A 72089-nucleotide genomic window follows, 5' to 3' on the forward strand; every position below is an offset into this window, starting at 1 on the left:
TAGGACTGTCTATAATCTGGGTAAAATTCAATGAGGTACACAGGTTTTTAAAATCCTCTGACACAGAAGTTAACCAGTCCCAATTAAAATCACCAAGCAGCACTATTTCCTTGTAGGAAAGTTGCGATAACAGTTTTGCCAAAGACGATAAAGAGTCCTTGACAGCCGAAGGAGCCCTGTAGCAGCCCACCACCATGAGCTGTTGACCCTTTGTTACCTCAATATTCACGGCTAAAAATTCTAGCCGTTTACTAACAGATTTGGAAACCATATTAGTTACACAAAACTTATTTTTCACATAAATGGCAACGCCACCACCTTTTTTAGGCCGGTCAGTACGATATACACTGTAACCATTTATGTAAATGTCAGAGGCCAAAATGGATTTATCTAGCCACGTTTCTGATAAGACAATGACATCAGCATCAGTCGAACTCGCCCAAATACGGACAAAATCTAATTTAGGTAACAGACTACGCACATTTAAATGAATTAAACCTAGCCCAGATCTAGATAAAATCAGCAGGAGTAGCTATCTGACTAATACTGCTAGGTGGACCTGGATTTGGCTGTACATTTCCTGATAGTAACAACAATAAAAATACCAAGCACCTTTTCCTCTTAATCAACACACATACATTGTCAGCTGATCTAGAGTCACCAGCAAACTTCGCGAAAGTGAGATTAGAGTTTAAAAAACAATTCTGAAGGACCATCGTGGCAGGCATGTGAGAAAGACAAACATTTTCCGAAATGAATGTCCGCGACAGTGCAACCAGCAATTGTTTGTGCAACACCTCCGAAACTGTACAGGGGATGTCCACTGCGGGCGGCAGAACATACCCGAATCCAGTAGATTGTTCAGGACGACTAGCGATCTTCTCCTTGTCCAGCACAGCCAAGAAAAGGCACAGCAGAAACACGACACCCGCCATTCTCCCAGTCCAGCACAACAGTATCCACGCTGTTCCCGGAGCAAGGTGGAGCCAGGCCTCAACTACAGCAGCACAGCAGAGTAGAGAAGGTAATCCCACCGCGTTACACCGGCTATTTAATCCACTTTACATCTCCGCCGGTAGCACAGGCGCGGAGAGGAGCGGCGATACGCGGTGTGAGGAGCGGCGAGAGGAGCGGCAAGAGGAGCGGCGATACGCGGTGTGAGGAGCGGCGAGAAGGGCGGCGAGAGGAGAGCCGGGAGCACACTTCCGACTCTTTATCTCTGCAAGAGTTGCTCCCTCTCGTGCTGAATCCACTCGGCGGGCAAAAGTAGGATCCCAGAAGTGATTCGCCCAGTGTGGAGTGGCTCCTGAAACCCTTCCCGACGTGCCTTTAGTGGAACTCGGGTCCGCTGTGGTGGATGAGGTTGAACGTGGCTCTCATCCGGAACTCAGCAAAGGTGGATCACGTCTCAGCGCTGACGGCGTGTAACCTGTTCCTCAGGTGAGCAGCAGCTGTGATGAGCAGCAGCTGTAACTGCTATAACGGGTAACTGCTATAACGGGTAACGTTATGTTAAACAACGCAAAGATGTTTATGCAAAACAGCCACTTATTTATTAACATGCATCTTAAACTGTAAGCTATAGGGTGCGGACGTGCGGTAATAGGCCTACCTTAAACTTGTTTACGGAGCTATTTTGTATTTTATAGCTCAAAATGAAAGTAGCAGCATCCATTGTACCTAATTTTGGCAGTTGCAGCTAGCAGTCACTCTCAAACATACCCTCAGCTAATCGAACTATTTTTTTATGGGTTTTATTTTATTTTTAGTTAGCGGCATTTAACAACTGCATTAAATATGGGTGACAGGGCCAGAGATTTTTTAGATAGATTGTTGTTTTACTAATGATAAGGTTAAATCCCCAAAGACAATGATGTCAGTATTGATACTATGTATTGATGTATTGCTGAAATATATTATTACTTGAAAACAGTTGAGCAATATTTGAAAACCTGTTGATTAGTAGGCCTACTAGTAGGCCAATAAAAATAGAACAGAGTATAAGCAATGTCTTTAATTTAGTCTGCATCTCATGCACAAGATGTATGCGCTGACACTAATGTGGTACCGATTGATGTCTGTCCAAGAACACTGTCCATACTTAATTCCTCTTTTGTCAGTCATAAGAACATCTACAGTGAACATTTGAAATAGTAAAAATACATACTATATATATATGTCATAGGTATTTTAAAAAATAAATGTAAACTTTCACTACAAAACAAAACAACCACGTCTGTACATAGTTCAGAATGGATCTTCCAGACCTGCCTGTACAGACTTGGTGCAAGATGGTTCTCTCCGATACTACTTTGCATGGTTAACCAGGTTAATACTGGTATTGTGTACTATAGAGGTGGGTAACAGAGGCATGAAAGAGTCACCTGTAATCCACCACCAGCATTCTGGCAGAAACGTCACTGAAACATTGAAGTAGGGTAGGCCTACATGGCAAATTGATCATATTAAAGTTATTTAGTTCCTTTGTCAATTGGTGTTTATATTTTTGCTTGTTTTTATTGCAGGTTCAAGATGCCAAGAGGGTCAACAAACACAACCTGCGTCAGCTGCAAAGCAGTCATTGCTGTGTCCACCAAGACCTGCAGGTTCTGCAAAACACTGCAGCCGAGAAAGCAACGACTGGCCAAGAAACTGCAAACATTTGAGGCCAAAAAAGACGATTGGTTAAAAAAACACAAAAAAGAACAAAACCAACTCACATGTTCTTGATGAGGCATCTGTGTTGGTGTGTGTTTATGTCTGTAATTGTACTTTACAAAATTAAGTCTGATAATGTTTCTGTATTACATTTAAATCTTTTTTTTTAGGTTGAAAACTGAACACCCGTGGGTATAGGGCCATGGTGTTTCTCTCAAAGCCAGGGAAAAAGCCTTCCACCTGGAAGACAAATGTTGCACATCCGAGATGGCATCTGTCGGACCAGGCTGCAAAATGCCTTCACCGGATGAAGGCTTTATATGAGGTGTTAGTAGATGGTAAGCAATTATATTTGTGGTTATTTCAAATGTTACCATATAGCTCAGTCTATTCTAAAATGCTCATGAACAATTTATGGCAAAAAAAATTCTTAATGATTCAACAATTCATTTAATTATACACACACAGTCTAGGTAAAATAAATGTGTAGTTAAGAAGAAGCTGACATCAGAAACAATTGTGTTACTATGTTGATAAATAATATTCAAAGTAGAAATTGAGCTGCTGAATGCAAAACAAATCAACATTACTCTGATAGTTTTGTTTTTGTGTCATTGGTTGGACTAACACAACCCTCACCCCCAGTCTGGACGCGGAACACTCCACAAGTGCTCCTACCACCATCCCCTCACCCAGTCTGGACGCGGAACACTCCACAAGTGCTCCTACCACCATCCCCTCACCCAGTCTGGACGCGGAACACTCCACAAGTGCTTCTACCACCATCCCCTCACCCAGTCTGGACGCGGAACACTCCACAAGTGCTCCTACCACCATCCCCTCACCCAGTCTGGACGCGGAACACTCCACAAGTGCTCCTACCACCATCCCCTCACCCAGTCTGGACGCGGAACACTCCACAAGTGCTCCTACCACCATCCCCTCACCCAGTCTGGACGCGGAACACTCCACAAGTGCTCCTACCACCATCCCCTCACCCAGTCTGGACGCGGAACACTCCACAAGTGCTCCTACCACCATCCCTCACCCAGTCTGGACGCGGAACACTCCACAAGTGCTCCTACCACCATCCCCTCACCCAGTCTGGACGCGGAACACTCCACAAGTGCTCCTACCACCATCCCCTCACCCAGTCTGGACGCGGAACACTCCACAAGTGCTCTACCACCATCCCCTCACCCAGTCTGGACGCGGAACACTCCACAAGTGCTCCTACCACCATCCCCTCACCCAGTCTGGACGCGGAACACTCCACAAGTGCTCCTACCACCATCCCCTCACCCAGTCTGGACGCGGAACACTCCACAAGTGCTCCTACCACCATCCCCTCACCCAGTCTGGACGCGGAACACTCCACAAGTGCTCCTACCACCATCCCCTCACCCAGTCTGGACGCGGAACACTCCACAAGTGCTTCTACCACCATCCCCTCACCCAGTCTGGACGCGGAACACTCCACAAGTGCTTCTACCACCATCCCCTCACCCAGTCCAGAAGCCAACCCTTACTATGCCTCACCATTCCCTCATCCAGTCCAGAAGACCGACCCTCCAGCAGTACTTTGCAGTCCTGCTCCCTACTAGTCCTGCCATACAACCCTCTACAGGTCCTGCAACTCCAGCAGCACAAACAAAAAGGACTGCAGCAGCAAAAAGAACAGGGTAGGTTTTAGTGGCAATTTTAAATAGCAATACATCCAGAGGACATACTACAAAGCAAATGCACATACTTTCTCCTCATTCACTTCATCTGCTAAACTCTCTCTGGTCCAGATGACCTGTTCGACTACGGTGATACCATCTACCGCTCGGCGTGTAAAGGAGCTCTCGATCATTTAGACGTTCTGTATCACTCCGCCACCCGCTGCGCCACCATCGCCCCCTACAGGACACGCCACTGTACTCTCTGGCTCACTGGCCCTCTCTTGAGACCAGGCGCGACATCCACTGGCTGATGTTTGTTTACAAAACACTCCTAGGCCCCGCCCCCTTCTACCTCACACAATTACTGCAACTCCGCCCACCCCCAACGCCAACACCCGTCAGCTACAAGCATCCTGCTACAGATCCCTAAAGCCCATACATCCTTTGGCCGCTCCCTTTCAGTTGCAGCGGCAGATAGCTGGAATACCCTTCAAAAAACATTACAAATGAAAACCTTTGTCTCCCCCCGCACCTTCAATGTCACTATTGTTGACACCCTGGTGCACACATGTAGCTGCTTGCCTGATGCTGGTTGTAATGACTGATTGAACCACAGCCATATTGTTTTAGAGTTTTTTATGTTCAACTGCTATGCCTGTCATCTTTGCTCTACGTGTTTGTGTTGTCTCCTGGGTTCTGTAGTGCCCGGAGTGTGTCTTTTTATTTCCTCCCAAACCCATCCCCTCAGGAAGCCTTTGCCTCCTCTCAGGTCATCATTGTAAATAAGAATTTGTTCTTAATTGATTTTCCTGGATAAATAAGGTTTTACTACTACTACTTTAGGTATTTTTGCGTTACCTTACTTCACTAACCTTAATAGCCGCAATCAAGCTAAATTGTCACATAACCCAGGGTTTTCCCACCATGAGCAGGTTCACATAAAGGGGAAGTGTTTGCCCCATATGACCAATGGTAAACATGGACAGGTATACTAGGTCAACTGTAAGCGAGAGAGGCATATTTTACAACCAGACAAATCAGACTGAATATTATTAATATGAAGGAAGAATTTAAAACTCATAATCCAGACTAAAGCAGCACGTTTTGCTGCTGACAAAAAAACCTTACTGTGTGAATGTTTAAATTAATAGGACTGCTCTATGAAGGGCACAAGTAGATATAACCTAATAACATTTGGTATTTGGATAATTTTAATGTGTTGGTAACATGTAAGTTGATATATGATATGTTAATATATTTAAATAAATAAATATAAAATCATTTATATATCCCCATTTGAGAAAGCATGGCTTTTATGGCAAGTTCTAGTCTTAGTCTTCAGCTGGCAACCCCTGCGGGGGTTAAAATATAACTAGGCCTGTACAGAATAGTGGAAAGCTTTGAAACCCCATTCTTAATGTTGATACTTTCATACTAAATCATATGATACTATGCAGCTTTTATATCTTTTTTTGTTTATTTTGCATACTATCAGATAAGAATGATGCTTCACTAATATTATTAGTATTATACTTTTAAAACAATACAATTCCCACTGTTGGCCTGCGAGTATCGTTTTTTGACGCGTTTCAACCATTCACTTTTAACTCCAGTTTTGTAAAGCCCAGAAGTCAAGAAAACATTTCACAACATGTTAATCCAAGCAAATATTCGCTTCAATCTCTATTATATTATTATTATATATTTTGGGCGAAACAAGATTTTCTCTGTGCTCTAAACATGTTGATGTTAGATGATGACCAGTGTTGGACACTTTTAAAAGGTAACAGGTTACAAATGACTAGTTCCTATATATATATCTCTAGTAACTTCCTAACCCTGATGATAACAGTGAAGCTACTTCTAAGGAGTTGTACAACTAAGTGAACATTACTAAAGGTTAAAAATAAACCCTTAAGGGCCATCTACACCAACAACAATAAGCAAAACGATGAGCGGTATCTCTTTAAATCGGGGTGCCAAGCAATGCGTAGCACACTAGCTGTTTTGGAGCCAGGTGAAATGAATTATTGATGACTTTTTATTGCTGTTATGATATGAATATTAAAAATAAGAAACATTTCTGGTAAGTCTTGACAATTAGCCAAATGAACAGTGCTGTTATAAAACTAAATGATATATTTTAAACAGTAACATCAAGTGTACAGTATAATACAGCTCTTCACAAAAGCCTTTTCTTTCATCTCAACAGACGTGTCTCCAAGGAAGAAGCTCAAGAAGAAGAACCCCCAACACTTTGAAGGTTATTTAGCTTCAATTATAATTGGGATTAGACAGTAAAAGACACTAGCTCTAGTATATTTTCTCTGTATAGAGAAGTGTTCAAAATGTCAACTGTTGTCTTTTCTAAACAAATACTTTCGAGGGCATTTTTGTTTTACAGCTATTTATCAATAAAGAAACAATTAAAAAAAAATCATCATTTCTTTCACGGTGGTGGAAGAACGACTCACCACAGTCAAATATATATATATATATATTTTAAACAATATATGTTATGATTGTCCTTTTGTGTAAAGTTTTTGCAGATTTATATAAACAGTTGACATGTTCAAATAATTGTGGAAATATAATTTATGAGAATAAAAGCAAACTGAAAGTGATTTTATAAATTACAGATCAAATTGTGCAAAAGTAACATTAACATCTATAAGGTCAAAAAACGAGTGTACATTATTTTGCTCTTTCAGAATGCAGCCATAAGATCGTGGGAGGAGAGCAGTACTACCCAGTGAAGACTGTAGTAAAAACCAAAAGGCAAAAGGTTTGTTCGTCATAAATAGAGGTCACTGTGTCAGTTAATATAATGTACATCTAAAGCATGCTACAGACACACTTTTGGGATTTGAATGCAACATAACTTACATCTTTTTGCTTGAAATGGTACAAATATTTTCGATCATTTTTTAGGGGAAGCAAATGCAATTGGTGGAGTGGGAACCTTGTTCCACGTGGTATGTAGTATTTTAAATTGCACTGCAAATGTACCAATAACTAATTAGTCTAAGCATTTGATTACCATTTTTATCTGACAGAGGTGTACCATATATTGCCATATTTTGAATTATGTTCATGGCTGATATCTTTACAATGTATTACAGTGGGAAGAAGTGGCCCCTACAGTGGGTGGAGAAGGACAATACCACAACAGAGGAACAGCAGGACTGATAATTGCACGTGTTGTCAAAACCGTTGTGCTGCTTGACCCTATTTTATCTGTTTTGATTGTTTTTTTGGGTTATATGCCTTCCTTTGCTACCGTTATTGTATATACTTGCTGAATGTTACTTTGTAATAAAAAATTATGTTATTCAACTGAAAAACCTCAAAGCCTTTTGTTTTTATTGTAGAATTGTTTTTTCATTTTCATACTTGTATAATTTCTTCTTCAAATAAAAATGAAATAATAATTTAAAACCACTTGATGGACATCAACAAAATATATAAATAAACAACTTCAAATGGGTAAATAGTATTTTTTTATTAAAGGAACATCATCAAACAGTTGGCAGAAAAAAGAAGAAGCAAATACCATGTTTAAAACTGCATGGGATGGGCTAACGTGCCTTTATTATTTAATTAATGGGAGAAAATGTTACTTGAATTGAATTTAACTTCTGTTAGACAGCTATCATACTGAATACATATTTACTGTGAATGTATGCACAAATGTATGGCATATGGCTGTCTAACAGAAGTTAAATTCATTCCTCACTTATTCTGACAATGTACTTAACCCCAAATAAAATAACCCAATACAAAGAGTTGTTAAATAATAGTGAAGTCACGTTGTAATAACAATAACTCATCTCTCTCGAGTTTTATTTTTGAGCTTTGCTAAAAGCCATTGTGTCAAGTGTCCATCGTGAGTTGCCGTCCGGAGTTGTCCAATATGGTGGACCATCTCGCACATGCGCAGTACCGATCGGCAGGGGGACGGATCGGGTAGTGACAAAAGGTAAACGATCCTGAAATCAAAAGGCATAATCGAAGAGTCCTGAGATTGTACTACTGGTGTTTTATCATCTATAACTAGCCTGTGTGTATTCTCAAATGTCGTTTTCAGGACAAACAAAAGACGTTTTAAATATCTTATCAGCTGGTGTAAGTGCAGAATATTGAAATATAACCTTGACTATTACTGTGTAGGCTACTTCATTTATCTGACAGCATTATTTAATGATACTATTTTATATATATAATATATATATTTATTTAATGATACTATTTTATATATACATTTATTCATATACACACACACACTTATATGTACTCACACATGTATTTATTCATAAATATACACAGATGTATTCATTCATTTATACACACACAGCATTATTTAATGATACTGTTTTATATATATATATATACACACACACACTTTGCACTCCAAAGGTCCGTTTTTCTACGATTAGACGCTGCCCGTCTCTCTGCCAATCACAGAGCTGCCACAGTAATGCTGGCCGCATAGATGTGCGGGCCTGTGGTTGGGGGGGGAGCAGAGGGGGGGAGGGCTGGAGAGTGTGTGACGTTGACCCTGTTGTGTGACGTTAAACCTGCGACCTGTAACCTGTGACCTCTGAACCTGTATGCTACCAAAGTAGCTATTAAACCTAAGAACTTGAGGCCTGTTTTTAGACTCCTATTGTGGAATATTACACTATTATGACTTCCGGGTTCACAGGAAATGCCAGGCCTGTAGCGTTGCCATTAAGTACACAACAAATACCTGCGCATTACGAAACATGGATGTACAGCTCCTTATCCGTTATCTGTTAGCGTAGCTAGCTAGCACCAGATGCTAACACTAACAATACACGTAAGGTCTCGCTCGGGCCACACTTTAAAATACCTTAAATGTACACAATTTCCTGAGGCATTTTTGTTAAACTGCTACGTTCGAGTTGTGCGCTAACAGCAATATAAATAAATGAGGGCAAAGACGTTATAATATTACAATTTCAGAGTATACACTGATAGCATCGTCTCTAGCAACCACCTTCGTAACAATGCAAACGTTGAATGGACACAATTTCCTGAAGTAATCTTGGTAATAACTAGCAAACTAAAGATCATGTACACCCACTGCACACATAATCTTAAATAACAACTCATATTTCTCGCATGAAATGACATCAAAACGCATTTTAATGACCTAACTAACCTTAAAATAGTCATTTTACACCGAGAATAAAACGGAGGTCGGCCATGTTTATTTTTCTGCAGAGAGAAATTTGAAGATCACGTGACATAAGCTGCGTTCACACTGCGGTACTTTTCCCACAAAGGTTCATGCGAACTTAGTTCATGATCGCGTTCACACCAAAAAGAGCCGGTACTAAAAGTAGTTCATGCGAACCTTTTTACCCCCTCGAAAGTCCCTGCTAGAGAGCAGGGACTTTCGAGGGGCTCTTTTTTGAGAAAAGAGCTATATTCCTGATTGGCTGGGCGGATTGCAAACCACGCCCCGTAAAACTCCCAAAAAGTTTTGTGAAGCCGCCATTTTATTATCCTCGCATTAGCATTATTAGCATTAGCATTATTAGCATTAGCCCAGCGCAGAAACGCAGAGAGACTAACTTATGGCAACACAAAATAAAACATGGGAGATGAGGAGATGAGGAGGTGTCGGCGTTCTGGCGATTTACTCGGAAGGCTTCAGTAGAAGCCGCTGGGACTCCCAGCAGCTTCTACTGAAGCCAGTCCCCAACTCCGGGGACTTCCGGTCGGGGACTTTGGGCGGCAGTATACGCCGTGAAGTGGGTTGCGGCCTGCCAGTAAACCCAAAGCAGAAGAAGAAGAAGTGACGTCAGCGGCTTCATTTGCTTAATCCTCCCCCAGGGACTTGTTCTGGTGTGAACGCGATCTGTACTTAGTTCATGCGAACTAAAGAGTTCGCATGAACTAAGCTCGCATGAACCTTTGTGGGAAAAGTACCGCAGTGTGAACGCGGCTATAGAAGCCAGCCAGTGGAATGAATGGTGAAAAAAAACGTAGGCATCCTATGATTTCAGAGGCGTTTTCGTAGAACTACTACGTCCTACGTTGTGGACCAACGTAGCTATTATACGTTTTTTTGTGAGACTGGGTTGGAGGCTCTGACAACCTCAGCTCAGTGAGGTAAAGGCACACCTTTATATGATCATTATAGTTATAAAAAAAGAGAATAGATGAAAAACAGGTATAAAATACTATATGACAGTACAAAAAAGTTGTTATTAATAAACAAGAATACAGTTTGAAAGGGGAGTGATTTGTATAATATCCATAAAGAAAAAGAAAATCTGCTTACAGTTCTATTTCATATGGGTGTTGAGTAGGGGTGTAACGGTTCACAAACATTTCGGTTCGGTACGTACCTCGGTTTTTAGGTCACGGTTCGGTTCGGTACGTTTTCGGTACAGCAGAAAATTATCACAAAACATAACATATTTTTTTAAATTATTATTAAACTGTGAATAATGTATTCACTCAAATAAATACAAAATATAATAAAACAAACATTAAGGTGCAGCATTTCGATTAACTGAAATAATCTGTATTTGAACTTTACTGTACTAGTACTCACAAAACATAAACTATTAGTTTTGGGTTTTTAATTATTATTAAACTATGAATATTCACTCAAATAAATATAAAATATAATAAAATAAACATTAAGGTGCAGCTTTTCGATGAACTGAAATAATCTGTATTTGAACTGTACTACCTAAGCAGCCAGTTTGACATTAGGACTTGCTTGTCATTGTATTTTCATGTTGTTTAAAGAAAGATGAACTTGTCCACATGGCTGCTGAAAGGGCAGATCAGCTGGCACTAACATGTCTCCTGCTGTGGAGAACACCCTCTCCCTAGGGACAGAGGTAGCAGATACAGCCAGGTAGCGCTTTGCTAACATGGCAACATAAGGATATTTGCCGTTTGTAATAGCTTTGGCTCGGTCTGAACTTTTTGCGAGTGGTGGAGGCTTAAATGCTAGCGGGAGTTGGGTTTGCACTTCAGTCTTTTGGTACCGGTGATATTCACGTTCAGGTGATGCCTTTTCAAATGAGTGTGCAAGTTTGATGTATTGCCAGCCGCGTAACCAATTTTAGTTGAACAATGCCGACAAACAGCGTTGGTTCGGTCCACCTGTCTTTGTCCGTCATCCTTGTACGTAACTGCGAAACCAAAATGTTCCCAAACCGGAGACTTCAATGATGCTGGAGGATTTTCGAGCTCAACTTTATCTGCGTTCGCCATTTCGACAGTTCCTCAAATTACTGACTACATTTGAACGCATCCCTCTGACCAGCTCGTCCAATGAAATGACTTGCTCGCTCTATAACGCGTTGAACACAATGGGAGCAAATTACTCTGAATGCTGCGACGCAGCACCTGAGAATGCTTCCAAGAAGTTGTTCACGTTCTCAATTCTTTACGTTTAACGTTATATTCGTTCGGTACACTTCGGTACACACGTGTACCGAACCGAAGGGCCCGTACCGAATAATTTCGGTACGGGTACGTGTACCGTTACACCCCTAGTGTTGAGAGATGTATCCATAGATCTCCTAATTTTGCTCTCAAAGTGCACCAGATTGATGCTTTTAACTTCAATATTAAATAAAAATCCCGGGGGAACATGCCCCCCGGACCCCCCTAGAGGAGGTTAGGTCTCCCCCCCACTTAAATGATAAATCATGTTCAAATGGATAGGAAACTAAATACAGTTGCACACATCTTGTGTCCATATCTTTCTGTTTTGGTGGTCATGCCGCGAGTCATAGTGAGTGTCTGCATTTTGGTGGGGGGGGGGGGGGGGCAGCAAATTGGGGGGGCAGCAAATTGGTCAGGGCCGGCCCTGGTAACAATCGATTGATGTTGTTTGTGGATGATCTTCCCTTAATTAATCCTACCAGGTCTGAGTGTATTAAGTGTGGCAGAATGCTTTCCAGCCTTATTGCAAGAACCTTCGTCAGAATTTTGCAATCCACATTAATCAAACTAATAGGCCTATAGCTTCCTGGTTCAGTGGGGTCTTTATCCTTTTTAATAATTATAGAAATCAGAGATTCATTTATTGTTTCTGGCATTTTCCCCAGGGATCAAGATTCTTCATTTACAGTTGTTAATATTGGAGCCACTTTGTCCACATACTTCTTATAATAGAGATAACTTTATTGAAAACAATTAAATCTATGAATAATAATAACAAAATCTTTTTTCCATTTCATCTATACACTTTCAGTATTTAGTTAGAAAAAGGGCATTTAGAAAAACAAGTAGTATGGTCCCGATTACGTATCATTACGTACGACGTCACTGCTCTTGGTCAGGTGACGTCTTTGGATTCACAGTCAACCCGTCACAAGGTCAGCAGCAGTTCGGCGTAGACATGATGTCTCTTGCTGCCCGGTCAGGGGCATTTTCCCCTTACATGCAGGCAACAGCTGTTGCTGTTGCTGGTCCTCTAAAAGCTCTGGTACCCGGGGTCGTGGTAAAGGGAGAGAAGATTTTGTTAGACCCGAAAAAACAGTTCCTGTGCCGCGAATCGCTCAGCGGCCAAAGCCCTAAGACGGGCCCTGCTGTGACTGTTAGCATCAATGGTAAGTCATTGACTGCTAGCGTTGGCTGACTAAGTCAACCTTCCGTTGTTTTACCGTGTGAATGGGAAGCTAATGACAAGAGCCATGTGCTGCAAAGGGAGGTTATGTCCTATTTAACACCGTTAACAGGACCAGCCAGTTAGCCGGCCATAACTTCACTGGCTAAGCTACTATTCACCGCAGGCGAGCATCCTGTTAGCCTAGGTGGCTAACGAGCAGTGTAGGTCAACTTTGAGTGGCTTTTACTTTACTCCTGTTTAAGACTGACCGCCGATGTGTGGACCAGAACATAAAGTGTGTGGTTTGGAAAGTCTGCCCGTATCAACCTGATATAGTAACAGTAACGTTAGTCGCTTCAAAGACGTTAGCTGTTATTCCGGTAACTACTTCCGGTGTCCTCGGATCACCACAGTGACTTGTTTTGTAATCGGTAACAATTCATTTCATTTCATTTCAAACCTTTATTTATACAGATAAAATTCCATTGAGATCATTGATCTCTTTTCCAAGGGAGACCTGTTCAAGTAGTTCCACATAATGTTGTAGTCCGAGTAAGATGGTCAAAACTGAATAATGATTTTAACATTGATATATGTATTTGTTACTTCACTATTGTCATGTCTATATCCAGAGAATATTTGACTGTGGTCTGTGCCCTTCCTTATGTCCTTCGTGTAGTTGTATGTTCCTCTGTTGACTCTTCAAGATATGCTCTCTATTCCTAGTCTGTGTTATGTGGCTCACACGCTGTTCAGCTGCTTAGACAATTCAAGCTTTCCACAAGGCATATACCCCCAGGCTTCTATTGGAAAGCAGCCAGATTTAAATGCGTATTTATAAATAATAATTTCTTAATGTTGCAGGGCCAAATGTCTGTGTGCTGATAAGATAAAGTTTGCGGTTCATACTAACATCAAACCAACAACACGTCCATCCACGATTGTGTGTGTGTGTGTGTGTGTGTGTGTGTGTGTGTGTGTGTGTGTGTGTGTGTGTGTGTGTGTGTGTGTGTGTGTGTGTGTGTGTGTGTGTGTGTGTGTGTGTGTGTGTGTGTGTGTGTGTGTGGCGCTGAATCTACTAATACATTTCAATATTATTTAATCTTACGATTTGTTTGGTCTAAAATATAGTTTGGATGAATATTTGATGTGAATGGTACATTTGATTAAATACTTTTTTTATAATCGGAATAAACTTTGATTACAGAGTTTTCACATCATGTGGCTTAGTCACATCTTAAGTGAACACTAGAAATATTTAAGAAGCTGACTATACATTGATTGTATAGTCGAGATGTATTCAAGGTTTTTCATTTTAGATGCTTACGAATGTTTTAGGCCGTCAAATCTTGTGTTGCCTTTCACTTTCTGTCATCACTATCTTGCACCATTAATGTTTTCTGACCTAAGCATTCTAATGGCGCATTTCCACTGCAGGGCCTCGTACGGTATAGTTAGTCCTTGGTAGGCCAGGCTCACTTTATGCTGCTTTTCCATTACAGTTTAGGAACTGGGGTAGTAACTAGTAACGCAGTGTAGGCGAAGCCGTGGCGTCATCTTCAATGCGAAACACAAGACCAACATCAGCTGTTAGCACCAGAGCTCACAGCTCCTCATATCTGTTCAGAAACTAGACACAAGTGAAACAAGTACAAACCACAGACTGCCTGTGTCATGGAGAATACAGTCGCTGGTTTATTTATGTCTGTAGGCCGTTGTTGTGAGTGTGGACGGTCGGAGCATATACTGCTTTAGCTTAGCCGATCTCTATTTAGAAAACCCTGAGAGGAAAACCGACAACTGGAAGATGAGTGGAAAAGCGTCACATACATGTATAAGTGCTCACAGCTCCATGGGAATTATTATGTGCAATTCATTTCTAAAAGGCTTTCACATTACTATGATTATATTTGTATTTAAATGTAGGCTACATTGTACACCAAAACGGAACACAAAAGCAGGACCAACCATCATACATTGAATACCTTGACTAACAAGAGAAAGATTCATTCATTTAAATACATATTTAACCAGAAATGGGCCGGTTCTAAAGGGTTATTCAGTTAAGCCCGATGAGAGGGGATACAGCTGTGCACATGTCATCATTAACAGACGTCGTTTAAGAGTAGGGTTGGGTATCGTTTGAATTTCCACGATTCCGATTCTACTTTTCGATTTCGGTTCTTAACGGTTCTCAATTCCGATTCTTTGAGGGGCAGGGTAAACAAATGATACATGCTTCTTCCACCAAAGAAATTACATTTATTCGAGAAACTTTTCCACAGGTTAGTTTAAAGTAATATTCACATGAATCAGTCTGTTTATATTCACTGCTATGTAACTTTAACCTGAGAACCCCTGAAGCTACAACAGTTCAACTTTTAAAAACAGTTCTTGTTGAGAAAAACAAGCATATCTGCCTCTCAGGCATACCGGGAAGAAAGGTTTGAACATTTTGAAGTAAAATGCTTCAATCTGGTGCACACGCAGAATTACTAGAGACTAGATCTAGGGGGTACACCTCCAAACACCCATATGAAAAAGATCGGTTTACATTTTAATAATTAAATAAGTATGTGAACATAACCAACAACCTATACATGCAACGTATTTTATGTTTGTTGTTCATTCATATCTTATTTTACTATTTTATTTATGCATATTTGTTTATCTCCAGTTTAAAACGATATGTCTGGTTTACTGTCCTATAGTATACATTGGAATGATTTCAAACCTGTTTTATCCCAATAATTATAAAGGAGAGCCTTGGAAATATGTGTTTACATAAATTGTGATCAAAACGTTTGAGACCCACTGAGATAACTTAGACTAAAGTGAACTATCTAAACACTCGGAGTCCTTTACCTCACTGAGCTGAAGTTATCAGCCTCAGTCTGAGTGCAGAGGACTCTCCTCCACATCATTGGAGAAACATCTTCTTCTTCCGTTAGCAGCTAGCACCAGATGCTAATAACAACAGCGCCGGTTCCAGTGCACCCTCCCTTTCTCCCTTTCTCCCTCGCTCACTTGCACGTTGGCTGTGAGCTGCGGTTGCCAGATAAGCCAACATCCCCCATTTTCATCACTTGCAGCGCCCATCGTACAGGGCGAATGAAACGTGTAACCGGGGTGAAAAGGGTGTTACATTTACTTAATTATGAATGTTGTTACATCAAGGCCGAACATTAGGATGAGCCCCAACGGTCAAAACATTTGTTTTCTTCTCCCAGAGCTGTCAGCGCAGCGCCTCCACAGATCTGGCGCCCTAGACATCTATAACGCCAGTGCAACGGGCCGGCCCTGGTCTCAGGTTACACTGTAGGAAGTCTAGGTACAACGCTACATTTCCCGCCTCGCCGCAGTCACACAGTAGGCTACGGAGAGAAACATTTCCTCAGGCATCGAAAAGCGGAACCGAAATTCACATTTCTAAATGATGCCGTTGGAATCGAAATGTTGGTACCCAACATTATTTAAGAGTGACGTTTGAGTGAACGAGGACATCCCAATTAATACCTGAGGACTCCTCTGTCCTCGTGTCCCTCGCTCGCATCTTACAGAGGCGGAGCTAAGATGCAAGGAAGGGACGTGAGTGAGGGAAAGGAGGAGGGGTATTGGGATGAGGCTACACACATTACCAAATAAGGACTAAGTGGGAGTTCCCCTCGATTCCATTGGCTCTGATGGTCAGAAAGAGATGTCACATGTCCAAATCGAACAAGGGGGGCCAGAGGTATGGAAAATCCTCCCAAGTGGCCCCAGAAGAGGTTTTTTTTGCTAAACCTCTCTAAAAAGGTCAAATATCACTTGTTTTGCCTCAATCTTGATACAGGGTACTTATTATATGTTGTACTTTGGATTCCTAAAGCTTTTAGTCTACTAACCCATCATCCAAGGTTAGTTTTCACTATAAGTACCAGAGGTGTGGACTCGAGTCACATGACTTGGACTCGAATCAGACTCGAGTCACCAATTTGATGACTTGAGACTCGACTTGACAAAATCACAAAACACTTGCGACTCGACTTGGACTTGAACACCAATGACTCGGGACTTGACTTGGACTTGAGCCTTCTGACTTGAGGTGACTTGATACTTTAATTCAGAGGTCTCCAACACGCCGATCGCGAGCTGCCGCTAGAAGAGCAGACTCCCGTCGGGGAGAGCAGAATCTCCAGCCGCTCCTACTCTTGCTGAGAATCCTTGCAGGCAGGGGCGGGACTTTATTTAGCTGAGCCACCATGCGGCCAATCATATGCGAGGACACACTAGGATCATACCATTATGTGAAAGAAGGGTGGGGGGCACAGCAGGTGTAGTGGTACAGGCCAGCTGCACAGAGCGACGGGGAGACGGATTTAAATGCAAGTGCATCGGAAAAAGTCAAGAAATGAGCAAAAACCGAAAAAAGAAGCAGCATCTGCTGCTTTTCAATGATACTGCAGAAAGCAAAGCTGAGTGCAGGATTTGTCAAATGAAAATAACCTTTTTTGGTTACCTTTATTTTGGTAACCACTCAGGATTTACTGTCAGAGGTGGGAGAAGTTCAGATCTTGTACTTGAGTACAAAAGTACCAGAGGGTAGGAATACTCGGTTACAATAAAAAGTCCTGCATTCAAAATGTTACAAGTAAAAGTACAAAAGTATTAGCATCAAAATATAGTTAAAGTACCACCTGCAGAGGGACCTAGATGCCGGTGTTCTCTTCCCCATAGAGACCGCTGGCTGCACATTATCCCTGGCATACAGACAGATTGTGGGTCCCTCACAACATGTTGCACACAGTGATAAACATTCACCTCAACATCAGGGATCTGATCCACTAAACTCCTTCTGAATCAAACCGCCACGGTAGCCTCACCTTATTGTTCCCTTTTAAAATAGAAGAAAAACATGTTACTTTACCAGCAGAGAGAAAATGGATTCTTAAATTATGAATGTGACTAATAAAGAGCAGTTTGATTATTAAGTATTATTCTGTTGATCGATGTCATTACATTTGGTGAAAAACACATAATGACTTGTTTAAGACTTGTTTTGTCAAAGTTTAGGACTTGGACTTGACTTGAACTTGCCCATCCTGACTTGAGAGCAGAGACTTGGACTTGCAAAACAATGACTTGGTCCCACCTCTGATAAGTACAACATATTTTTTTGACAGACACTATAATTTACAGTTTTTTACTATGTTCAATCTGAATTTTCCTTAAAATAAAACATCTATATTGATTCTGACTTTTCTACATCCAGCTCACAGGTGTATCATTACTTTGAGAAAAAAGATTATTAATTTAACCCTTTTAGAAGATATGGTCATTTGTTCATCGAGCCTGAAAAACAGGCTCTGGGTTTAACGGGTTAAACCGCGCTGCAGTGGAAATGCGCTAGAACTGATGAGCCGTTTGTTTTTGTCTGCAGGCTGTGCAGGAGTCCGATTTGCCCACACAGATGTCAGGGTACCGGACTTCACTGACTATAGGCGTCCAGAGGTGCAGGACCCAGGCAAGTCCTCCCAGGAGAGCAGTGAGTCCAGGAGAACCTTCTCGTACCTTGTCACCGGCGCCTCAACCGTAGTGGGGGTCTACGCTGCCAAGACAGTGGTCAGTCAGTTTGTTTCTTCCATGAGCGCCTCTGCTGACGTCCTGGCCCTGTCCAAGATTGAAGTGAAGCTGAGCGACATCCCCGAGGGCAAGAACATGACCTTCAAGTGGAGAGGCAAGCCACTCTTTGTCCGTCACCGCACAGAAAAGGAGATCGCCTCCGAAGCCGAGGTGAACGTGGCAGAGCTGCGAGACCCTCAGCACGACCTGGACAGGGTACAAAACCCCAAATGGATCATCGTCCTCGGGGTGTGCACACATCTGGGCTGTGTGCCCATCGCCAACGCTGGCGACTACGGAGGTTACTACTGCCCGTGCCACGGCTCTCACTACGATGCCTCGGGTCGCATCAGGAAAGGCCCCGCCCCCCTGAACCTGGAGGTTCCATACTATGAGTTTGCAGACGACGACAATGTGATCGTTGGATAAATAACATTCCCCCCTTAAATATGGTGTTTGAGCCACAGGTGAACACTGAGAAGATGCCATCCTTCCTGCTGTGCTCGCCTGTGAATGTCATGAGGACATGAAGTAAGAAACACCTGCCTATCTTAAGTTATAGTCCATCTAATTAGAAAAGAACAGATGTTGTGTTCAGGTCTGTTTAATAAAGATTTGTATTTTATTTGACACCTTCTGTTCAGTGTTTAACATTGTCTTGCTTGAAATGATAACCTTGCTTAAAATAGTCACAAGTTATATCTACTGATAGCCATCGCATCGTAGCGCAGGAGTCTGGTGGTCCATGGGGTCGAGACAGGAACTGTTTAATCTAAAGTCCTGTTATGTAGAAATGATGTGAGTCGAGCTTGATATTGCAGGATTCTTAATTCTCCACACACGCAGGTTTCGCTGCAAGGAGAAATAATATCAACCAACTTGGGTTACAATAAAGGGTACTTGTGCTGTACAGAGATCGATTCATTGTTGGTGCTCAATTATTGGTTCTTTTGTGGCAATGACATGTATATGTATATATTCAAATGGGGGTATGGCTGCTTTGAGTGACAGGTGGGTGGTGTCTCGGGATGTTTTAAGACTGTCACTGACTATCATCAGCAGATCCGCCTACAGACACTGGGACAGGCCTAACTCACATCCAGGACATGGTTATATCCTATGTACATTTCTTATCAATTGAAAGTCCCAATTGTTTTTATACATAACTGCAAACACTATTTGAAAGCATTTGGTTTACTATCATTTCTAAAAAAGAAGGCAAAATGATGTAATCTGAGTTATCCTCGCAAACACTCACAAGCATGTATGTGTATCAATCAATGTTTATTTATACAGCCCAATATCACACATTAGTCTCAGTGGACTTCACAGTGTGTACAGAATATCAGTATGACAATACGACACCCTCTGTCCTCAGACCCTCTGTCCTTAGAACATGGGAGAAACCTCAGGGAGAGCAGCAGAGGAGGGATCCCTCTCCCAGGACGGACAGACGTGCAATAGATGCCGTGTGTAAATTGAAAAAGTGCATTTTGTCATCCACTTTTTGGACCGCTTATTTTTCATTTTGGTGACGGGCTGACCTGAGGCAGCAGCCTTCACATTGGCCCCGCATGCTGCCACTGTAAGGCCCGCTGACACCATGCAATCTTATTCATTTGTCTCCACCTCCCCAACAAGAACATCTATATTACACGGTGTGAAATGTATTTTTCAGCAGTTTTTGTCGACATCACTGATCGTTGTCTTGCAGTAAGTCTAAATGAGTACTAATGCGAGGCGTTTCGCTGACTATTTATAGTACTAAAATACTTTTTGTGCGTAAGAACTTCCTGTGTTTCATCCTTACAAAAGATTTTAACGTGAATCCTACACAAAGTTTTATAAAGGAGTACCCTGGAACCCCTCCATTTAGACCCAACTGTTTGCTATCCTGGCTCCAAAATGGTGGACGTGCACCTGCACCGTGGCCATTTAATGAAAAGCAACACTTTAGAAAGGTTTATTTGCAGTATTATTTCGGTTCTGAGTTCGTATCTTCATGGTTGATTGCACTTATTGTGAGTTGCTTTGGGTAAAAGCAGCTGTACGGAAAACGAACATAAGGGGATTCCAGAGAGAGAAGTGTTTGACTTCCACTGCCGTGTCAACATCTGTGTGTGTGCGTGAGCTGTCGATGTTTGTAATGTGAAGCGCTCAGATGAGAAGCAGCTAATGGAAGCGTCCCTTTCAGGCGACAGCTGCGGTTCTGAGCCCGGGCGGGCCTCCCACAGCGCTGCACATCGAGATGAAAAGGAGAGCTCAGTTGGAGGAGCCTGCATGGCTTTGAGGTGGGAATAGATATTTAACAACAGCACAATGCAGCCTAGAAGTTTCTCTTCTCTCTGCCTTTCTCTGCAGTGGGACCCTTTTCATGCTCAACACAAGCAGCTGCTGATGTGTGAAGTCGTCCTACTAATGCTGCCAGTCAGGATCAGCACCATCCCCAGAGTGAAGCACCCATGATGGAGGTTTACCTCTGCTGATTCACTGCACACACACACACACACACACACACACACACACACACACACACACACACACACACACACACCACAGAGGGTTCCCTTAGCAGGCTCTGAACACAGAGTGTTGGACTGTCACACAATAACACAACTTCTTCACCTTCAGTTCACAGCTGCCCCCAAAGTAAGTTATCTCCAACACAGGGTTGGGAGGGTTACTTTAAAAAGTATCCATTATAATAACTAGTTACATGTCAAAATGTAATCAGAAACCTAATCTGAATATCACATGTAACCTGATTATTTTTTTACTTTTGGATTACCTCAATATCAAATCCAATGAAAATAAAAACAAGTAGAAAATAAATAAATGAAATGCTTTTACTTAAAGGTCACATGTCATGGCCATTTCTACTGATCATATTCCCATTGTTGAGGTCTACTAGAATAGATTTAAATTGTGCAACGTTCCAAACTCACATTGGTTTCTCACAGCATCTCTGTATAGCATGTGTATTCACTCTCTGTCCTACACGGCTTGTTGGAGCAGTCCCAGCAAAACCCTGAACAGGCTCCAGTGTATACAGAATTCAGCTGCCAGGGTTCTCAAACGCACCCAGCCCTGGCAGCACATCACCCCCACTCTCTTCAACCTCCACTGGCTCCCGGTCAAGTCCCGCATCACTCACCTACAAATCCCTCCATGCCCTCTCCCCTCAGTACCTCACGGATCTCCTCCACCCTTACATCCCGGATGGTAATCAGGAGCTGGTCGGTGGTGACGATCCGCCAGCCTCTGGTTCCGGACGGAGGTGCGGGTGAGAGCTGCCCGGAGATACCCCTGCACCAAGGGAACCGCCACCTCTGTCTCCTGAACCGGAAAAAGGGGGGGTTGGAAGCTGTTAGAAGCCATAGGGTGACATACCTGTGGCAGAGAACACCAGGGACTTGTAGGCGTACTCAACCCATGACAGATGAAATGACCATGAGGCCGGGTTTCGAGAGGCAACACAACGAAGAGCCACTCCCAGGTCCTGATTTGCCCGCTCCGTCTGGCCATTGGTTTGGGGATGGTATCCAAAGGACAAGCTGGCCGACGCCCCCAATGCCTGGCAAAAAGCCCTCCATACTTGGGAGGAAAACTGCGGACCCCTGTCTGATACAATATCTTGAGGGATACCATGGAGCCTAAAAACATGCTGGGTGAGAAGAGTGGCAGTCTCGAGGGCAGAAGGTAGTTTATGCAGGGGGACAAAGTGCACGCAGAGATGGGGACTCGAGTCTGCGACTCGGACTCGAGTCACACTTAAGTCGCACACACAGAGACTTCAGACTTGACTTGGACTCGTGACCAAAAGACTTCAGATTCGACTTGGACTCGTGTGTTGGGACTCGTGAACAATCATTGTGTTTTCTATGTGTGGCATATTAAAGGTGGGGTAGGTACATTTGAGAGAAACCGGCTCGAGATCGCTAGAATTTGAAAATACACAACCGGAGATAATCTGCTAGAGGCTGCTACTTCCTTATAGAGCCCCTCCTCCAACACACACGAACGCGCACATGACCAATGAGGGCACGAGGTAAGTTTGTGCCCAGATGGAAGGCTGACAGGCAGGTAGGCCATCCAGTGACTTTAGCCGGGCTCATTATGCAGACGTGCGCGCCTCTGTTACTACCTCGTAGTAACACAATGGCGACCGGCGGCACACCTGCGGCTGTACCGCTTGTAATTAGGTTCAACTACAAAAACTTCGAACAAAACGCCGGCGGCACCAACAAAAGGAGCGCACACTGCAAAGTCTGCAATATCAAAATCAAGGATGCTGGCGCAACAACGTCGAATTTCATCAGGCACTTGGAAAACTCACCCGGAGAGGTCAGTCACATTAACGCATATGGACGGTTAGCAAACATGTTTAGCTCAGCATCAGCTATGTAATGTTAACTTAGCTTGCTACTAGCTTTGTAACTGAATATTTGAAAAGATTAGTGAATTGCTTGCTTACTGATTTCTGATTCTGAAGTGTTTTGCTTATAAGCTGTTTGCATTTAGCTAAAGTGTGATGTTTTCCCTCATATTGCATTGCTATAGCCTGTTTAAAGTGATCATATAACAAACAACTAGTCAGTACTGATACTGTATGCTAATAGATATAGGAGTGATAATAACACAGTACATGCTTTGAATTTCTTAGATATAGCTGTGCAGTATTCTTAACAGACTGGATAGCAGCAGACAATAGAAGGCTTATTACAACCAGAAGAGACATGAGACTTTAATTTTTTTAGAGACTTGAGACTTGACTTGGACTCGTGACCAAAGACTTGAGACTTGATCAAGTCTCACCCCACGAAGACTTGAGACTTAACTTGGACTTGCAAAAAAAGACTTGTGAACATCTCTGGTGCACAGCCTTAGAAAAACGGTCAACGATGGTCAGAATAGTGTTGTTACCGCCTGATGGAGGGAGACCAGTCACAAAATCCACCACAATGTGGGACCAGGGCTGGTGGGGAGTGGGAAGGGGGCGAAGAAGACCAGCGGAGACCTGATGTGAAGCTTTGCTGCGGGCACAGACGGAGCAGGCTGAGACATACTCCTGTCTGCGGACATAGTGGGCCACCAAAAGCGTTGTTGAAGTAGGGCCAGGGTCTGATAAACTGGATGGCAGGCTACTTTGGAAGCCTGCCCCCACTGGAGCACTAGAGATCTAGCATCAGGAGGAACGAACAGGTGGACAATCCTGAGCAGTCGGATGGTCCTCCTGGGCCTCCTGGACCATCCTTTCAATCTCCCATCTAGCTGCTCCCACGACACAGGAAGATGGCAAAATGGTTTAATCTCTTGAATCCTCCACTGGGGGGGACGAACTGCCGGACAAGGCGTCGGCATTCACAATCCTGGAGCCAGGCCGGTAGGTCAAGGTAAAGTCCCAGGAAGAGAGCCCATCGAGCCAGGCGCAAGTCAAGCCTGCGCGCAGAGCGAAGGTAAGACAAATTATTATGGTCAGTCCATACTTCAAAAGGATGGGTGGCTCCCTCCAGCCAGTGCCTCCATTCTTAAAGGGCCAGAATCACTAGTTCTTCTCTGCAGTGGTCAGCCGGCAAGAGAAGAAAGCGCAAGGGTGGAGCTTCTGGTCTGAGGGGGAACCCTGGGATAATACTGCCTCCACTCCAGAATCAGAGGCATCCGTCTCCACCACAAACTGGACCTCTGGATCAGAATGAGAGAGAACAGGAGCAGTGGAAAACATACATTTCAGTTTTACAAAAGCAGCCTCAGCTGCAGGAGACCACACAAAAGGCAACTTGACAGAGGTAAGTTTAGTCAGAGGTACAGCTACCCTTCTATAGTCCCGAATAAACCTCCTATAAAAGTTGGCAAAGCCCAGAAAACGTTGCAACTGCTTCCTGTTAGAGGGAGTGGGGTCACCGCTTGGACCTTGGTGGGGTCAGTCCTTATTTGTCCCTTGGCGACGACAAAACCCAGGAAACTCACACAAGAGGCATGAAACTCGCACTTCTCAACCTTAACATACAGTCTGTTCTCAAGAAGTCTCTGTAGTACCAGCCTTACATGCTGGACATGAAAAAAGATCAGGATGATCAGACCTGTTTAACATGTCACTAGGGGTGTAACGGTTCACAGAATTCACGGTTCGGTACGTACCTCGGTTTGGGGGTCACGGTTCGGTACGAGTTCGGTACAACAAGAAAAAGCAAAAAAAAGTATATGTGATGCCCTTGTGGGTTCATCTAGAGAGGGTGTGGCTGTGCTGTCTGTGCTGTCTTGATTGCCTTGAGTGCAGTAACTCAGGGCACCTGGGTCTGGTGCCCTGCAGCTATTTAAAGCCTCTGCTCCTCTCTGTCTGCGGTCTGCTATCTCCTACAGGCACCCGGTTTTGGTTGAGTATGTTCAGTTGCTTCACTTTGTGCACTTCAACACTCTCACACTCATACATGGACACCATGCAATCCTCACCCTGCACTTACACTACTGATACCACTGACATCCACACCTCATGCTTCATTTGTTTTGCACTTAATTAATTTGGCTGATTTGGACTACTTGCTTTAACTTGTGTCTCCTCTTTGTTGTGGCCTTTTGAGCCAGGTCATTACAGTATAATTCCAGGTTTGTTTTTTATTTATTTTGAACTGTTTCAGTTGAAAAATAAGGAACTTTAACATTTTGAATAATTAACTTTATTACACAGTAAAAAACAAACCACAAACACTCAGATGGCCGTATTATCTACACTGAACAAAAATATAAACGCAACACTTTTGTTTTTGCTCCCATTTTTCATGAGATGAACTCAAAGATCTAAAACATTTTCTATAAACACAAAATAACCATTTCTCTCAAATATTGTTCACAAATCTGAAACAATCTGTGATAGTGAGCACTTCTCCTTTGCCGAGATAACCCATCCCACCTCACAGGTGTGGCATATCAAGATGCTGATTAGACAGCATGATTATTGCACAGGTGTGCCTTAGGCTGGCCACAATAAAAGGCCACTCTGAAACGTGCAGTTTTGCTTTATTGGGGGGGTCTGGGGGGGTCCGAAAACCAGTCAGTATCTGGTGTGACCACCATTTGCCTCACGCAGTGCAACACATCTCCTTCGCATAGAGTTGATCAGGTTGTTGATTGTGACCTGTAGAATGTTGGTCCACTCCTCTTCAATGGCTGTGCCAAGTTGCTGGATGTTGGCAGGAACTGGAACACGCTGTCGTATACGCCAATCCAGAGCATCCCAAACATGCTCAATGGGTGACATGTCCGGTGAGTATGCTGGCCATGCAAGAACTGGGATGTTTTCAGCCTCCAGGAATTGTGTACAGATCCTTGCAACATGGGGCCGTGCATTATCATGCTGCAACATGAGGTGATGGTCGTGGATGAATGGCACAACAATGGGCCTCAGGATCTCGTCACGGTATCTCTGTGCATTCACAATGCCATCAATAAAATGCACCTGTGTTCGTCGTCCATAACATACGCCTGCCCATACCATAACCCCACCACCACCATGGGCCACTCGATTCACAACATTGACATCAGAAAACCGCTCACCCACACGACGCCACACACGCTGTCTGCCATCTGCCCTGAACAGTGAAAACCGGGGATTCATCCGTGAAGAGAACACCTCTCCAACGTGCCAGACGCCATCGAATGTGAGCACTTGCCCACTCAAGTCGATTACGACGACGAACCGGAGTCAGGTGGAGACCCCGATGAGGACGACGAGCATGCAGATGAGCTTCCCTGAGACGGTTTCTGACCGTTTGTGCAGACATTCTTTGGCTATGCAAACCCATTGTTGCAGCAGCTGTCCGAGTGGCTGGTCTCAGACGATCTTGGAGGTGAACATGCTGAATGTGGAGGTCCTGGGCTGGTGTGGTTACACGTGGTCTGCAGTTGTGAGGCTGGTTGGATGTACAGCCAAATTCTCTGAAACGCCTTTGGAGACGGCTTATGGTAGAGAAATGCACATTAAATTCACGGGCAACAGCTCTGGTGGACATTCCTGCTGTCAGCATGCCAATTGCACGCTCCCTCAAAACTTGCGACATCTGTGGCATTGAGCTGTGTGATAAAACTGAAAATTTCAAAGTGGCCTTCTATAGTGGCCAGCCTAAGGCACACCTGTGCAATAATCATGCTGTCTAATCAGCATCTTGATATGTGAGGTGGGATGGATTATCTCGGCAAAGGAGAAGTGCTCACTATCACACATTTTTTCAGATTTGTGAACAATATTTGAGAGAAATGGTTATTTTGTGTATATAGAAAATGTTTTAGATCTTTGAGTTCATCTCATGAAAAATGGGAGCAAAAACGAAAGTGTTGCATTTATATTTTTGTTCAGTGTATAATGGCTGATGTAAAACAAAAAGGTTCAATAAGCAGTAAAACTAAAAAGAATGTTTTATAAATAAGAACGTTTTTCTATCACTTTCAATAAAAGCCGGGGTCCTCTACTATTGCATAAGCAATAGCTGATGAAAAAGATATGCCAAAAGCTTCCGTTATTTATTTTGGTCTCTCGGCTTTCATGTCTATTGGCTTCTTAAAAACAGCAGGGATAAGCTGTTGAACTGCTGTTGTCTTTTGCCAACAATAATTACCTATGACAACTGTGCAGTACTTCAATCATACATACAATTACATTCAATAGCTTTATTAGCATGACCAGTGATATATAGTAGCAACATCTATACACAAATAAACAGTTATGAACAAACTGCTAAGAATTTGGTGTCTGATTCCCTCAAACTGTGGCAGGCAGAGACAAACTGTCCTGCAACAATGCAGCTCTCTTTATATTCCCCGAGTAGTATTTTCAGTTTTTCATTTTGAAATATTTGAGGCCACACATACACATCTGCGTTGAGGAACACCAACGCATCAACATGTGAGGGAAGGAGGCTTGACCGCTGTCGGGTGACAGTGTTGCCTGCCAGGGAAAAAACCCCTCTCACTCGGGGTGCTTGTGGCTGGAATAGTCAGGTAGCTCCTCGAAAGCTTGGCTAAACGGCGGAAGCGGTGCACGTTTTCTGCCCACCACTCCAGTGGGTTATCCATTGTGGGGATATGCGGTGTCCGCTGGCAGTAATCCCGTTGCTCATGATCCGCATCACTGTTGACCCATTTTCTCTTGCTGCTGCTCTCGAAATGAGCTCCACATAGCTGTTCAAAGTCACTCTCCAGTCTCGCCTTTTTGCAACTTGTTTCCGCCAGCTCCACTCCAACGTTGTCTGCGATCTCCTCTTCACCTACAGCAAAAATGAGCCACATTAATGATAAACACATTGTTTTACAATTTGGCCGGTTTAAGTAGGACTTTTTTGTGAAACAATTATCGCTAGGTCAACTCTATTTACCTGTAGCTCCCGGCTGTTCCACCTCTCCGTCTTCACGCACTAACTGAGTCAGGCGCGCCTGGGCTTCCTCTCTGACATCGTCTGGAAGGAACTTCAGTTGCTTAAATCGTGGATCTAGCATGCATGCCGTGATCGGGATGGATTCTGCCAGCAGGCGAGACAACAGCTTGAAGCGGGTTATGAGCTCTTTCCTCACGGTATTCTTGAAGGAAGGAATAGCCGCCAGATCGGACTCATTTGCACTGAGCGTGTTGTTAGCCATGTTCAGTAGGACGGGGTAGATGAAGGACAGCCCGACGTGATTTTCTTCGCACATGATAGTTGTCGTCTTTTCTAGAGGCCTGAGCACCGGGATCAGCTGTGCCAGCTCTCATGGCGAGGGATCTTCGGATGCCAACTTTTGGGAGTCTCTGCTCATACAGTCGCTCGAGCATAGTGAACGTTGAATTCTAGCAAGTCGCACAGTCGTTTTGGAGTTTGTGTACTTTTACTCCAAGCTGTTCTTGATGTTTCTTCAAAGCACAAACTGCTACTGAGGAGTGACGAAAATGACTGACAACTCGCCTGGCAGCATCTGTGGCTGTCAAGTTTCTTGGTCTTTTTGTGTGTATTCCCCACTTGAAAGGGATGAGGCGTCTACCGGACCTTGGGATCAGGATTTCACTCCAGTGACACAGCTTCTTTTCAATACTTTTTATTTTGTTTGGCAAGTTCACTTTATGCAGTCACTCTATGCAGGTGAAAAACCTTTGAAAACAAAAGAGAACATTTTAGAATTTGTAACCATGTAAATAAAGCGGATTCTTTTAACTTGACTTTTTCTGGAAATGTTGACAGATCAAGTTAATTGTTATTTTTAAACTAGAAACTATTATTTCCTCCTTTAACAGAGGTATTCAATGAATAAAATAAGACTTTACTATTAACGCTTCTGAATCAAATGGATTCTTTATAAGACATTACTTATTTCTAAACAAGAAAGCTTCTTTCTAAGATAAATAAACAGCGTGTCTAAGCTCTGAATGTGCCGCACAATTAACGCAGCACATTGAAACCACACAAACAATGCTGCCGCTCGCGCTCTAACAAGACACGTGCATACACGCAAACAATTCAACAGAACATTCACCAGCGGCTCTGCGGAGCTCTCATAGCATGATGGATGTGACCTTACCGGCTGCCTGTCCTGACTCGGTAGAAGTGCCTCTCGTCTACACGCTTCCGTCTACTAGGATCGCACACAGCTACTATTTAAACCCTCCTTGAGGATGCAGCACTGGGCTCTGTAATTAGGGTGATTACACCCAGCAGAGGAGGCAGGACTGCCTGCGATCATTACACCTGTTGTCTATCCTAGAGGGCTGCGCCATTACTCATAGATGCTGGGTTACAGTAGGTAACCTCAGTTCTATTTCGTATATGGCTTCGCCCTCTAAGGCTATCGCTATTGGGTTAAGGGCGAAGCATGATGTCGTCTGCGCCCCACTGGGTCCGCCCAGCACTAGAAGCACAGACACACCTGCTCAATAACACCCCCTGCCTGTTGTGCCATGCGTAATGGCACCTCCCCGTCCCTGGAACATAGCAAACATACCTGTTTTCCTGACGGGGTGAAGGCTGGGACAATACATACCGACCGCTGTGAGAAAGTAGAGACGAAGGTCCCACCTTATCCTGCGATCATAGAGGGGGAACAGCCGCTCTCTGCGTGTCAGACAGGTAGGAGAGCGCCCAGCTGGATCCCTGACGTCACTCACTCTGACCAAGCACTCCATACGAAGTGTGTCAGAGGAAAAGGAACATCCCTCTCATACGAGGGGAAAAAAGGGCCGCTCTCTGTGTGCCGAGAGGCAGGAGAGAGGCGCTCAGCTGGCTCCCTGACGTCACTCACTCTGACAGGACACCCAGTACGGGGTGCTTCAGAGGAAAGGGAAACATCCCTCAAATAACATTGAATAAATGAACAGGGGGAAGACCAAGATGCAGCCGTGCAAATATCTTCCACTGACATTCCTCCGTGCAACGCCGTGGAGGCGGAAATTCCTCTGGTGGAGTGCACTTTGATATTCTCCGGGGGATCCACCCCCGAGGAGACATATGCCTGCGCCACCGCCTCACACAGCCAGTGTGACAGCCGTTGTGCAGACAGAGGTTGCCCGATCGAGCGCTCTCTATAGTGCACAAACAGGCGCTGAGAACGGCGCCAGGCCGCCGTGCGAAAGAAAATAATCTTCCTGGGGTAGCATGCCCCCTCTAGAGGAGGTGAGTTCCACCAGCCGCCCACACCCCTGTCAAATTGTCCCACCCACATTGAGGATGCTTCCTACGCCCATGCGTACAGTACTTCATTCATACACACACTCTCACTCTCTGCCACACATACAGCATGTTGGTGCCCATTGACAACTCACCTAATGAGAAGGTTGCGCCTGGCTCCGTGAACACAGTCCTTTGATGTCTGGGGCAATCGAGGTGAGCTTCAGTCTCAGCTCTGGCTCAGCATTCAGCCTGCTTCTGTATTTGGTTTTAATAGCAGCAAGGGAAGAGAAGCCTTTCTCGCACAGCTATGTGGTCGCAAAAGGAAGGAGAAAGCGCAGAGCTTTGTCAGACACGGCGGGTATTCTCTGTGTTGCTTTATCCAAAAGTCCACTGAAGACTGCTTTCTGAAAGCAGGCTTTAGTGTTTCATCACAAGACAACTCTATTAAACTCTCCTGCTCAGCCACAGTTACGTTCTTTGGCAGTCCAGAGGCTTCCATGCTGAACGGGCTTCTCATCCAGCTGTTGTCTTCGGTCATCACTGGGAAATACTGGCGGAACTGTTGTCTGAGCGAGACAAGGTGTGCAACCATGTTGTCCCTCACTCCTTCATCAAGGGTCAGCTCGTTCTCAGACAGAACACTCTCTAAAGCAGGGAAAGTTGAAACATCACCTGCCTTGACTTTGATTTTGAATAAGTCCAACTTTTTCAGCATTGTGTTGATTTTGTCCTGCACATCAAACACGTTGATGGAGAGTCCCTGTAGTCCCAAATTCAGGTCGTTTAAAGGGAGAAAATGTCTGACCAGTATGCCAACTGGCTGAGCCACACTGTATCATCAAACCCATCTGATAAGGGGAAGTGTTTGTCCTGTAAGAAGACTTGGACTTCTCTGTGCAATTCAAAAAGCCTTGAAAGCACTTTCCCTCTTGATAGCCATCTTACTTCTGTATGGAGCAGAAGCTGGACATGCTCGCAGCCCATCTCATCACAGAGCACTTGGATTAGGCGAGACTGCATCGGCCGGGCCTTTATGAAGTTCACACTCTTCACAGCAGAGTCCAGCACAGACTTCAAGCCATCGGGCATCTTCTTCACCGCCAGCGCCTCCTGGTGGATGCTGCAGTGTGTCATCGCATCTGCGGTGCGACCTCTTTGATCCGAGCTGCTACTCCGCTGTGGCGGCCTGTCATAGCCCTCGCGCCGCCTGTGCAGACTCCAACACACTTTTTCCATTCAAGTCCATTCTCTTGCACAAACGCGTCTAGGAGCTGGAATATGTGCTCAGCTGTTGTTCTATGACCTGTGAGAACAGTCTCATAATACACACATGCACACAGAAACCCGCAAAAGGATTTACACTTGTGTTTTTGATCCTCACTATTTGTTTTCCGTTTAAAAACCTCTGAACCTGCAAACACAAACCGCTCTCTGTGCACGGATCGCTGTGCATTCGTGTGTGGGTTTTTTGAGACTCCCCTGACGGTCAGCCGATTCGTACTTGTAATTTGTTCTATCTATAGCCAATCAGATGTCTCCTCAATTCTAAGCCAATCACATGAGCGCGCCCCCACGAGGGTAGATTTATTGCGTTCATGACGTAGCGCTTCATGTACGCATTTTGTGCTGTCCGGAGCTGACAGGTCCATGGAGCCTGCCTGCAGGCGCTAATCCCAGGACACCTCCACTCTCAGGACAGCGCCACTTTCCGAACAGGAAATGCACGCAAATACAAGCCTTTATATTATTAAGGTAGAGCGCCACTTTCCGAACCATTGATGAATGCTTGAGTACACAAAAACGGCAGGCAAAACCGTTTTAAATACAGCTTCTTTATTTATGTCTGTATGAAGTTGTTGTGAGTGTGGAGGGAGCAGCTACAGGTTAGCTTAGCCTAATCGATCAGTGCACTAGGAAGGAGCCCCGCCGGTCATTATCGGCCGATATTCACTCTTAATAATTTAATCGGTACTCTCTATAAAGAAATCATACCCTCGTGGGGGCGCGCTCATGTGATTGGCTTAGAATGAAGGAGACATCTGATTGGCTATCGATAGAAAAAATTACAAGTACGAATCGGGTGACCGTCAGAGGAGTCTAAAAAAACCCACACACGAATGCACAGCGATCCATGCACAGAAAGTGGTTTTAGCATAATTCAGTTTTTTTGTCTTTCTTTCATAGCTTGCTTGCAACGTTCTAATCATTCACGGGTAGTATGGTCATCATAGCAACGCCAGAAATAAATAAAAACAACAATAGCCTATTAGAACTTATTTAAACCACAGTTTCACTTATCTCAAGCTTATTTTGATAGTATGATTTATTTTTTAATTAATGTTATTCAATCAAGCCTCAAACTGATGGCACTTCCCAGCTAGCGGGGAACGTTCTCACAACTTTGGCTAACGTTACCTATTGGTTCTAATAAGGTTTTAGAGAAACGTTTTAATCTGATGTTCAAAGAACCTTTTTAGGATGTTTATTTTTTCAAATAATGTTCCTATAAGGTTTAAGGTTAACTAAGGTTAACTGTTAACACATTAAAGATGTTCTTTATAAAGCATTCCCTCAATGTTACATGATAACCAAAGAAGAACATTTTGAAAGCAACATTTGGATAATGTTTTCAGGAGGTTATTCTTTTTTTATAAAACGTTCCTGTGATGCGAAATATTAACAGGGTCATGGTCAACGTCAGATTTATTTGTAGTGCGCTTTAAAAAACAAACTTGCTGCATTTGTTTGAAAAGGCTGTTTAAAAGAAATCTGTCACCACATTTTCGTTTTTTAAAAAAAACAAGCACGTAATTCATGATATTGCACGTTTGCGTGTCTGAGTTCCCAGCTAGACATGGTTGGTTCTAAAAACATTCTGAGAATGTTACCATTCATTGTTCTAGGAATGGTTTCATCGAGAAGTTTTATTTTGGTTCCTAGAATGTACTTCTGAAAGGTAGGATAACGTTCTCTAAAAACATTCTTAAAATGTTTGGTGATAACATTGTTCGAACATTATACCCCAAGTGTTTTTGTTGTTTATGCACATATCTCTATTCATATGGATCGAATAACACTTAGAAAACCAAAGACAGACATATAGAAGAATGGACCGACTATCACTGCCCGTCCCTGAAACCCCTGTTAGTGGGTTAGTGCCCCCCCACCTGCCTGCTGGTCTGCTCTACACAGCTGGGAGCAATCTCCAATCAACCACACCTACTACTTTGGCTGAACACAGTTGAAGGGGAACCTGATCAGGTTCAAAAGGGGCTTTGCTTTAGTGCGCGTAACACCAAAGCCAAATCCCACTGACCCGCCAGTGCGCGTGGCACAGGTCTGAGTCTCCGTACTCCTCGCATAAAATGGCTGCTGCGTTCCGCGAGCCCCTCTTTTCAATTCGCCGGGAATATACATTGCTCTGATGAGAGCAACATGTGTGCGCGCCCAGAACAGCAGCCGCCTGGCTGCGTTCAGAAGCTGCGCAGATCGTACTCCTCCCTGGCGATTGAGGCTGCTTCCATAGCCGTGGCCTGTTGTCTGTGCAAATCAACACATGTCTGATTGTACAGCAACAGGGCGAAGTGCTGCAATACAGCTCCAGCACATTTACCTCTGACGCATGGGGTCGATGCGTGGGCGAATGAACCACCTCTGGAGACTCCTCCTGTGGCGGAGTCCCAGGGGGATCCCCACGTGACCAGCTGACATCATGCTGAGCAGCTGTATCACGGAGAGGGCCTGCGGGATGTGACACGCCGGAGAGGGAGCTGTCAGTTCCTCCACTCGCTGCCGCGAGTTTAATTCCACTCCAGATAAATGGATATCTGAGAGGGAAGAGGACAGCTCTTCTTCAAATTCATTATGAAAACCCAGGCTTTGACAGATGCGATACGAGATGTAACGTCTGTAAAGCGACTTCCTCCCTGGAGCGAGCCAGCAATAGCAGGTCGTCCAGATCAAACCTCCTGGCGAACACATTCCAGCATCTGTTTGATCGTCAGCATGTGGAACACTGACAGGTCAAGGATGGGTCTCACTCCCCCGTTTTTCCCCCCCAGGATTTAGAAAATAACGGGAGTAAAAAAAACTGATTTTCCTCCCTTTTGGAAAAAAGGCCTTTTTCAACAGGAGTTCCTGCAGCGCTGAATGGAGCGCAAGACACTGTTCCTGGGATGACAGGAGTGTTTCTTGTATCCCATGGAACTGCGGGTGGAGAGGCTTCTCTGAGATATGCTGGAATGGTCGTCATGGTGGCGAGCCACGCCCTCGCTGCTCGCGCTTCTTGAGGCGAAAGGGCTGAGAGGGAATCTCCACACGCTGCATTTCACTCTGGCTGTCATCATGAGGCGTGTACACGCTCAGGGGATGAGTGGAGGTATGTGCAGTACTGTCCACACGAGGCGTTATAACGGCGCTCATGGGTTATTGTGACCGTGTGTAGGAGGCGTGTCTCGGACAGAGGAATGCCGCGAGCTCTGCAGGTTATTAACCGATAGGTTAAAACCAGCAGGCTTCTGCAGCGAGCGCTGACACCATGGCGCTACGGGCGCGCTGCCGCTGGGGGCACTCAGTCTGGAATACTGCTCATTCCCCCGTTCTGGCTTCTCTGTGAAGTGCTGTAATGGTCGTCATGGTGACGAGCCACGCCATTGACCTCGCCGCCGCTGCCCGTGAGGCGAAAGGGCTGCGAGGAAGCCTCCACACGCTGCGTTTCACTCCGGCTGTCATCATGAGGCGTGTACACGCTCAGGGGATGAGTGGAGGTGTGTGCAGTACTGTCCACACGAGGCGTTATAACGGCGCTCATGGGTTGTTGTGACCGTGTGGAGGAGGCGTGTCTCGGACAGAGGAATGCCGCGAGCTCTGCAGGTTATTAACCGATAGGTTAAAACCAGCAGGCTTCTGCAGGGAGCCCTGCTGTCTACTTAATCAACAGATTAGTGGCAGCCGGCTTAATTACCAGCTCTGCTTCCTCGGAGGCTCTCGTGGAGCAGACCAGGAACGGGGAGACCCTGTCTCTGGGGTGGTGGGGGAGCGGAGACGTGGGACGGAGCCCCTGCAGCCGCCAAAGGGCGAGTCTGACACCGAGGCGGTTGCTGTGGGCGTCTCTCCACTTGCGGCCTTCTGTGGCCGGCGCGGACGCCGCAGCTACTGCAGGCGTTTGTGCCACTGTGGGTGCTCAGCAGGCTCCAGCCAAACTTTTGCTGAGCCAATTGGAGAGCTTCATCAGCAGCACGGGGTAAAAACCACCAATGAGCGCTCAGCTCGAGATACCAGCGAGTCGTTTCCCATCAAGCATTTCGCTTCCGCAGCCCGTGGAGAGGAACTGCGCCGCCTCGCCTCGCCTCGCTCTCAAGGCTGCGGGCGTCTTTGTCCCGCGAGATTTCAACGTCTCATGTGGGCGAGCCTCCAGAGCAAGTCGGACAAAATGACTAACCATCATGCAACGCACTAGCAAGACGTTGATCACAACTGTGCAGGTCTCGCTTGTCTCAAACAAGCCTAGTACCTACAAGGTCAGAGAGATATCTTGCATCTCCAAAAACCTTAGTGCATGTCACTAAAAGGCCAATAAACTGCAGGTCAATTTGAGCGAGCAGGCCACATGCATCAACACTTCTATCCCCGCTGCGTTCTGCAGCTATTTCCTCAAGGACACGAATAATAGCAGGTCGTCTATCTAAGACGGTACGGCAAGCTATATGCCGGCAAGCCCACCTTGTTGCACTCAACCGTTGAAGCTCTTTCGGAGCTCCGGCATACATTTCTTTCTCAATGTTAAGCCACCTCGTGTGAACATAAGAGCCAGACACAAACATAAAGTCTTTGCAAAAACGCAAAAAAGCCTTCAGCTTGTGGGACTGCTTTAACTGTGTCAACTAGAACCAGATGAAGGCTATGTGCATTACAATGGCCATAAAACGCCTGCTTTGCCACCTCCTTAATTCGAGCTTGAACGCCGGAGTGCTTGCCACTCATGACAGAAGCACCGTCGTATGCTTGCCCAACCAGGTTACTTTTGTACTTCAGGCCATATCTCTCAAGGACGTCAGTCCTGCAGCATCAAGGCGGTCTGCAGACTCAAAGTGCAAGAAGCTCTCTTTTACAGCTCCTTTATAATAATATCTCAGCACTAAAGAGATCTGTTCCTTTTTTTTGTATCTTTAGTTTCATCTGCCATTAGGCAAAATACCTCACTTTCCTTGACCTCGTTAATGATGGAGGAGCGTACCATTAAGCGACATAAGCGGCCGCTTAGGGCCCTACGGGGCCCTGGAGGGTTCATAGAGAGAAGTTAAGTTGATTATTAGCTTGCTATTAAACATGAATTGCTAGCTCAGCAACATCTAAATCATCCTAGAAAGAGGTAACAAGAGTGTGCCGAGAAGTAACTAATCATCAATGCAAAACTAAACACTCAAATTTGGATAATCGATATGTCCATCCCACAGGGACTCATCTATCAACACTAGCCTCCTAGGTGTGTGTGTGTGTGTGTGTGTGTGTGTGTGTGTGTGTGTGTGTGTGTGTGTGTGTGTGTGTGTGTGTGTGTGTGTGTGTGTGTGTGTGTGTGTGTGTGTGTGTGTGTGTGTGTGTGTGTGTGTGTGTGTGTGTGTGTGTGTGTGTGTGTGTGTGTGTGTGTGTGTGTGTGTGTGTGTGTGTGTGTGTGTGTGTATCGGTGTGCTTGTAGCGCTAGTAGGCAGTTTTACATATAAAAAATATAAACGTCAAGACAGAGTCAGAAACAAATGCGATTTAAAATGTGTCTGACGATCATTGTGTATGCGAGAGAACATGCTACATTTCACAGCAACACAGGTGTTTTCTACCTTCTTTGAGAAGCATTAAGTGAACCTAACCGTGAGACACTGTTTGCTTACTGGTGGCTCTTGGCTGCGTCTTACAGGGGTTTGTATTCATGTTAACCAACCAGATTCTGTGAATGACTTTACGCAGCAGGGAGTTCCCGGTAGCTTAACTGTGTATTTGGCCGTCTACCTGTTGGTTGAGCTGGCTATTTATTAAGCAGCCTACCGACATAGCCAACTTGCTAAGTTTAACAAGCTAATACCGGTAGCACGAGCAGCTAGGATAAGCTGATATAAATGGTGTCAACACTAGTTTTTCAACCAATGACTGTTCGTGGATGTAGTGATAAAAACACTTTTGATTGTGCATCAAGTGTAATGTTCTTAAATGTTGTTATAAATAAGACACCGTCTCGAATCTTTAGACTAGCTTCACAAGCCACTTTATTAGCCAACAACCAGTACCAACTCACATCTTGTTCTACTCACTTCGATGTCAATAGATGTTATACTGCCACCTAGTGGTAAGTAACATATATGCATTGTAACTATGCATAAACATCTATCATTACATCAAGTTTTTCAATGGATATTTACAATGTCACCATTACATACTTTACAAATCCACAGTTCTTTGCAATAGTAAACGTTGTGAATGTTTGCAATTTATACTTTGTTTAATCCTCTTTCCAGGGCAGACAGTTGAAACAATGGATGCTGAGCTGAGGGGTTTCTTAATTAAGCGGAATATTTCTGAGGAATTTATCCAAAAGCTGGAAAATGAAAAGGTAAGCCACTTTACATATGTACCTGTCCCCTTTATGTGTGTTGTTATTCTCAATTCTTTCATTGAAGTGTACTGCTTGATTTTGGATTTGATTTATTTCGATCAGGTAAAACAACAATACAAAAAATAATAATAAAAATGGAAAGAAACAAGAGAATTATGCACTTTACAAACTTAAAGCTGGGGTAGGTAATTTTGGAGAAACCAGCTCGAGTGCGCTAGAATTAGAAAATACACAGCCGGAACAAATCTGCCACTTCCTTACAGAGCCCCTCCTCCAACACACACCAACGCGCACATGACCAATGAGGGCACGAGATAAGTTTGGAAGGCTGACAGGCAGGTAGGCCATCCATTGGTCGTGCTTTTTACAGCGCTACGGCTTCCACAGATGACATTTTTTATGGATTTTTTGTCAAAGCACTTCAGATATTCATTGCTATCGGGATGTTAAGAGCATTCCATGGAATATAACAAAAAGTGTATCTCGAGCCGGTTTCTCAAACTTACCTACCCCACCTTTAAGCAGTATCAAATTGATAAACACAAATATTATTGACTTACAAATTATATACAAACAAATGATCTACCTAATTACACATCCAAAAAGGAGTGGGGAGAAGTCAGTAGATTGTTATGCTGATTCATTGATTGAATTCAGATAAGCTGGGAATCACGTGAAATCTATATTCATATTGTGTGTTGAAAGAATGGCTAACTGAGGTTGCTCCGAATAAACGTCTGTGCTGCGTCCTTAAAACAACAATGAACAACAGAAATTATTAATAAACTAATATGGGTTGAACTGCTAGGCAAAAGGAGCTATACAATGACTATAATGAAATGCTAATACTCAAGTATTCACAATATGTGCATTATTACAATACAATAGGGAGTAATTATTCTTATTTAGAGAATTTAAATATTTATCATAGCCCAGTCAAAACTTATAGTAATGAACTGAAATATGGGCTTAAACTATTATTTACTAGATCAACATACTCTGTAGACAAAAGAACACATGAACAAATTAGTAGGCTGCATATATTATTAGTAGCGCCAAGTGGCTAGAAGCTTTAAGAATGGCACAGAAACATATGACACTGGACTATGACTTTGCAATAGGACATTATTGTAAATTAATAGCACCAGTGATTAAGCAATGGTGAATTAACTAGTTGCCTACATCCAGACAATCATCTGTATTCCTATTATTAGCTGGAAAGGCTTGGGCATAGGCAGTTAGCAAAATAACAACAAGGGGATTGGACTACCAGCCTTAACTTGAAATAGCTCTCATTAAAAAAAAAACACGAACTTCTAAAACGAACCAGATACATCCATAGAGGCTCCGGTCGCAAGTTTGTTTACTTTCACACAGGTCACTCCATCCCCGTACTCTGGTCAGCTGAGCGCACACCCACCTTTCGACTACGTCATCACAACAATACAGACGTGCACGCCCCCTGTCTGCAAGCCCTGGCAGTGACACCTGAGTCAATCCTCACCACACAAATCAATATGAAGCTCACTGTTTAATACCCGGTCCCTCAACAATAAAAGCCACATTCTCAACTAATTCATTGTGGACAATAAACTGGACTTTCTCTGTCTGACAGAAACCTGGCAACAACCTCTGGATTATCTCTCACTCAACCTCACTACACCCAATGGATACTCATACATAAATAAGCCACGCTCGGAGGGCCGAGGTGGTGGAATTGCCGTAATACACCGACAGGACATTAAAACCAGCCTCATCCCCATCTCATCTGCTCCTTCATTTGAACACCTGGCTTTTTAACTCTCTGGTCACACACAGTCAGTCCTGGCAGTTGTCTACCGCCCTCCCAAACCAAACCCTTCATTCCTCTCTGATTTCTCTGAATTTCTGACCCAGCTCTGTTCTTTCTCCACCTCAGTCCTCCTACTTGGTGATTTCAACATCCACATGGACTCCACTGACTCTACAATAACTACAGACTTCACGGACATGCTTAACTGCTTCAACATGTCAACTTTCCGACCCATAATCGTGGCCACATTCTGGATCTTGTTTGCTCGACTGGACTAAACCTTCACCATCTGTCTGGCTCAGACCTCTTCCTCTCCGACCACTTAGCCATCACCATGACCATCAACATTCCCACCCCACCACCAAAGCAAAAACGCAAAATCAACTTCCGTAAATTAAGCTGTGTTTCAGCTACCTCGCTCTCATCCTCCCTCTCTGAAAAAATATCCACCACTCCCTCTGTGGACCTCCATAGCCCCTCTGATCTCACTGACTACTACAACAACATTCTGTCCTCCTGCCTTGACCAACTTGCACCCATAAAAACCAAAACGGTTTCCTCCACCCACTCTGCTCCCTGGTTCACCCCTAAACTCCGTCTGATGAAAACCCGTGCCCGGCAACTTGAAAGACTCCGCAATAAAACAGGTCTCACAATTCATTCTCAAACCTACAAAGACCACCTACAGCAATATAAAGATGCCTTCTCCCACGCCCGCACCACCTACTACTCTCAGTTAATCCACTCTGGCTCCGGAAACCCCAAAACACTCTTCTCCACAATAAACAAACTCCTCAGCCCCCTGGACACGACCACTCAGTCATTCACAGTCGACAAATGCAGCTCTTTTCTCAAATGTTTTCAAAGCAAAATAGACAACATTTACAGCAGCTTAACCACTACCACACCAGCTCCCCCTCAAGCCACCTGCCCCCCCTTATCCTGCCAACCCCTGTCCCAGTTCTCCCCTGTCTCCCCTACTGACCTCTCTGATCTCCTCACAGGAATGAAAACTGCCACCTGCACCCTGGACCCCATTCCCTCCAGCTTTCTTAAAGGAATGGTATGCTCATGACACTCATTTTTAAATAATTATCATCCGATAAAACAGACCAGTCTCTGCCAGTCTTTTTTTTTAATCCGATGACATTATCAGTGATTTTAAACTGATTATATACCGAAATAACATCAACACTGTGGGCGCCGCCATTTCCCGGACGTGACGTAAACCATGCGTTTGGTTTTCGAGGACACGTTGATCTCCATGTTATTTACTGTAGTTTCTCTCTTCAAATATGCCTCACTGTATCGCGAAATATTGCCACAATTCTGATAGGAACAATCCACAGAATGCTCGGTTCCATCTGTTGCCAAAAGGTAAGCGTAAGAAGTACATTCAGAGGCAGTGGCTAGCGAAATGTGGCCGGCCCGAACCGAAAGATTCACAGGCTCATGTATGCAGCGAACATTTCAAATTTCCGGACGACTACTCTGAGAGTATGATAAAACATAACATGGGATTTATGGAACAACCATTACTCAATGGAGATGCAGTACCATCGGTCTTTCTGGTGTCATCATCGACCAGGACACCAGTTCGGCCAGTTGAGAAATCGCCCTCTGCAAGTGTGAAGCGACGGAGGAGCAGAAGTAGTGCTCGGAGTAAGAATAAGGTATGTTATAGCGCATTTCCATTGCAGCGGCTAGCCCCGTTTTAACGTCCTTTAGCGTCCAGGCCAGGACAGTTTTTGGTGGCCTTTCCATATAGCGTAGTACCGGCTAGTGTGTATTTTCCCCCAGTTTTTCCGGCCCCATAAAATCGTGATTCTATGGCCAGGGACAACGAAGCTGAGTATGCTAAACTAGAGAGGGAATCGCTAGCAAGGGTGGTACTACATGCATACATATAGTATCTTATATCATCTTCCCATTATACACACATGCATTTCCAAACATTTGGACTACCTATGTTGCAAATGTATTATCTTTTCAATTTACACACGGCATCTATTGCACGTCTGTCCGTCCTGGGAGAGGGATCCCTCCTCTGCTGCTCTCCCTGAGGTTTCTCCCATGTTCCCTTTAAACTGTGGGTTTTCCTCAGAAGTTTTTCCTTGTACGATGTGAGGGTCTAAGGACAGAGGGTGTCGTATTGTCATACTGATATGTATGGCTGAATTCCCCCATCCAATCTCTTCACATTGGTCAAAACTTCTTCCTCTGCTGACGAGTCCAAACTCAAATACTCCGCCATGTTTCCGTGTGTTGACAAAGTGAACGCATGGATGACGTCACGACCATCACGTGACTACTGAAAATGGCAAAAATGGCGGCGGCCAGACGGAATATACAGGTCTTGATAAAAAAGAGCTATAAAATCATTATTTACCGGGGAATATCGCTGATTTCTTCAGGGTATGGTTTAAACATAATGTTTCACTAAATACTGAAGTTTTGATTAATTATCTAATGAGTGGACCATTCCTTTAAGGCCTGCCTTCCTACTCTCTCTTCACTCATCACTACAGCAATCAACTCCTCCCTGTCTTCTGGCACCATCCCACCGTCCCTCAAAATAGCTGCTATCACCCCTATTCTGAAGAAATCCGGACTAAACCCTGACAACCCTAATAACTTCAGACCAATCTCGAACCGACCCTTTCTGTCAAAAGTTCTGGAACGCGCTGTAGCGTCACAACTCAAGCATCACCTCTCTGACAATAACCTCTATGAAACTTTTCAATCCGGATTCCGCTCAAACCACGGTACCGAAACCGCACTCCTCAAAATTACAAATGACCTTCTCCTCTCCTCCGATGCTGGTAACCTCAACATCCTCATCCTCCTTGACCTCGGCGCTGCCTTCGACACCATCAATCACTCCATCCTCCTCACCCGTCTTGAAACCACCTTCAACATCACCGGCACTGCCCTCTCTTGGTTCACTTCATACCTCATACCTGAAACTCAACTGCGATAAATCTGAAATAATAATCATTGGACAAAACAAGCTCACCACACCTATCCATAACTTCACCCTCAACATAGACGGTTTCCCCGTTCAAACCTCCCCTCACATCCGGAACCTAGGCATCATATTTGACCAAACCCTCTCCCACAACAAATACATCAAACAGATCACAAAGACAGCCTTCTTCCACCTCAAAAACATCGCCCGTCTACGTTCATCCCTCTCTCTGGAACTCACTACCCCAATCCATCAGAGATTCTTCCTCCCTCACAGCATTCAAAACGTCACTCAAAACCCACCTGTTCAACACTGCATTCAATCTCTGACCACCCCCCCCCTATTTTCTGTTCTGTTTCTCTTTTTGTATTTCTTTGTTATCTATTTTATTTTATATATTTTTTTGTTTTCGCGAGCCCCTCTTTTCAATTCGCCGGGAATATACATTGCTCTGATGAGAGCAACATGTGTGCGCGCCCAGAACAGCAGCCGCCTGGCTGCGTTCAGAAGCTGCGCAGATCGTACTCCTCCCTGGCGATTGAGGCTGCTTCCATAGCCGTGGCCTGTTGTCTGTGCAAATCAACACATGTCTGATTGTACAGCAACAGGGCGAAGTGCTGCAATACAGCTCCAGCACATTTACCTCTGACGCATGGGGTCGAGAGAGAATTTTTTAATTCTCTGTCAAAGCGTCTTTGAGTTTCATGAAAAGCGCTATAAAAGTCCCATGTATTATTATTATTATTATTATTAAATGACTAACTATACAGAATATACTAACTGTATAAATTGCCCCAAAACTAAAATAATTACATTGAATGAATGAATGAATTGCGTATGACCTTTCCATGAGGTGAAGAACAAGTCAAAGAACTGACAATAAATATTTTTGTTGAATCCAGAAAGCACACATTTTGGCCACAGTGAGGGTTAGTGTTGCTTACAAAAATCAAAATGGATTTTCTTTTTTAATGAAATTATTTTAGCAGGGAATGAATAACAGATTGTTGGAAATTTGGCAATACAAATAAAATTGGTAAGATGTTGCACATTTTAGGAGAGTATTCCCAATTGAAAGTGGCTCAATGGTTTTAAGAGTCAAGTCATTCATAATTCTATTATTTATTTCGGCACATTAATATGTAATTATAATCATGCTCCCAACGATTGTTTTTGTCTTATTTTCTCCAGATTGCTGCATCAGTAATACCTGTAATGACGGATGCTGACCTGGCAAAGTACATCCCTAAAGCTGGAGATAGAATAGCTACTGTTGCCTTTTGCCAGCATAACAATTCATCGCTTGACACAAAGAGCAGGGAAGACACAATGCTCACAAGGGTGCGACAGAGATTGGTCTCTGGTGAGGCACCAGTACCCGCAAAAAGAAAGCCATGGGCAGGAAATACAAGTGCTAAAAAGCAAGAGAGACGGGTTGAACTTGGATGGATGGATTTTGATGGAAAGCAGAAACGGTACAGACAAGTGAAGGCAATCAATGGTGGAGGAACAAGACACCTGAACACCAGCGAGGACAAAACAGTAGTGGAAATCAAAGAAATGGCTGAAAACCTGTTTTTCCCAGATGGTTTTTTAAAAGGAAAGAGAAAGCTCTCATATTATTCAACTGAAATGGAATCTTCTCAGGTCAGCAGTTCTAGCACTGTGGATAACTTGTATGAAGAAAGCAGAGTAAAAATCCTTAGATTGTACCTTCGTACCAAAATAAGAAAAGTGGAGCTGTCCTCAGATGAAGAGGAGGCAGAGATGCAGTTAACCTCAACCCCAGTTGTAGATCTTACTGGAAGTGAGCCACATTATTCAACTGATGTACAGGGGATCGATGACATGGTCAAGAGATTGATCTTGAGATTATTATTGGGGCTATGGCAAATGATGGTCTGCAGTTAGATGACACACTGCTGTGGAATGACCAGCCACCACACGGATTGGGCGAACTACAACCTGCTCCGTGGAATGACCAGCCACCACATGGATTGGGCGAACCGCAACCTGCTCTTGTTACAGAGCCATGGAATGACCAGACAATGGATGAACATGCTCCTGTTCTCCTCACTGATTATCCGAAGGGGGCATTGTCTCACTGACCTTATCAAAGCCTTCACAAACCCAGACATTTTAAACACTGAGGTGTTTATAAAGATGCGTCTATCCAATGGTAAACTTGAAGAAGGAGAGGGAAATGGTGTGACCCGGGACTGCTTAACTGAATTTTGGACAGACTTTTATGAAAGATGCACCTTGGGAGGGAATGTAACATTTCCCTTTATTTGGCATGATTATCAGTCTGAAGAGTGGCAGGCAATTGTCAGAATCTTAGTAGTAGGGTGGAGGATTGCTCGCTATTTCCCAGTGAAACAGGCAGCACCATTCCTTGAAGAGGCGCTGTATGCCACATCCACCAGTAGCTTAAAGGACACCTTTTTGCAGTACGTGTCTGAACAGGAGAGAGAGGTCCTTGTTAAGGCTTTGGAAGACTTCAACTCTGTTGACACTGATGCACTGTTTGATATCCTTGAAGCACATGAGTCCCAGCAGATTCCTACCAAGGACAATCTGATCCCACTGCTTTCACAGATGGGACACAAGGCTCTCATATACCTCATTCACACCAACGCAACTCCTGTTCAAGCTCCGTGATCGAGCTTTTCAGGTTCAGAACCGGTTTTTCGGTTTAGCTCCGGCTCTTTTCACACTGCCCAGAGTCCGACTGATGCTGCGTAATTGCGTCATCGTTTGCGTCATGACGTAACCATTTGTGTCATGACGTAACAGTTTGCATGCCTGCTTCATAAAGCCAAACCGTGCGGAAACCCCTCACAGCTGACACCGACAACAACAACAACAATGGCAGATTGTGCTCCAGCTTCCTCTGAAGACCAGATTCCCAGTAGGTAGCTGGTCTCTTCAGTGGACCACTGCTGCTTGTTAAGTTTCTCCATGGTTGTGTACAAATTGGATAAATGCGGGCTTTTTGTTGTTGTTCAGGAGTTGATCTCGTCCTTGCCCCTGCCCTTGCCGTGACGTATGCGTGACGTATGTGGTGCTTTTGCTCTGGCCGGAAAAAATGTTGGTGCTCGAAATGAACCGGATTCCGGAGCTAAGAGGCTGCTCCGCTGCGGTGTGAACAGGAAAACCCGGTGCTTTTCAAGCTCCAACTCCGAACCGGCCCTGAAACACCGTTGGTGTGAATGAGGTAATACAGGCACCAATGTATGTAATCAAGTGTTGGCGTTCCATTGTAGTGCACTTAGCAAGTGTGTTGCTTAATGAGTTAATGTAGTTCAAATCCAGTTTTGGACAGTCTGCCGTGGTTCCATCCCATTTCAAGTGTTGTTCGACGCTCGGCGTAACCCTCGGAGCACACTCAAACATTCAATCACCGAACGTATCTCTGCCACATTTTTAGATGCAGATTTTGTTAAACTAATACTGTACATTTGCGCTGAGGACCAACACTATACATTGACGGGGAAGGGGGTAGCAATAAAGATAACACCATTAAACAGTTACACAACATAACAGACATAATATCGATAGCAGCGTCAACCACCTTGGTAACAATGAAAACGTTGTATAGACACCATTTCCTGAAGTAATCTTCGTAATAACTAGCAAACTACAGATCATGTACATCCACTGCACACATAATCTGAAATAACAACTCATATTTCTCGCATCAAATGACATCAAAACGCATTTTAATGGCCAAACTAACCTTAAAATAGGCATTTTCCACCGAGAATAAAACGAATATCGGCCATGTTTTTTTTTCTGCAGGGAGAAATTTGAAGATCACGTGACATAGACGCCAGCCATTGGAAATGAATGGTGAACAAAAAAAAAAACGTAGGGATCTTACAATTTCAGAGGCGTTTTTGTAGAAATACTACGTCCTATGTTGTGGACCAACCTAGTTATTACTCGTTTTTTTGTGAGACTGGGTTGGTATGTCACTGTGATGTGTGTATTTTTTTCTGTGGCATGAAACCATTTCTCCCAGTCCTGATGAAGTCATCCCGGCTCTCATCCTGCCCCATTGACTGATGGGTGAACAGATGACTATGTAAAGTATGTTGCCCTAAATGAACCTCAGCAACCCTTCAACTCCATCTTGATCACAGTGACAGTTTCAATCCCAAGGTAGAAAACCAATTTCTTTTTAGTGCTGAGCAAACCCCCACACAAGGAGAAGATTTCAGGGAGCGTATGACAGTTATTTGCCTCTTGAACACTTTTCTGAAATGTACAATCCTGCCGGCTTTTTTCTCTGCCTCTATGATTAAAGTCTCTCTTCCCCCACTCTACATCTGTTACATAAGATGCCAAATAAATTCATCCAGCTGCAGGAACGTGTTATAGAAACAATTATATTTAGTAATACAGTATATAGTCGACATTCTCTGATTAAGGTTGTACCTTGTCTTTTCAACATAAAGACATATTTCGTTAGTGTAAAGCAGCAGAGGATCCGTCATCCCCTTCAGCCTCCACTGGAAGAATCAGCTGTGTATACAGAGGGAAACATGCCTTTTGTTAGCCGGGCTTCACTGAGGGTCCATCAGCAAACAACACACTGCTTTCTTCCTTTATCGGCCTGCTGAGAGCAGCTCAGACTTCCGATAGAGACTGGAGGAAGGCAGAACTAAAGAGAACATGAAATAATTTGCGAGCAATGGCAGACAATATGTGAAGGCATAAAGAAAGCTTCTGAAATTCTTTGGCTATTCTCCAGTCTTCTGAAGATCCTTTTAGTGCATGTTGGTAGTGTTCAGCAACTTCAGCCCTCTGACACCTATTTATGATAGCAAAAACTACGCTGTCTTTAAACTGTAATAACTCCACAATGGTGCTGAAAAACGAACCCTTACTCCTCCTCCTGATTCTATGTATCTGTAAGTATCATCACTTTTCATACACCATCTTTGTTGGTGATGTTTCAGAATCAAACAGCCCTATTGGCTCCAGTGGCCACGGACACACAGATTTGAGTCGTGGATATACTCAGGCATCAGAGAGAACAGAAGACAAACACAAGCTGAAAGAAATGAAGATCACATTAAGTGTAGTGACAGAAAGAGGGTGAAATATGTCCCAGAAATCCTTTTCCACAGCTGAGGCCGGAGAAAATAAACTTCAAATAATGTTGAGGAAAATGCTGCTGATGCTTCATGCTTTTTGAGGATGAGCATGTACACGGCCCAAACGAATGGGCATAACTTAATATCAGGATCAAAACAAATGTGTGCAACTCTCTATGTTTTCCTTTTTTCTTGATAATGGTTTACTGTGTTGGTTTTTATAAAATAATCAAAAATTAGATTTGAGTTTTGATGGACTCAATTGGACAAAAAACATATTTATTGAGCGATAAACACAATATTGAGTGTGATGAATCTGTGGATGTAAAGAACTTGATAATAATGACAAAGGTATGCTAAATCCAAAAGGTGTTAAAGTGGGTCTCAGAGGGTTAAAGACGCGCAGCCTTCAGCCTGTCTGAGCTTCAAATATGTGTAGTTTGGCTGGCTGGTCATTTAATTCCTGTGATACGTAACAAGCAGTAACGGTACGTCCACACAGCAGCTTCAGAAGAAACTTCCACCGCTTCCAACGCTTCTCTGCCCGTTGACTTTGAATGGGGATGACGTCACTTTGCCTCGCTTTTTGCCGAACTGCATTGTGGGGGAGCGAAGCGAAGATTTCCAGGATGTCCAGGATTCAAAAGTTGAGCAATGTTCAACTTTTGAAGCTGAGCTGGAAGCGCCAGCCAATCAAACACGTTTATGCAAATCTGACAGTAGAAGCGCTAGCCAATCAAACCGCGTGTAAGCTGGGGAGAGCCAGACCGCAGTTCATTTCCTCATATTTCAAACGAGAAATGACGGTAGCAAATCACCCGGTTCTTTATGACCAGAACTATTAACGGGATACAAACCGGAGGAACCAGGCATGGAGGGAGGTGGCAGAGACAGTGGGGGAAACTGGTAGGTTTTCGCCTGTTTGGGGAGTTTATATATATATATATATATATTGCTCCCATAAAATCCCCGGGGTTTTTTGCTTTGTATGTCGGGGGTGGGAGATTCATGTGATTGGTTGTTGGTCGCATTGCTCGCAAAAAATCCCCAAGCTGTCAGACACGCCCAGCTCCAAGATTTTCAAGATGTTTGAAAAGCTGCTGTGTGGACGTACCGTAAGATGAAGAGGAGCTTCTCTGTGGGACAAGACGTCACATGCAGCCCCTAACTTGAATCTGGTGTGGATCTGCCTGAACTGTGCTTGAAAGGAGTCGGCACAAAGATAAAACACTTTTTTGCCAAACATGAGAAGGAGAATCTGATGTGGAGTTTGTAGTGGAGTCTGATCCTTCTTCGTCCGACCCTTCCCCTGAAAGTGGAGAGGACACAGAGGATCCCATCCCGTAGCTGCGCTACATTCCTCTGCACTATCCTATCCGGAGGATCGTGTCCATCGTGGCAGTGGGTGGACATCAAAACATTTTCAAATCTGGTTTCCCTCTCACGAGGAAACGCCGCGCTACATTCCTGCTGCCAGAGGTTTGGTTTCGGGGCCCACGCGTTACGCATTACGAGTGGCATAAATAAGAATTCATGACTTTGATTGATTCTTTACCCCCGAGATCATCAGCAGTATTGTCGACATGACACACCGGCATGGGGGACGTTCGGTGGCAAAGTGGAGGGATGTTGATGCCACAGATGTTTGAGCAAACATTGGATAGGATAGTGCAGAGGAATGTAGCGCAGCTACGGGATGGGATCCTCTGTGTCCTCTCCACTTTCAGACGAAGGGTCAGACGAAGAACGATCAGACTCCACCGCACGCATCTGATCATTTCTCTAACGAATATTCTTGTTACTCCTGTGGCAATCTCTGGTGCTATCGTCCCCTTTGTGGTGTGATGGAGGAGGAGATCACGAAGCACTTTTGTGAACATCAGGCTTTTTCCATCCAAAAGGTTTTGTAGTCCTTCATACATCTCAACCTCATCACCATCGTGTTGTTCCTCAGCAGCTCCTCAGCCTCCTCAGCAAAGGACCTCATCGATTCCTCTGTATCAACGTGGGATTCGGGGGAGAATTGTTCCTTCTTCTCTGCCCCCTCCGACAAATGAACTGTTTGGCAAAAAAGTGTTTTATCTTTGTGCTGACTCCTTTCAAGCACAGTTCAGATCCACACCAGATTCTCCTTCTCAGGGTGCTTCTGCTTCAGAGGATGAGTCCTGCAGCTGAAGTTAGGCTGCATGAGACCTCTTGTCCCACAGAGAAGCTCCTCTTCATCTTACTGCTGTTGCGTATCACAGGAATGAAATGACCATCCAGCCAAACGACACATATTTGAAGCGGGAGGCACAGCAGCCCTCAGTCTGATGGACAGATGTGTTCATGACCACTTATATATTTACTTTGATTCATTCACAGTGCGGTGTCATGAGACAATAACAGGCTACAGATGCGGACACACACACACACACACACACACACACACACGTATATATTTATATAAATATATACAATTTCAGAATCAAACAGAGCAGTCTCATAATAACATAACACTATCAGAGACTAGATATATCCCCCCCCCCTCTGGTCGCTACAATGAGGGAAATAAATTACGGGCCAAAAGTTTTATTTACAGGTATTAAGAGTAAGCAGAGGACACCAAACCAACTGAGACCCGTCTGTCTGCTGCATCTACGCACACACCTACACACTGTACCACACACACACACTGTACCACACGCACCTACAGCTCCTAAAGCATAATCAGGCTACAGCCGTTGTGTATTTTATTGTGAAGCACTAAATGGTTTTGGAAAAATATGGACTCTTTGTTTGTAGATATCTACTAAACTAATAAAATAAAGAGAGTAGGCCTGTTATACTGAGTGATATACATTATACACACTGCTCTGCTTTCTGCACGGACCTCACAGCTATTCTCAGTGGAAACATCGCGTTGCGATGAGAGCAGTTAATAAAATAATATCCAGGGGATGCATGCAGAGCTGTCATTGGCTGAGATAAGTCCGGCCGTGCGTCACGACCAAGCGGCAAACTCTGGGGAAGAGCCGGGAAGCCAATACGGAAGTGCCACACACTGCAGTTCATATATTGGCCGATAGGCGATGGCTGCAGAAAGGAGCAATTTCCATAGACCCCCATGTTAAAATGCCCAACTTTACAGCGGAAAAAAACATGTTTCTCTCCCTGGCTCCATACATTTTATTATCGATATAGTTAGATTCCACCTTCATGATTATGGATCTGTGAGTGAATTGTTTTCTAACGCGACCCTTTTATTTATATTAGGTCTTAAAGTTTGTGCATACATTAGGGCGTGGTCACTTTGATTGACAGATACGTGCCTCACTGTCAGCTAACAGCAACTTGTCCACTCTGCTAGGCTACAACCATAGAGGCTACAACGTTAGTTAGTCATAGTACTGTACTTGACCCTTTAGCTTTAGCCGTGTTCGTGGTGATATACCAGACAATTAAGATGTCGTGCTGTGCGCTTGAATGTACTAACAGAACTTCCAAGAAGTCTACTCACAGCTTTTTTCGGTGAGTAAAATGATAATATTATACATGTTAACCCCGTTAGCAGGTGTTTGTGTGCTTGTTAGCTTAGCTTGTTATGTAGCTAGCTAAGGACGTAACCCTTTATGCATGTGTATATATATATATACAGTTTAGTTTATGATTCAGCCTTGGGTAAGACTTTTATAGTCTATGGCTATGACGCCCATAATGCTAAACGGGAGCAAATGTTAAAAGGGGACCCAATTATCCCAGTGGTGGGATAACCGAAGCTAACCGGAGCCGTAGCTAGCCCTTTGCGGCTCCGTTAGCTTCGGCCAGCGGCGGAGCCCGGCGTTATAACTGGAGATCAAGGAATGCAGCGAAACGCGGACTTGGTTCGCCTGCAGCCCGCTATAGTATTAGCTAAAGAAATGATGTTGAACAAGGCTTATTAAGCTGAACATCGCCACAATTGTTCTGCTATGTATCGGTACTTATTTTATTTTATTAACGTGTGAATGACAAGCATTAAGAATAACAACAAATAGCTATTTATCTTGCATATTATCTCGTTTGATTATGAATGTAACGTTTATATAGTGGAACTACACTGTTTTATCAAAACCAAAGTGCCACGCAGTAACTTGGTAGGCCCATGCATGTATTTCAGCAGGAAATGTGCAACCTAGATTACATTTACCAACACAGACTATATAGAAATATCTGTAAAAGTTGTTCATGCGTTATTAAGTGAATATGGCATTAACCCTCCTGTTGTCTTTGGGTCGGTTTTCATGTATTTTTGAATAAAGGTTTCCTTTCGGTGATCCAGACAGGCTGGACCAGTGGGTGCTGAACATCCGGAGGAATACATGGACCCCCAACGTTTCTTCTCGCCTGTGCAGTGCACACTTTGAGAGTCATCCCTTCAGCACGGACTCATGGGTACAGATCCTTTTTTAAAAACAAAATAACTTGGTTCCATTTGTGAGTGTAAATTGTTGTTACTAATTAAATACATGTTATACATTATACAATGCTAAATAATTGTTATGGCACAGCTTGCACATCAGTGATGAGTAATGTTCTTTTTATTAAAGGCCAAATTAAGATTTTGCCAGTTAAGTAAAGAAAAATAGAAATCGATTTGTTTGCAAACCATCACATTTCTCTTCCATTTATGCAAAGACTCTTTATCATAGATAGAGAATTGCCATTTCCCCCACATACTCTATGTTAAAAACAGATGAATTATATTACCTTTTTTTTACATTATTTTAATAGCAACATTCATTCATCTGTTGTCATCTTATAACTTATTTATCTTAACAGCTATCACTGTAAAAAAAAAATGATTTAATTTAATTTTACTATACAATATTTATCTTTACATTCTGTTCTTGCATATGTCTTATTATATTTACGTGTATATAGATTTCTGCCTGCACTAATTTATTATTCTTAATTTAATTTTGAATTTCTTTTATTGTTTATGTCTTATATAACTGTTGCATTGTTGGAGGAGCTCGGGACAGATGATTTTCATTGCCATTCCCACACTGTAGCCTATGTGCTATGACATCAATCCTTTGAATCTGAATCTTGGAAACACGTAATTGTTGAATGGATTAACTGCATAGTTAACACGTTGGCCCTCTATTGTCTTTTATAATGCACTCTTACATTTAAAACAACATTATTCAAAAGAAAGTTGAATATCTACAGACCTCAAAAAGTTATTTTATGTGTTTTTGTTTATTATTTTTATTAGGGAAGGAGATGCCTGAAAAACACTGCAGTGCCCACCATTTTCTATTTCACCAAAGAACAACAGCCTGGAAGGAAAAGCAGGTGAGTAACAATGACGAGGTAAGTGACACTCCTAGTTCGACTGTTAATAGCAATGAGGAGGTTGCAGATGTCGACCATGGTAGTGGTGAAAACAGTCTTGCTGCTGATCAGAGCAATATCATTATGATACAAGGCATGCCTGAAGAAGCCTTTGTTGTTCCACATGTGGAGCATAATGACATTCCAACAGCCAATGCTTGTGAGGAGGGTGTTGGTTTGGGCAGCAGCAGCCAACAAACAAAACAAATTGGAAAACAGGCAGACTCCGCCTCTGTTCACTCTTACACTTGGGCTTTAAACTAAGACGGGTCATACTGAATAGTTTGTGCACACATTTCTAACATGTGATCTTTCTTTCATGTAGGACGCTTGAGGGAAGTTGCAACGCCTCGGCCAATGGGATGTCTTCTCCACGTGAAAGAGATTGAAGGCATAATTTATAACTTGAGACAATTTTCCAAAAGTGATGACTTGTATTGGCTTAGATAGTAATGGATTACATCGAACACGAATCAAGATCGTATAGAAAAAAATGAAAGTGTAATCCTTAGTTACATAGGAAGAGATGTAATCGGATTAGTTTTACTTTTTTTAATAATAGGGAAACTCAGGATTACAATCTTATTCAAAACCTAAAAAGAGCAGATAGTGCTTGTTGTAAAATGATCAAATGGTATCTCTTCTCTGGAAGCCGTACTGTTCTGGAGGATAATACTTTCATTGTGAATCTACACCTACTGCCTGAATCTGCTTTATGGTATTATATTATACATTTTAAGTAAAAAAATCATATTCATATTCCTTCTCTCCTGTGTTTATTTGCATTGCATTTGATATTGAGGTAATCCAAAATAAAAAGAAAGTTATCAGGTTACATTACTTTTATATCTTGATACTCACATGAAGTTACTGGTTGTGTTTTTGGCAAGTAGCCCTCCCAAGCCTGTGCATAAGTTATATCATTTTAATTACTGATACAGTTGTTGCACATCTTTAATTTATTTTGTAGTGTACTTAAAGGGATAGTGGAAATTGAACCCCAAATAGTTTCGTTTTAACTTATATACAAGCATAATTACGTACCAAAACAATCACACCTGATTAAAAAAATATAATAATTGCCTTACGCATGTTAGAAGCACTTTATTGCAGCTTCCCCGAACTTTTTTAGAAACGAAATTATCGATTCAGCCAAACCGGAAGTGAGGAAAACTCAGGAAGACGAAACGATAACAAACCACGGCGTCTATGCAGAATGAACGTGGAAGGGCAAATATACCAGACAAAGAAGAAGGATTGTACGAGCTATCCAGTGATGATAGCGAGTCAGAAACATCCTCTCGGCTTTCCTGCGAAAATGTAGTTTTAGGAACTGAATCTGAATCCGGTTCAGTAAGCGACGATGGTGAGAATATTGAGCCAGACGATGGACCATTACGTCCTTATTTGTTCGAGCCCGAGGTGATGGAGTTAGTTCACGGCATGGGCAATGGCGAGGATGACCAGGACCAGGCGCCAGATGATGCACCCCTACGCACAAATAATCTTGACTGGTAGGTCCCTAAGCATAGCTCACGCTAGGCGCTATATTATATATTGCAAAAGTTGGCATGCATGCACTGTAGGCCTATGGCTATGCGCGAGGATGACTGCATGTAGGGTACATTTCATAACATACCAGGGTCAGGTTCACATAAATTATCTTGTCACATTTATTATTGTATATGTAACAGCCTTATGGGCATTAATTACATGAATACATTTAAATGAATTGTATACTAGCATGATATACAGCTAGAGCCAATCGGTCTTTTGACGTAGTATGGTCCTAATCCTAGGCTAGCCAGGCTGCCTGTCAAGTGTAGGCTGTACTCACAGTACTGTTAGTCTATCATGTCTATATGATGACTGTAGTGTACACATTCGACACTGTGTACCGGATTATCGGATGACGAGGCCTCCGGTCGCCTAATCGACAGGCAATAAATGGCGTTGTACACAATGGTACAGGCTAACGATGCATTAAATCAGCCAGAAAACATAATAAAATACTCGTGCCTCGTCCAATGTTTGTGCCCGTCTTCCTTTGTTTTCGTCATCACCCGAAGATTCCCGAAGTATTTCGTTTCATTGAGAGGGCGTGGTCGGGAGCAGTAAAATTGAAAATAAAATGAAACTAGGCGCATGAAATTAAAAAAAATCGTTTATTATGCTTATTTTTAATAAAAATACATAAGTTAAGATTTCCACTATCCCTTTAAGTCATACAATGATTCGAAACCTTTACTTTTCATAAAATGCAAGATGTAACTTTCAATGTGGCTTGTGTATTTATCACATTTTCAATGTAAATAGATCTGATTAAATAAAGAGTAAAAGCACAATCTTAAATGTTGACAGTTATCATGTTCCTATGCTTATTGTTAATGTAGTGGTGTTATGAACAAAATGTTGTCCTAAAGGAAATTAAGATGTTTTTTATTTGTTGACAAAAGATTTAAAGTAGATGCTCACAACATGTGGGAACATTTATAGAGAAAAAATGTTCTATTGTAAAACAAATATTTATCTGCATACTGAACAATTTAGAAACTCTAAAAGGTATTATCTTCTGTGACGGTACGACCCTGTAGGGATTGTGGGTATTGCACTTCATAATTACATTCTATGGTATGCTTATGACATTGATGCCAACATACATGGGACTAGGGGAGACCTTCCTGTTGTTTGCATTGTCACTGATAAATGACGGCGTAGTATTCATTGTCAAGATGTTGTGTTTTTAAACTTGGGACTCTTTTCAGACTGCTCCGGCTTGGGAAAAGAGTTGAGCCTTAATGTGTAATGTTTTCTGTATTGTATGGGAAGCTTATCCTTTCATTTGATAGTCCCATTTGGATGTGATAGCTAACATTTTCAGTAAGCAGTAGACAAAAGAAGTGAAAATATGAATGTAATTTATTTTCAATATTTACATAAATACAGAATTATTTTAACAAATAAAATAACAAAAAACATCATAACAAATACAAAATAAAAGGTTTGACAGACAGCCATGCCCAGCATGGGCCTGGCGAGCTGCAGAGTCCATTGGGAGAAGAGGGGGGGGTGGGATGTGGGGAAGAGGAAGAGCAGCCATGTTAACAGTGTTATGGCTACAGATGTAATATCTAACTCAACATTAGCCATGACAGTCTGGGCTTAGCAAGGGCCTTAGAATACATACTCTAAAGGCCAAATCCAAAGACAGTGATACTGACATTTTAGCAGTTCACAGTCTTTGGAGGTGGTCTTTCAGGCAATTGGCTAGTGACTTTACAAAAAATATCATTTCCCCAAGGTGTGAAATTAACTCCATCTCGCAAAAACAGCCCAGGACTGTCATGTCTAATGTTGGAGTGGTCAACAATGGCACCATTTAGGCTATGAACAAAAGTAGCCATAACACTGTTAACAAACTTCCGGGCCTTGTCCATTTTGACAGGATTTGCACCAGCCCTCCACCGGCGCCTCTGGTTCATCTGGGAGAGCATGATCTTCATGCCAGGGTGCCGATGGTGAAGCTGGTCCAGGTCCTCCTTCATCTGGTTCAGCAACTGAACACTGGGCACATCCCCCAAGTCATTGCCGCCACAGTGGATGAGGAGGACATCCGGGACTGCTCTTCCTCGCAGGGAGTAGGAAAAGAAAGGGAGGACACCTCTCCAGCGCAGTCCACCCCAACCGAACCAGCACACCCTCAGGTCGAGGCCAAGGTTGCTGCCGATGGTCTCTGTAGCTCTCTGGGCTCCATGCCGGACATAGCTGTCTCCGATTATCCATACAGTCACTATGGGAGGAAAATAAATGAGAGCAACAAATGCTTCAGATCATGAGGAATATCAAATCAATTATAAAGGGTTTCTCATTTTGTTCCTTTGACAATAACATGCAAAATAACTATGAAATCACACCTGTATGGTTAAAAGTAACAAGAGAGCAAAACCTCAAAAAACAGATTAACAGCACACAGTTTATATATATATATATTTATATACTGTGTGCTGTTTATCTACAATTGTGCACACATGTATATGTATAGTATGTTTGTGTGTAATGTCAACCATCTGAAGTCATGTAAAGTAAGCCAGGACCATCAACTTACAGGTTGTGCAGTTTGGCGTGGAGGAGGTTGCCATCTTCTTTTTTCTTAATGCTGAAATAAATAAAAATGGTTTAATCAATATAAAAGCACCTTTCTTTTTCTACAGTCATATTTCATTAATCACATTTAATTCACGCAACACTGGCCATATCTCTGCTAGTTTACACATTTTAGTTACAAATGACATTTATATTTGAAAAACGGTGAAGCACTTAAAAAACAATTGTATAGTGTAGGTTCAAGAACATTTAAATCAAAAGAACACGTTTTGTAAAGTTACAGGGTATCTTACCTTCAGAATATGCCGGGAACGAGGAGCAGTGACCTCAAGCTGGGTTGTTAGCATAGGTTGTTAGCTTAATACTGAATAGAGCATGTTAGCTTAGCTTCTTAGCCTGAGCTAGGTCTGGAACGTCACGCTCGGTGGCAGCAGGTCCCGCCCTGTCCAACCTCGGCTCCGCCTCAGCACCGCCTCTTTGCCCTTATTTGGAGCAGGCGGGAGAAGGCGGGAGTTAGACTCTGACGTCGCTGTCGAGCCGTTAGTGGCCGACTCCGCCTACTAAGGGCTTCACGGCAACTCTGCAGAATCCTATGGGTGACGTCACGGACCCTACGTCCATTTATATATACAGTCTATGGTCACGACTCTTTGAAACATCTCTGTTTCCAGAAATGCATCTACGAAGGAGCCGTGGAGGACCCATCAGTGTATCCTCGGTTAGAGCTCCTCCAGAGAGCCTCCTCGACGCTCGATCCTCGGTCCTCGAAGTGCATTTAGAGAAATGAGATGTCCTTCAACATGGCGCGCTAAAATGTATTTCCGGGTCACTACTGGAGGACCGAAGAGTCGAGGAGGGGGATTTGATGAAATGAGAAAGGGCCTATGAAAGGACTTTGAAGTTTGTAACAATTCAAAACATCGAGGTCAAGCTGGGTCAAGATCATACATCTGTTTACCTCAAAGACACAAATGAAAAACAAAACGCCATGAGAGCACCATGAGAGCACACGTAGTCCTGTCTCATTCTCACACACAATCACTCACACATATAAGGAGGTTTAATATGTACAAGTGTGTATGAGTTTGGAAATGAGGGAGTGAGAGAAAAAGAAAGAGAGAGAAAGAGATATGAGGCGAAAACTGCAACTTGCTGTAAACCAAATCTACTGTATATTGTTGTCTCTGTACACACACACTGTACATCCAGACAGTCCTTTATCCGGCTAGCTCCAGCCGCCAGGGGCCTGTACTGCGAACCTGGTTCAACCTAACCTGGATATGTTCGAGTTAGCCGGTTGGCCTAATCCAAAACATACGCGCTCTCGCTAAACTGTCCTACGACGCTGGTTATCAAGTGGATCGCTCAAGCCAGCCGTGTCCTATCTAGTTAGGTGCGCGTTCACATGAAAGGGGTGGTATCTGGAGCATTCGACCAATCACAAGCATGGAGAAGCGTACTGACAGCGCAGCGTCATACTTCCTGAAGTGAACTTTAATACTAGTCAAAAATGAAGAAGTTAAACTTTAAACATCCATGACTTAAACACTTGATCAGGATCAAAGCCTCAGAGCTGCAGCCTGCAAGGTGAATACAGCTGGGCAACAGAAAAAGTGTTTGAATGCGTACATTAACAGGTTTATGATATCACTGCCCCGTCTAAGACACGATCTGACTTCAATTACATTTGTCTCGAGTGTTTCGTCAACTTATGTGTTGCTTAAAATAATACTTCTGCATACAGTCTGTGACGCTGTGAGTGCTTGCACGGCCAGACTACGGCTCAGCTGACTCAGATCAGGAGATATATGATACATTATGAAGTGATATGCCGCGGACTGTACTTAATGTACTCTGATCCGGTTACTTATGTTGTGGCCGATATTTAAGTAAGCTTTCTTAACGCTAATGTTCTAATAGTCAGATTGCTCTGAAGATGGAGGTGATATTCTATTCATGTTCACGTTCACACAGTCGGTGATTTCTGCCGGCCGTCTTTCCTGCGACGGCAGTTTTTCTGTATTTCCTTTCTCCTGTAATATGACTTGATCGCTTTAAACTCCTCACACTGAGCTCTGATTGGTCAGCAGGCGGTGTTTTCACTGAGTTGAGCTCTTAGCCTGCAACCTAACCTGGTCGGGACCAGGTTAGGTGCTTAGCATATATTACCATGGAGATCTAGCCTGCTAAAAAGAGAACCAGCTTCGGATGACCGGAAAGCCGGAGTTTTCCCTGAATTTAGCCGGCTAAGCGAAAATCATGCTTCGCAGTATACCCCCCAGGTGTCCTCAATCCCCGTGAGCACAAACAGAGGAAGAGTCATTAAAGGGCCACACACACACACACACACACACACACACACACACACACACACACACACACACACACACACACACACACACACACACACACACACACACACACACACACACACACACACACACACACACACACACACACACACACACACACACACACACACACACACACAAACAAACATTTCTCAGCTGACACCACTCTTCCACATCCATACCAACACACCTACATCATATTAGTTGCATACATGTATTCCAATGGCTCTCAGGGTCCCATTATACAGCAGGCCCAGAAACCAAGAAATGACAAGCATGTAATTCAACGGTAAAATGTCACATCTGGTGATATACAGTAAAATAAAACCCTGACATTACAAAATGCATGATTATATGGTATGTATGTATATTGTATGGCGGAGAGATCAAAAGATATGTTTATAATGGGAGTGGATGGGACATTTTTGTCCGCGAGTGGCTAATGTGTGACTTTTTTGTTTAATCTGATTCTGTGCAAAAACTAAAAATCCACCAAAAATAAATGTTGTTGCTAATCTTTGACATATCCAAGACTGTGATAAAAAAGCCGACCCCCCCAAAATGTATTATATGGAAAATAATTGCATTTTTGTGCATGTTTTTCATAGAAAACGCAAATTCATGTTTTCAAACTGGCAGTTAAAGGGTTACAATCCTGAAAATAATTTGATATTTTTTATCAGGACTGAGGTTGATTGAAAGATTTAACCCCAAAAAGTTTAAAAAAATATTAATCTGTTATCATTTTATAGCAGTTTTTGGAAGTGGACATTTTTGTCCCGAATGAATAATGTGTGAGTTTTTTGTTTAATCTAATTTTTTGAAAAAAATAATATAGCAAAAAAATTAATTGTGTTGCTAATCTTTGACATATCCAAGACTGTTATAAAAAAAAGAGCCAGGAAATAGCCAGGGAAATAACGCCAAGTTACATTATATTAACACAGGCTCAGCCCTCTACTGGACTCTATGGGTACTACCTTATCATGCAAGCATTTACCTACTGAGATTTCTATAGACGTAGCCGGCCCCGGGGCGGGCCTACCTGAATGCCTACCTACCTACATCTCACTTCCGTATAAAAGGAGGCCTCGCCTCTTGATCATCATCCTACACCACTCTTCAGCGAGCGGTATAGGACAGACAGTGCCCCCCAATACGTAACCCGGCGTTATATCTCTCACAGGCTCCGCCCTCTACTGGACTCTATGGGTACAGTGGGCGGAGCCCCGATGTATACACACACTGTCGTCCAGCACACCGTTCCACCTCACTGTCCCTCCTTTCTGCTTTCTCTCATACGTCAGATAGTTCTCAGTGTCACTTCCGCTCTCTGAAGAGTAAAGGATGATGGCCAGGAGGCGAGGCGTCCTTTTATACGGAAGTGAGATGCGCGTGCATTCAGGTAGGCCCGCCCCGGGGCCGGCTACGTCTATGGAAATCTCAGTAGGTGAATGCTTGCATGATAAGGTAGTACCCATAGAGTCCAGTAGAGGGCGGAGCCTGTGAGAGATATAACCTCATCTTTTGGAATGTTTTCTTTTTACATTTAGGTGGAAATCTGGAGTGTTATTATTTAGGTATACTGGGTATACATTAAGAATCATTCCACATTATTTGTGTTGATGTGACAGTGTTCTGAAAGAAGGCAGCATGGTGAGAAGGTAAATCTCAGACGGCCAGGTCTGAAAGTTTGATCATGTTTTCTAAAAAACAAAACATATTCATGTTAGCCAAGACCAAAAGCACTGCTCCAGAGACCATAAGAACTACAGGAAGTCCTCAGTCTTTCATCTTTATTGGAATACAACAGTTCATTGCAACATGAATATTTAACTACAGGACTGCAAACCTTTACTTCAGTATTATTAAAAAACTTTTATTGTTCAGGGAAATATGGTGGTTATGGGTAATAGACACACCAACGCCGGTGTCCTGCATGTCCCTGAACTTTGCTCCTGGCTACATGCAGGGCTCAGGGCTTCCTGCATTGGCAATGGGAGTCAGTATTGGATGTCAAATGCATGGTGCAGAAATGTGCAATAAAGACACGGTACTGCAAACATGACAAATTAAACTATAAAACATGTTTTTTACAAGCCAGCAGTCAAATTATCTATCCGGCTTTGCTTAAAGAGGTAAACCCCAGAGTGAGCGCGCCCATTATATGGCTGCAAATCACTAACTGACAGGAAATTCATGACAGCGAAGAGCTGGTGAGCAAGGTCAAAGTTTAAGCAGAAAGTCAGGTTGTAAACTGATTAGTATTTGATTTTAGCATCATCGCAAAGTTCAGACAGTATAATGCTATCAGAATAGTTCAAAATGAGCTGAGAAACCAAACCATGAAAGTAAATGAGAAAACAAGTAGGGTATTCTACCTGTGCAGCTGTCCTTAACGGGTTCATCAGACCCTGCTGAGACTGGCCAAGTGAGAGTTGTATCAGTTTTTAACAATACGATTATTGATTTTTCTTAATTTCTACAAACTCAGTAATGCCATGGCACATACATGACAAAGTCATAATTACAAAGCAAAACCGACAGACAAAAGAAAACAGCTCAGTTTCAGACATACATAGAAGGTTACAGGAGAATCTCCTTTATGATTGATGATGATATTTGTTATGATGACAGGGATTCAGGAGGTTCCTTTAACAATAATAGCCCACAAATCAGGCCCTAGGAAATGTAAGTAAGGCTGCCAGATTGTATAGAACTGGTCAGATTTGGCATGTACATTTGTTATATATTCCAGGGGGACCAACTCAGCTGAATAGCCCTGATTAGTCCTCTGCAGAAATGTTGCACATTAATTATAGACAAGCACGCACAGGAGAACATTCACTTACATTCAGTGTATTTCATTCAAATCATTGATTTCAGTCACGTGTTCCTCTGATGTGACAGAGAGGCGGAGCAAAAGACCCGGGCCCTCACAGGAGGGTGAAGGACGCTGGGAGGTTACTGCAATTATTGAACATTGCTCCACAAAGTGCATCCATTGCCATATCATACATAATGCATGAGCAGGCTTTCAAATTAGACAAACGAAAATATGATCAATCCTGGTTCAGGTGCTCCACACTAATATACACTGAGAACATACTGTACATAACAGCTTCCCATCTGAACGGAAGGTTACATTACAGCTCCATTCCACACACCGTTAGAACCCGACTTCCATCCTGCTGCCCGTTGCAGAAGGATGGACCCCCCTCTGTCCGTCACATGGCTGCTCTAATGAGAGCTGTGATGACCCTCAATGGCTCTGGGGTAGAGGATGCACCACATATAATGGACTCATTCCTCATTGAGGTAAATGTTTTCAATGTGCAACTTCAGAGATAAGAGAACATGAGGACATAATGTCAGACACGGTTGATGAATATAAAATGTGAGGATGTATCTCATCTAAAAGAAGCCTTTAAATAATCACGGTTTACAGTGGTACATATAGCAGAGGGTAATATTTATAAGTTATAAACTAAGGATGATGTGCAACATCCCACCAGGACATTCAAACTTCTACAACTTCAGTTTAGTTGTGAAAACCCCGTGGAGGGCTTGGCTTCTAACTGAAGACACAGCACTCGAACAAAAGCCATTGAAAATCATACTCCAAGGTCACACTGAACACAGCCACCTACCTAGCTGCCCTCCCACTCTAATAAGTCACATGAACAGTTTTAAAGGTGAACTTTACTTGCCCAGAGATGTTCTCCTTACATTATGCTTTTTTAATTAAAGCTTGGATATAAGTAACATCTTAACATGTTATTATATGTTTGTTAGGGTTAACACTTAACCCTCTTCACTGTTACATGTGTTGGTGTATAAGGTTAGAAGAACAGTTGTAGTGATGCAGCCCAGGGTGGCTCCCAAGCTCAAGGTTCTAGGTTCTGATGGAGCCACTTTTAACACTTGGTTAAAGTGGTATCATCTATTAATGAGAAAGTGGAATTTAAAAGTAATTTAGCTTCTTTATTAATAGATATGGCCGAATGGAATTACATGCTCAACTCAAATCTGCAAATAAATGACGTGCGTATGAGGTAAGTCCTTTCAATGCTAGGATAGAAGATGCACCATGGGTAAAACAGCATATCTGTACTTCTGTTAACCTAAACAATGATAGCTTCCAGCTCAGGACAGACCATCCTCAGGAACTGCTCCAGGATAATAGTCTCTGTTATTTCTTTCAAAGTTGACTTCTCTGGCTTGACCCATTTGGAGAAGAGATCCTTCAGACGAACATACAGCTCTTGTGGAGTCCCGCCAGACTCGATCTTCAGGTACCGGAATTGTCTTTCGTAAGTATCAGGTGTGATTTAATATTGAGTCAAAATTGCTGCTTTAAAGGGGACCTATCATGCACTTGTTGATGTCTCTTATGCATAAATATGTGTCCCCGGTGTGTCAGGGAACTCACAAAGTGTCAGAAAATAAAACCCTCTCTCTTTTCCTCCGTACCCAAAAAACGGGGGAACAACGGAGCTGATCCAGATTTTTCGTCATGCGAGATGCGGACCCAAGGCACTATCAGAAACAATGCCTGACGTGTTTTGGACGTAATATGGTCTGTAATATGGTATTAGCAAGCATCGCTAACACTCAGGGCTAACGCTGTACTGGAGAGAGCACGTGTAAAACTGCAGTGAAAAAAAAAAAGGAACTCACCTTGTGGTAAACTCGCAAGAGAAAAAGCATTTGAGCTCTATACTGTTTCAGAAATAATCCTTGATGTGGTTTAGAACATGATGGCGTTTAATCACGGCAGCATTTAACTGTATCTGCCGTGTAATTCTGAGCAGGCATTAGCTCCCCCTCCTCTTTTTTTGATCTGTTTGGTATTTTGAGCAAAACACATCAAAGACGTGTTTTTATTAGGGCTGTCAGTCGATTAAAATATTTAATCGCGATTAATCGCATGATTGTCCATAGTTAATCACGATTAATCGCAAATGAATCGCACATTTTTGATCTGTTCTAAATGTACCTTAGAGGAATATTTTTCAAGTTTTTAATACTCTTATCGACATATGAGTGGACAAATATGCTTTATACTAATGTTTATTATCATTTGAACAATGACAAATATTGTAGCTTGTAGATGGTATTTTAAACTCGATGCGCTCTGAAACTACGGGGCGGCCGAGCAAAAAAATACACATGCGTTAATCGCATTAAAATAATTAGTGCCGTTAATCTTTTTTGCGTCAACGCGTTATTAACGCGTTAACTTGACAGCCCTAGTTTTTATATATTTGTATATATCTGAGACCCATAATATATGGTTAAAAATAGCATAATAGGAGACCTTTTTAATAGTTTTCAGAGTCTTTCATGAACATCATAACATATGCACTTTGAGCTTTACCGGTGAGCAAGGGAACAAGGCACACAGCCCATCCATCTCTAGCCCAGCGACAGACATGTGCTATTCTCTCAAACATAGTCAGGAAATGTTTGAAGTCATCCTGTGGGGATAACTGCAGGAATTTGGCCAAGGGTTCCCTCTGTTGTCTGAAACTGTGTCTCCTCTGGTTGATCATCTCCATTGGGTCATCATCATCACCACGAGCAGGACCATCATAATCATGATACTCACTCCTTCCCTGGAACTGACTGTCGTCCTGAGTACCACCCTCTGGTTTCTGTTCTTCTCTCATCATGGATACCTGTTGCTGTATCTGTGTAAACTGCTGTTGATCAGAGTTTGAAAGCGAGGGTGAATAAGTGAATGTTGAGACATTTTTTGAAGTATTCAAGAGTGTTGGCCTTTCGGATGTGACTGGGAAGGGAGTTCCAGAGGGAGGGGGGCTGTCCCCCCAGGTCCAGAGGGGGAGGGGGGGGGGGGGCTGCAGCGAAGGCCCTGTCCCCCCAGGTCCAGAGCTTTGTCCTGATGGGCTGTAGTAGGTTAGCGTCAGCAGACCTGAGGCGACGGGTAGGGGTGTGTTGTTGGCTGAGGTCACTGAGGTAGGGGTGTGTTGTTGGCTGAGGTCACTGAGGTAGGGGTGTGTGGTTGGATGAGGTCACTGAGGTAGGGGTGTGTTGTTGGATGAGGTCACTGAGGTAGGGGTGTGTGGTTGGATGAGGTCACTGAGGTAGGGGTGTGTGGTTGGATGAGGTCACTGAGGTAGGGGTGTGTGGTTGGATGAGGTCACTGAGGTAGAGGTGTGTGGTTGGATGAGGTCTCTGGGGTAGAGGTGTGTGGTTGGATGAGGTCTCTGGGGTAGAGGTGTGTGGTTGGATGAGGTCTCTGGGGTAGAGGTGTGTGGTTGGATGAGGTCTCTGGGGTAGAGGTGTGTGGTTGGATGAGGTCTCTGAGGTAGAGGTGTGTGGTTGGATGAGGTCTCTGAGGTAGGGGTGTGTGGTTGGATGAGGTCTATGAGGTAGGGGTGTGTGGTTGGATGAGGTCTCTGAGGTAGGGGTGTGTGGTTGGATGAGGTCTCTGAGGTAGAGGTGTGTGGTTGGATGAGGTCTCTGGGGTAGAGGTGTGTGGTTGGATGAGGTCTCTGGGGTAGAGGTGTGTGGTTGGATGAGGTCTCTGAGGTAGAGGTGTGTGGTTGGATGAGGTCACTGAGGTAGGGCTGTGTGGTTGGATGAGGTCACTGAGGTAGGGGTGTGTGGTTGGATGAGGTCACTGAGGTAGGGGTGTGTGGTTGGATGAGGTCACTGAGGTAGAGGTGTGTGGTTGGATGAGGTCACTGAGGTAGGGGTGTGTTGTTGGATGAGGTCACTGAGGTAGGGCTGTGTGGTTGGATGAGGTCACTGAGGTAGGGGTGTGTGGTTGGATGAGGTCTCTGAGGTAGGGGTGTGTGGTTGGATGAGGTCTCTGGGGTAGAGGTGTGTGGTTGGATGAGGTCTCTGGGGTAGAGGTGTGTGGTTGGATGAGGTCTCTGGGGTAGAGGTGTGTGGTTGGATGAGGTCTCTGGGGTAGGGGTGTGTGGTTGGATGAGGTCACTGAGGTAGGGGTGTGTGGTTGGATGAGGTCACTGAGGTAGGGGTGTGTGGTTGGATGAGGTCACTGAGGTATGGGGTGTTGTTGATGGTTTTGTAGGTGAGAATTAATATTTTGAAGTCAATCCGGTGGTTGATGGGGAGCCAGTGGAGGTCCTGGAGGATAGGGGTCAGAGCGTCAGGTGGAGTTAAGCATACGGGCAGTGGAGTTTTGGACATATTGCAGTTTATTGAGGATGTATTGTCATGGCTTGGCTCTCAGCCACAACAAACGCGCGACAGAAACCGAGGGCGTGAATAGAAAAAGAGAGTTTATTCCCTGCTGCTGAAGGACACAAACAGGCGAAACAAACGACGAAACAAGAGGTCAGCTGGTCGTGGCTGCTCTTCGCGTTACGTCCTCCTGCCAGAGAAAGCGAGAGCGAGATCCGGCCCAGTCCTTTATCCGGCTAGCTCCAGCCGCCAGGTGTCCTCAATCCCCGTGAGCACAAACAGAGGAAGAGTCATTAAAGGGCCACACACACACACACACCACACACACACACCACACACACACACACACACACACACACACACACACACACACACACACACACACACACACACACACACACACACACACACACACACACACACACACACACACACACACACACACACACACACACACACCACACACACACACACACACACACACACACACACACACACACACACACACACACACACACACACACCACCAGAGATAGTGAGGCAGGGGTCGTCACAGTATGCAGGTGAACCATAGAGAATGCTGTTGCAGTAATCCAGTCAGGATGTAATGAAGGCATGGATCAGAGTTTCAGCAGCGGTGGATGAGAGGGGGGGTCTGATGAGAGGGAGGGTTTGATGAGAGGGAGGGTCTGATGAGAGGGAGGGTTTGATGAGAGGGAGGGTCTGATGCGGGCGATGTTCTTTAAGTGGAAAAAGGTGGTTTTAGTGATCTGGTTGATGTGAGGGAGGAAAGTGAGAGTGGGGTCAAGGATGATACCAAGGTTACGGACGTGAGTTGAGGGGTTGACGATGGAGCCGTCGATGTTTAGAGGGAAGTCCTGGGTGGAGCGGGTTAGTGAGTTTGAGCCAATAATGATTATTTCAGATTTGTCACAGTTTAGTTTCAGAAAGTTGTTTTGCATCCATGTTTTAATGTCAGTGAGGCAGTTGGTGAGTGGGTGGTTGCACAAATAGTTTTTGTAGAGAGGTAGAGTTGGGTGTCTTCGGTGTAACAGTGGAACCGGAGTTGGTGTTGACGGAGAATCTGTCCAAGTGGGAGGATGTAAATGATGAAAAGCAGGGGACAAAGTACAGAGCCCTGGGGGACGCCGTAAATGACTGAAGCGGTTGGGGGATTTGTAGTTGTTGATGGAAATGAATTGTTTTCTGCCAGAGAGATATGATTTGAGCCAGGAGAGGGCGGTGCCAGTTATTCCAATTAAGGACTGAAGGTGGGTGGTGAGGATGGAGTGGTTAATGGTGTTGAAGGCGGCGGTTAGGTCAAGAAGGATGAGGTCTGATTTGCCCAGCCTGGTACTTTGCTGCCTCAATGCTTTTTACCCGGCTTTCCCCATATCAATCAATGTTTATTTATATAGCCCAATATCACAAATGTTACATTTGTCTCAGTGGTCTTCACAGTTTGTACAGAATATCAGTATGACAATACGACACCCTCTGTCCTTAGACCCTCACATCGTACAAGGAAAAACTTCCAGAGAAAACCCAGTTTAAAGGGAACATGGGAGAAACCTCAGGGAGAGCAGCAGAGGACGAATCCCTCTCCCAGGACAGTCAGACGTGCAATAGATGCCGTGTGTAAATCGAAAAGATAATACATTTACAACATAGGTAGTCCAAATGTTTAGAAATGCATGTGTCTATAATAAGAAGATGAATCCACGAGGATGTCAGCAATCTTGTGGGAGCCATCAGGGAAGTAGTATGGTGAGAGTCTGGCAGGACCGCAGAGACAGGTTCAGCCACGACTCGAAGTCCAGGACTCAGATCCAGTGCTCAGGATAGAGGATCCAGGACACACGACCACAGCAACATGATTAGCCTCGACTCAGGATCCCGGCGTATATATGGACACAAAAAAGAGATTTGGGGGAAGCTGGGTTAATCGGAACATGAGTACACAGGTACAAACAGCCAAAAAGACGGAGTAAGGTGCCCCCCAACAGTCCAAGCCTATAGCAGCTAAACTAACGTGTCTACATACATGCACTCCCTTAGGATAGGTTGAGGGAAAAGGGTAATGTTACAACCTTACTTAAGGCTGTAAACAAATAGGGAGGCCACACAGAGTTAAATGCCAATCATATGTTTATTTAACAGGTTAACGTAAAATACCTCTGAGTAATTGTGTACGTAAGAATAAGACTGTCAGTAGTGTCAGCAGTGTGTGGAAGTGTGCTGTAGGCATGTTGGATTGTGCATCGAACCAAACACAGGTGGTAGGCTGAGGTTGCTGCAGCAGGCCAGGATCAGAATCAGAGACTGAGCCTTCCAGCTGGGCAAGCCTTTATACCTTCTTGAGGCTCCGCCTCTAGATGGGCGGGCACAAACAGGACGACACTCCCAGTACCTGCCAGAGGACAGCAAGGCAGGGAGCACAGACAGGCAGAAGGGGGGAGGGGTTGTCACAGTAGTAAGTAAGAAGTAGGAAACAGAGGTGGAGAGGCACACGCAGGGAGAGAGGTCCCCACTGGAACCTGAATTGGTTAGAGGTAAGGAGTAGGTCTGTGTAGTGGCGAGATTAAGCCTTATGAAGCTTTGAAGCTTTCCAGCCAATTGGTTCGCAAAAGGCTTCATCTCATGAGGCTTCATCATGGGCTTCATTTGAACACAAACCCCCTGTTGGTCAAAGTGTGTAAAACAGGCAGATTGGACATCTCAACAGTGTGCTCTATCTCATACCGAGTTCCCAATGAGTAAAGCCTTAGAATAACTCTAAACAACGAACATTAAATCATATTTTCATGTTAACAATATTGTTTTTATTACAGTTTAATGATTGTGAATGAAAAGCCTAAGGAGGCTGGTAAACATTGCAAAGAGGGATTTGAATTCCTTAATAATATTCATAAACTTAACCATGTTGTAGCCTGAGCTAAACCATATCAAAGAATACATTTATTAACTACATTATCTCATTTAGCTGTAGCTAAAAAATAGGTATTGTTCAGTCGTTGAACCAGGGACCCTGCGGTCATGAGTCAACTGTTTTCCAGCTGAGCCACAGCACACACACTGAATCTCCCTGAAAACACTGTAAGATATGTATTCCTGTATTTATTGATGTTTTTATTCCTACATTTATTTATGCTTGTATCTATTTATACTTATGACATGTTCCGACCTCTATATGAGTGAGGGTCTGAGCTCTCTTGATTCCATCGTGTCACCGGCCCGGGTACAGGAGGGGTAATATGGTTCTTATTATACATCCATGGGTATTATGAGCGCTGTGGTTCAACGGTTCAACCGATCTGAAGCGCTTCCTGAAGTAGTCACGTGGTATCGACAGGCAGCGAGGCTTCGTTTGTCATCGATGACGTCACTGGCCCAAAACGATACATGCCTCGATACAAGCTTCACAAAAAGCTTCGGGGATTACTCGACACACGCTCCAAAGCCTCGGCGCAATACGTAACATCACTAGGTCTGTGGCTACGTTCCACACTCCCGGGCCGGGCTAGGCCTTCTCTGCAACCTGTTACCCTCTATTAGAACCTCGAGAGGTCAGAGAGGGGAAAGGTTTGGATAAAGTTTTAAATATAAGATCTAAGTTTTTAGGATTTAAGTGAAAGAGTAAGAACTAAATGTATAGGTGAAGACCCAGCTAGCGGGGAACGTTCTCACAACTTTGGCTAACGTTACCTATTGGTTCTAATAAGGTTTTAGAGAAACGTTTTAATCTGATGTTCAAAGAACCTTTTTAGGATGTTTATTTTTTCAAATAATGTTCCTATAAGGTTTAAGGTTAACTAAGGTTAACTGTTAACACATTAAAGATGTTCTTTATAAAGCATTCCCTCAATGTTACATGATAACCAAAGAAGAACATTTTGAAAGCAACATTTGGATAATGTTTTCAGGAGGTTATTCTTTTTTTATAAAACGTTCCTGTGATGCGAAATATTAACAGGGTCATGGTCAACGTCAGATTTATTTGTAGTGCGCTTTAAAAAACAAACTTGCTGCATTTGTTTGAAAAGGCTGTTTAAAAGAAATCTGTCACCACATTTTCGTTTTTTAAAAAAAACAAGCACGTAATTCATGATATTGCACGTTTGCGTGTCTGAGTTCCCAGCTAGACATGGTTGGTTCTAAAAACATTCTGAGAATGTTACCATTCATTGTTCTAGGAATGGTTTCATCGAGAAGTTTTATTTTGGTTCCTAGAATGTACTTCTGAAAGGTAGGATAACGTTCTCTAAAAACATTCTTAAAATGTTTGGTGATAACATTGTTCGAACATTATACCCCAAGTGTTTTTGTTGTTTATGCACATATCTCTATTCATATGGATCGAATAACACTTAGAAAACCAAAGACAGACATATAGAAGAATGGACCGACTATCACTGCCCGTCCCTGAAACCCCTGTTAGTGGGTTAGTGAGTTAGTGGGTTAGTGCCCCCCCCACCCCCACCTGCCTGCTGGTCTGCTCTACACGGCTGGGTGCAATCTCCAATCAACCACACCTGCAACCTGCTCATCAGCCACACTATGAAAGCCTGCAGCCTGCACTCATTCCCTGCCGGATTGTTGCCGTGAACGGATTGTTGCGTGCCGCTCTACCTTTTTACTAGGGCTGCAACAAACGACTAATTTGATAATCGATTAATCTATCGATTAATGAAACGATCAATCGACTATTCGGACTATTACTGTATGCCTTGCACAATTTCTCAAACGCTCTCATTTAGCCATCAACTTTTAGATGTAGCTTGAGGTTGTTTTAGGCATGTGGAAACTAGCAATGAAGACAATAAAGATGAATACTTGATTCAAAAATACATATATTATTAAATTAACTAAACACATTTTGAACAAAATTAACATAGCTTTTAATTTAAATTTAAATAAATAATATTTCACATCAAAAGAAACAACAGTGTTTTAACAAATCTTATTAAATAATGTGATGACAGAACTGTAAACAGAATAGCTGAAACTTTAACAAAATACATAACTCTGTTTCCTCTAATCATTAACCCATGTTTGTATCATTTAACTCCGTGTGTTGCTGCTAGCATACATAACACCTGACGTGGAAACGTTGCTCGTGGACGGAGCTACAGATCTGCTAGAAAGACAGTGGAACCCGGTGCATTCCTCCGTCTGGATGTGGAGCACTTTTGCTAAATGTTTAGACAAATTGCTCGTGTTACCGCCCTTACATGCTAAACTCTTATTGCACTTTTGGCAACGAGCATTCTCCACTTCGAGACGGGTAAAGTTTAACCACACCTTGGAGCGCGTTCTCTCCGCCATCTCCGCAGTGTGTTGCTGCCAGTAGCAGCTGCGTGTGTGTAAACTGCCCCGCCCCCTCGCACACAGACGGGGGAGAGAGATCTCGTCTGATCGAAAATACATCATAGACGCATTTGTTTGTCTTTTTGCAAATTAGAAACGAGTTGGCGACACTA

At 43.6% G+C, this 72089-nt stretch overlaps 1 protein-coding gene and 2 long non-coding RNA genes across 3 annotated transcripts; 2 read left to right on the forward strand and 1 right to left on the reverse strand.

Moving 5' to 3' along the window:
- The first annotated feature begins 6533 nt into the window (after positions 1 to 6533).
- Positions 6534 to 7543, forward strand: LOC117443700 (uncharacterized). Its single transcript, XR_004551710.2, has 3 exons — positions 6534 to 6585; positions 7034 to 7107; positions 7445 to 7543. It is a non-coding gene; the product is annotated as an uncharacterized lncRNA (long non-coding RNA).
- A 5110-nt stretch (positions 7544 to 12653) lies between these two features.
- uqcrfs1 (ubiquinol-cytochrome c reductase, Rieske iron-sulfur polypeptide 1) lies at positions 12654 to 19451 on the forward strand. Its single transcript, XM_034079607.2, has 2 exons — positions 12654 to 12931; positions 18350 to 19451. Exons 1-2 carry the CDS (start codon positions 12721 to 12723, stop codon positions 18958 to 18960), a joined length of 822 nt encoding a protein of 273 aa, XP_033935498.1. The 5' UTR covers positions 12654 to 12720; the 3' UTR covers positions 18961 to 19451.
- A 36854-nt stretch (positions 19452 to 56305) lies between these two features.
- On the reverse strand, positions 56306 to 57658 carry LOC139433581 (uncharacterized). Its single transcript, XR_011643013.1, has 3 exons — positions 57376 to 57658; positions 57084 to 57134; positions 56306 to 56768 (listed from the first exon to the last, which is right to left on the reverse strand). It is a non-coding gene; the product is annotated as an uncharacterized lncRNA (long non-coding RNA).
- Positions 57659 to 72089: the final 14431 nt, after the last annotated feature.

Source organism: Pseudochaenichthys georgianus, unplaced genomic scaffold (assembly GCF_902827115.2).
Source record: "Pseudochaenichthys georgianus unplaced genomic scaffold, fPseGeo1.2 scaffold_662_arrow_ctg1, whole genome shotgun sequence".
NCBI lineage: Eukaryota > Metazoa > Chordata > Actinopteri > Perciformes > Channichthyidae > Pseudochaenichthys > Pseudochaenichthys georgianus.

What these genes read in the sequence shown, in the direction of transcription:
- uqcrfs1 (XM_034079607.2), top strand. Translation starts at nt 12,721, where the DNA reads ATGATGTCTCTTGCTGCCCGGTCAGGGGCATTTTCCCCTTACATGCAG. An exon ending in TGTGACTGTTAGCATCAATG is followed by an intron (nt 12,932 to 18,349) that starts GTAAGTCATTGA and finishes TTTTGTCTGCAG; the next exon opens with GCTGTGCAGGAGTCCGATTT.